Source organism: Ricinus communis, chromosome 7 (genome assembly GCF_019578655.1).
Source record: "Ricinus communis isolate WT05 ecotype wild-type chromosome 7, ASM1957865v1, whole genome shotgun sequence".
NCBI lineage: Eukaryota > Viridiplantae > Streptophyta > Magnoliopsida > Malpighiales > Euphorbiaceae > Ricinus > Ricinus communis.
The window spans coordinates 3,997,810-4,067,593 of record NC_063262.1 but is presented as its reverse complement, the minus strand read 5'-3'; the positions used below and the strand labels follow the sequence as shown (position 1 = coordinate 4,067,593).

At 32.7% G+C, this 69,784-nt stretch overlaps 9 protein-coding genes across 13 annotated transcripts in view; 5 read left to right on the top strand and 4 right to left on the bottom strand.

The window, feature by feature from the left end:
• LOC8261659 overlaps positions 1–706 on the top strand; it is a 2,768-nt gene extending 2,062 nt beyond the window's left edge. Inside the window, exon 3 of the mRNA XM_002533111.4 lies at positions 1–706. This exon is cut by the window's left edge and continues 113 nt beyond it. Within this exon, the coding sequence (XP_002533157.1) occupies positions 1–472 (472 nt within the window). The 3' untranslated portion in view covers positions 473–706.
• Positions 707–2,407: 1,701 nt separating this feature from the next.
• Positions 2,408–6,148, bottom strand: LOC8261660 (BTB/POZ domain-containing protein SR1IP1). The gene is made up of 5 exons (XM_002533112.4): positions 5,482–6,148; positions 5,264–5,333; positions 4,336–4,950; positions 3,705–4,244; positions 2,408–3,145 (listed from the first exon to the last, which is right to left on the bottom strand). Exons 1-5 carry the CDS (start codon positions 5,595–5,597, stop codon positions 2,621–2,623), a joined length of 1,866 nt encoding a protein of 621 aa, XP_002533158.1. The 5' UTR covers positions 5,598–6,148; the 3' UTR covers positions 2,408–2,620.
• A 13,225-nt stretch (positions 6,149–19,373) lies between these two features.
• Positions 19,374–23,686, top strand: LOC8261661 (ribonuclease III domain-containing protein RNC1, chloroplastic). Its single transcript, XM_002533113.4, has 5 exons — positions 19,374–20,366; positions 21,618–21,822; positions 22,275–22,475; positions 23,039–23,125; positions 23,258–23,686. The coding sequence occupies exons 1-5, from the start codon at positions 19,579–19,581 to the stop codon at positions 23,573–23,575; spliced, it is 1,599 nt and encodes a 532-aa protein (XP_002533159.1). The 5' UTR covers positions 19,374–19,578; the 3' UTR covers positions 23,576–23,686.
• A 3,862-nt stretch (positions 23,687–27,548) lies between these two features.
• LOC8261663 (casein kinase II subunit alpha-2) lies at positions 27,549–33,193 on the top strand. The gene is made up of 10 exons (XM_048376591.1): positions 27,549–28,053; positions 29,425–29,554; positions 29,685–29,879; positions 30,309–30,466; positions 31,056–31,146; positions 31,223–31,288; positions 31,392–31,474; positions 32,183–32,246; positions 32,351–32,419; positions 32,912–33,193. Exons 1-10 carry the CDS (start codon positions 27,677–27,679, stop codon positions 32,969–32,971), a joined length of 1,293 nt encoding a protein of 430 aa, XP_048232548.1. The 5' UTR covers positions 27,549–27,676; the 3' UTR covers positions 32,972–33,193.
• A 1,085-nt stretch (positions 33,194–34,278) lies between these two features.
• On the bottom strand, positions 34,279–35,458 carry LOC8261664 (uncharacterized protein At2g23090). Its single transcript, XM_002533116.4, has 3 exons — positions 35,249–35,458; positions 35,115–35,155; positions 34,279–34,583 (listed from the first exon to the last, which is right to left on the bottom strand). Exons 1-3 carry the CDS (start codon positions 35,322–35,324, stop codon positions 34,464–34,466), a joined length of 237 nt encoding a protein of 78 aa, XP_002533162.1. The 5' UTR covers positions 35,325–35,458; the 3' UTR covers positions 34,279–34,463.
• A 3,329-nt stretch (positions 35,459–38,787) lies between these two features.
• LOC8261665 (molybdate-anion transporter) lies at positions 38,788–43,665 on the top strand. Its single transcript, XM_048377082.1, has 10 exons — positions 38,788–39,153; positions 39,281–39,425; positions 39,668–39,836; positions 40,050–40,305; positions 41,179–41,267; positions 41,841–42,023; positions 42,104–42,189; positions 42,286–42,370; positions 42,735–43,005; positions 43,193–43,665. The coding sequence occupies exons 1-9, from the start codon at positions 38,946–38,948 to the stop codon at positions 42,867–42,869; spliced, it is 1,356 nt and encodes a 451-aa protein (XP_048233039.1). The 5' UTR covers positions 38,788–38,945; the 3' UTR covers positions 42,870–43,005; positions 43,193–43,665.
• A 1,209-nt stretch (positions 43,666–44,874) lies between these two features.
• LOC8261666 (probable prolyl 4-hydroxylase 9) lies at positions 44,875–48,776 on the bottom strand. Its single transcript, XM_002533118.4, has 8 exons — positions 48,130–48,776; positions 47,906–48,025; positions 47,653–47,810; positions 47,417–47,519; positions 46,645–46,740; positions 45,983–46,048; positions 45,781–45,900; positions 44,875–45,330 (listed from the first exon to the last, which is right to left on the bottom strand). The coding sequence occupies exons 1-8, from the start codon at positions 48,250–48,252 to the stop codon at positions 45,244–45,246; spliced, it is 873 nt and encodes a 290-aa protein (XP_002533164.2). The 5' UTR covers positions 48,253–48,776; the 3' UTR covers positions 44,875–45,243.
• A 5,016-nt stretch (positions 48,777–53,792) lies between these two features.
• LOC8261667 (protein CONSERVED IN THE GREEN LINEAGE AND DIATOMS 27, chloroplastic) lies at positions 53,793–57,832 on the top strand. Of its 2 annotated transcripts, none has more exons than XM_048376456.1 (7): positions 53,793–54,218; positions 54,561–54,713; positions 54,986–55,063; positions 55,981–56,076; positions 56,626–56,661; positions 57,069–57,253; positions 57,346–57,832. In XM_048376456.1, the coding sequence occupies exons 1-7, from the start codon at positions 53,994–53,996 to the stop codon at positions 57,506–57,508; spliced, it is 936 nt and encodes a 311-aa protein (XP_048232413.1). In that variant the 5' UTR covers positions 53,793–53,993; the 3' UTR covers positions 57,509–57,832. The 2 variants fall into 2 exon arrangements, with proteins under 2 accessions (XP_048232413.1, XP_048232414.1); XM_048376457.1 differs by having other exon boundaries at positions 53,798–54,218; positions 57,087–57,253; positions 57,346–57,596.
• LOC8261668 lies at positions 54,431–63,480 on the bottom strand. Of its 4 annotated transcripts, none has more exons than XM_048376454.1 (9): positions 62,926–63,470; positions 61,339–62,229; positions 60,451–60,536; positions 59,756–59,896; positions 57,964–58,676; positions 57,636–57,791; positions 57,325–57,438; positions 57,041–57,204; positions 54,431–56,370 (listed from the first exon to the last, which is right to left on the bottom strand). In XM_048376454.1, the coding sequence occupies exons 1-5, from the start codon at positions 63,211–63,213 to the stop codon at positions 58,532–58,534; spliced, it is 1,551 nt and encodes a 516-aa protein (XP_048232411.1). In that variant the 5' UTR covers positions 63,214–63,470; the 3' UTR covers positions 54,431–56,370; positions 57,041–57,204; positions 57,325–57,438; positions 57,636–57,791; positions 57,964–58,531. The 4 variants fall into 4 exon arrangements, with proteins under 4 accessions (XP_048232411.1, XP_048232410.1, XP_048232412.1 ...); XM_048376453.1 differs by having other exon boundaries at positions 54,431–56,119; XM_048376455.1 differs by lacking the exon at positions 54,431–56,370 and having other exon boundaries at positions 56,951–57,204; positions 57,964–58,185; positions 62,926–63,480.
• Between the last annotated feature and the right edge of the window lie 6,304 nt (positions 63,481–69,784).

Genomic DNA, 69,784 nt, shown 5'->3' with positions numbered 1-69,784 from the left:
TAGTTTTGCACAGAAGTCTATAATGAAACTGGACTTGGAAAGGCCGGCTGATCAAGATTATGCTGTAGAATCAAGTGGTGATCATAGAGCTGCCTTGGAGATTATCGACGAGAGTGAGATTGAGCTAACGCTGGGTCCTTCAAGTTATAACAGAGGGAATAGGAAGAAACGTGAGACGCCATTAACGTCAGATTCCGGACCTTCAAGCTTCTCTTCATCTTCCACTGGATCTAGTCACATTAACAAGACTGCAAGTTCTTTAGGCCATCATAAGAAAATGAATACAAAAAAATCAGAAGAAGCATCAGGTGGGCGCGAATTGGGGATTGTTCAGGTTCCTGATATGACATTGGGCAATTACCAAAGTGAAAATAGAACTAGTAGTAATATTGACGTTGATGAACAATTGAGACAAGAGAGACTAAAGCAGCCACCTTGGCTTTTCCAAGTTTTGAGTCTGAACATGACCTGAAAAAAAAGAAAAACAGAAAGAACAAAAAAAGAGAAAAAGAAAACTTCTATTAAGTCGATAGGATATGATTTTAGAACATATTACTATCGGCTATTTCAGTCACTTGTATGCTTGTATGGATCTTTTTCTGTTTAGTCTTTTAGCTTAGTGGGTGCCCTGTGTAGGAATGACTTGTTTTTAATGGCTTACAAAAAGCATTAGATTCTGAAGATATGGAATGTTTTTAGATTTTAATTCACATCGTCATCATAATAGTTCCCATGCAATTGAAACTTTATGTGAACAGACAGAACTGAACATCTGAAAAAACTCATTACATATTCATCACTGGATTTTAGTTGATTTAACCTCAAATATTTCAATTATTTTTGCTTTGTCCTAGTCATCTTTAATTCGTTGTTTAATGTGTATTTCTATCATGAGAATGTTCTCGTGGAAAAGAGCTAAGAATTTGAACCTAATTGGGTAAAATCTACCCTCATGTCTCTGATCATCCTGCTGCGTTGTTAAGCTAGTCTTACACTCACAATGCAGGAAGTTAGGGTTCAAGCTTTAGCAACTACCTTCACCTTTAAAAATTTCCAAAACAGGATTGTTCTTTATAATGCATATTCTTATACTAATTTTAGTGGATTGGTATTTTAGTATTTCAATAAGACTACAAAAGAATCCTTTAACTAGAAAGGAAACCATAAGAATCTCGTGTCAATAAGGGCTTAAGAGATTTTCATCTTGCATTTACTTCACATAGTTTAAACTCCAAGCTTACAGATGTAGTCTCCTTGTAATATATACCTAAGGCAACATTACAATGACAAGTTGCTAAACTTTGACTCTCTCTCTCTATACTTTCTAACATGGGAAGCCTTGCCTGAGAGCAACCCATTTCTATCCCATTCATGTTCCTACTATTTATTCCTTTCTTTAGTTTTTTCTCAACTTGGGAAACATAATTTCCTTTTCACATTAACTAGCTAAAAAGAATCTAAAATTTCCATTTCTTTGCTGTCAAAAGAAAAAAATAACAGCCACTTCTTTTCAGCTCCTTAAGTATAGTCTTGTCTATATGACTCATAAACCATAGCTTGCTTCCAATGCAATTCATAATCAACCCAACACTAGAAAACCTTATCCCTACCAATAGAAGCAATAGAGCTTATTTTTGTTTGTCTGCCACCAGATGAACACCAGATTCCAATCTCAATAATTTAAGGTCTATCTATATTCTGAAAAAAGACTGTCTGTCCTAACTATGCCTTACTATTGCTGGTAGCTTCAAGGGTTATGAACATTCATTCATCTTACTTTTGAAAGCTATCATCTTTTTTGTTGTATGATATAATTTGGGTCAGACATGAGCACGCACTTCTGCTGCTAGGCTGTCCCTTAAGCCATTCTTGCTTTTTCCTAAAGTTCTTTATCTAAAAAGGCTTCAATAATTTTAGACACAGTAAGACCCCACATAATGCTCTACTAGGTACTGCATTTAATCATCCAGAAAGTCTATCTTACTTAAAGATTACTTATAGTCTTACTCTAGTTCAATTCCTTTGACTATTCCTAGGAATCATACAGGAAACAACATTTTACATGAATCTGAAACTGATTGGTGATTTGTCTATCAAAATAGAAATAGAAGAGAGGCTAACAGGTCAGAAGCAACATGTGGTCATAGTCAACATATATCATGATATTAGTACAGCATCGGAACCTCTTTTATCTGAATTCTTGTCGTGTTAAATGTTTGTTTCTGTCGAATCATTTTCTCAGGAAATGGACTTGCCATGATATTAACGCTGGTAAAGGAATAATACAGTAGAATCTGGGCCGTATTTCCTTTTCCCCTTGCTGGAAATGCTTCATCTCCAGATTTTGACTTTCTTCCGGTACCTTGAAACTCGAGTAATGGCACACTCAAATATGCCTATTCCTCAGTGTTATTAACCTAGTCTTGTACTTAATTTATAATGTCTTATTTACAAGAATATCACACAGAAGAATAAGTAGAGAAAGAGAAAAATAAAACAGACAGGTGCTGCTAGTCTTATCAAGCCTGCCTTGAAAACAAAGCCAGAATCAAAAGAAAGAAAGAAGTAAAGAGACACTATCCCCTGCATAAAGTGCAGGGCTGAAAGATGAAGCAACGTTTCAGGATATGGAATGTCGACGATTCTTGCTAGGTTTTGCCCGAGCTTTGGCAAAAGAATCACCCTCACCACGCACAAAAGGATAAAGCCGTCCAAGCTTTTTCGATACCGAGTTTATAAATGATTTTCGAGGCAAAGGAGGTTTATCAGCAGATGGAGAGTTCAACGCTGGACTGCTTGTTACTGATCTTCCTCCTCCAGATTTTTCGATTTCTTTCAATCGCATTTTCATTTTCACTAGCTCTAGTTTCAGGTCTTCATTCTCTCTCTTTAGGCTGGAGATCTCATCAGAAACAGGATGATTATTAGTGGCGTACAAGTTCACTTTAGTTGGAAGTGTAGGGGAATCTCCACCAATCATAACATCTCGTAGGCGTTGTTGCTCGTAGTATAGCACCTGAACCACAGTCTGAACAGGAAGACGGTCATTCTGTGCAGCATGAGCACAAGCCTCTCTAGACAGTTTCTGACAATCCATCAAACTGCATACTTTCTTCCTCTCCATGTCACTTATAGCAGGATGAGCCTATTAGAATTACAAGAAAATGAGCTGATAAAAATGGAGAACAGATCTTAACGTAAGATACATGAAGACACAAGAGCAACTCATAGTTACAGTACGTTTACATCATTGAGTTCAAGAAGACATTCTGAAGTTCAGAATTCAACTGATACTCTGGATATATTTGCATAAGAACAGGTAAAATTCTTCAATTCCTCTATGTTGCAATCCCCGACCATTTAAAATCTGGTTATCTACATGAAGGATCATAATTTTTTAAATTATTGTTTTCAAAAATTCAGCAGCAACCAAAGGGTAATCTGAGAATAACATTTATAGAAATTAGTGCATGCCTCAAAAGGCAGGAGGTCCCAGCTGTAAACTGTGGCAACCGTAGATCCACCTTAAATGATGCCTCAAGAAGATGCTCTAAAGGACCAGAATTATCATATGGGATGCAGAGAAAGAGAATCGATGCTCGGTAACTCAGATTATTTGAATGATCAAAAGAGTGCTCTAAGACATTTGGTAAAGTAATATTTAGGGGATGCAGATAAGAGAGGTTGCATATAAGATAGTGTACCTTGAGGAAGATGTCTATGGCCCTATACATCCCATCTTCTGTTATCCTTGATTGTTCTGGAATAAGTTCTGCAAGACCGATGAATCTTGCAACAGTTAAGTTCCGGTCAGAAGCTATTTCAGCCAGGTAGTTCTCCATCAGCTTCCCAACGCGTTCCATGTCACTTGGAGGAGGAGAAACATACTCATCATCTGCTTGGTACCCCATTCTGTTTCCTTCGACTTCGTATTCGAGGTAATTCATCATGATCCTCTGAACTGTATCCACATCAAACAATGTGTCCCCAGTGAATGAGTAAGAAGGAATCAAAAGGTCATCCAATACAGCCTGTCCTAATTGCAAGGCCATCCTCATCTCCAAATCAAGCCTGCAAGCAACCGTTGTTTCGAGATATATTGCAGCACGAAGCAGCATAGATAGAAAGCTAACTGAGAGTACATATTTTTCCCTTGGAAGAAGACTCACTATTGTCTCTAAAACAACTCTCTTTTCATGCTCCTGTTGTAGTTCAATTTTCTTCCTCCCCTTTCCAAATGTTTCCTGATTCAAAAAGAAAAACATTTTTGCATGTAAACACATAAGCTGTATATATATAAATGATTCATGTAAAGTTTTCTGATTGGGATCTCACCAAACCTCGAAGAGATTTCTGCGCATAGAGCATAAGTATAGGACCAAGAGCATATTGTTTAAACCCTCTGCCCATCATTGCACTCAAAACTCTTTGGAATATATCAATCCTGAGAACAGTTAAATCTTCAGCCCACCAATCAACAATGGGTTTTGGTTGAGACGTGAGGGAAGAAAGCACATCCTTATTGCCGCTATCAGACCTACCTGATATAGAAAACTGGCTTTCCTTGCAGGCCATGTATGCTATTGCATCTATGCATCTACTTACCAATTTTACTTTCTCTGCAACTGGAAGAAGATTTTCTGCTAAATGCAAGATGGTAACGGCCCCAGCAAGGCTCTTAAGTGCCACTTCATTCAAGTAGGATTCAGATCTTGCTACTAAATTTCCAACTGCATAATCCTCAGTCATCTCTAAATAATCTGCCCCGCATCGAAGCAGGGCAATGTTTTCAGTACTTATTTCAAAATTGATTCCATAGCAGAACTTGGCTGCAAGTTCAAAAGCTTCCGCCCCGCCAGGGATATCAGGGATTTCAATCTCACCGAGATCGGCATCACTTGATTCTGATACCAGTTTTCTTATGTAACCACACTTGGAGACTAACGGAAACTGCCAAGGAAAGAAAAAATCAATACAAGCAATTATTAAGCTTCTCAGATTTTGATTTGATTTGTAACACAGAAAACAAGCTCAGTAAATTTTTATTTGTCAGAATTTAGACTTCCAAGTCCTAAATTCTTGATTTTTTCTTGATTTGATTTATTGATACAAACAGCAATAAAAGTTAGCAGATAGCAGACAATCACTTAATCATATACATTGAATATAATTTTGAATTGATAAAGAAACATTACTATGAATGCTTCGTATAGGTATAGTACAATACTTAAAGTGATGATGAGAAACCAAGATTGAATCAAACCTTATGCAATGAAAAAGAAACTCCACCAGCATGAACTGTAACATCGCTGGGGATTTCCTGAGAGAAAATCCTGTAAAAGTTCATGATGCCAACTCCATTAGACAAGTACCCATCAAAGAAAAACAGAATAGATGCTCGAAAAGCTGAAAGTTTCTAATTAAAAAAACAATAATAATTAAGCATAAACACACACAAACAAAAGCCAAAAGAATCAAAACCATTCACTGGTTCTCTTCATGGCAGTAGTCAGAAGCTCTTTCTTTTTGGATGACATGTTAGTAGCAGCTGCAGCAGGAGTGGTGGGTGCAATTTCGTCCTGAGCAAGCTCCACCATGGCAGAGAAGCAAGAATCTTTATTGGGATCATGTCTCCATTAGGTAATAGAGTGAAAGTAATAGTGATGAAGAGGGACTAGACTGTATAGGAGAAGAGAGAACTTTAGATGGAGTTAGTCCAGAAGGTGAAGCAGCAAGAGACCCCAATGTGCATGTCTATCTATCCTCAGTACTCTTTTGTTTCCTTATAACTCCTTTTTCAAATTTTATGTAAGAAACTAAAATTGAGGTAATAAATGAGAGAGTGGAAGTTCAAGCTCAGGCTCTCATTTCTCTAATAATATCCACTCTCAGCCACAAAAACAATATTGTTTCTTTAGTTTTTAAACTAAAAAATCATTATTGGACACGTTTCCTCTAATTCAACCCTCTATAGTAAAAGAAGATTGTATTAATTTTTATTTTGAGAATTTAAATTCTAGACATTGAAAAGCTTATACTTAAGAACAATACCCTGGAGAGCAAACTCATCTGCAGCTAGCCTTAGTGGTTCACAATAGTGAATTATAGTTAAACTTTTTAAGTTGTACAGTTACGGAATTGCCCATGTCAGAACTGTATTCCGATGGAAAATGGAGGGCATTTTGGTGTAATTTGTGAGAATTATAAGAACGGATTTATAAACAGAGAGGATGTAGAGATTAAGTTAAATATATGTGGTGTGGGCTTGAGGAGTTGGGGGGGTTATGAAAGGATGAGATGGCTGTATGTTCATTGGCGACTAAAGGTAAGAGTTTCCACGTGAGAATTATTCCCATCCACAAAAGTCTCCCTCTACTTTTCTTTTTCTTCTTGTTTTTATCCCTCATCCATTGTTTGCAGAGGCTAGATTTTATGCAAAGATTGAAAAGGAGAGGGAGGATTAATTTAAGAAAAAATTGGGTTTATCCTATACTTTGTTTGATGCTCAAGGTTTGATATTTTATTGTTTCTATCAAAAATTATAGGTCTTAAAGTTCAAATTCTATACTTTCATCCTTGTTAGTTTCCATTAATCATAACATCCTTAAAATGGTTACCTCAATAGAGAGATCATGTTTTACTTTTACAATATATATATATATATAAATAATAGGGCTACGATGGAATTCAAATTTAAGACATATTAGTGGTTTATCTATGTGTTGTACGATCGTTATCACTATTTTGATTATCAAATTAAGCTGATAGATATAATTTAATAAAAAATTTAATATTTAATATTAATTTATAAAATTTTAAAAAATAATAGCAAATTAACTATTTTTAAATATCTTTAATTTTTTTAAAAAATAGAATTTATTATATATTAATATAATTGATATTAATATTTTTTAAGATTTAAGACTATTTATTGATTGAAAAGAATCTCTCTTTTAAAAAAAAAGAAAACACAAAGCTAATCTAAGACATGAATTATTTAATAACAAAAAATTTTATAAATGCATATATTATTTGTTTATTTATTTATTTTTCTTCAATCTTTTTATCTAATTTAAATAAATGTATTGATATTTACATTGTCATTGGTCCAAATTCATTTACAAATAAAATTTTAATAAATTTTATTTATAAATAAATTTTTATTTGGTGTGATATATGATAAATGTAGAATTTATATAAAAATTTGTTTTAGGAAGAAAAAGAAATATGAGAGAGGGAAACACATATTTGGCACATATTTGAATAAGATAGTCTTGTCCTAAATAATAAGAAATAATCTCAAAAAATTTACAACTTATTTGAAGTTTTATAAATTTAAATAGAATTTAGTTTAATCATATTTAATTTTAAGGATGTGTATCATACAGTAAACTCAAAATGAATGAACGAATAATGACGAGACCAAGAAAATATAGTAAAGATTGAGTGTCAATTTTCCCCAAAAGAAAATAACATACAGTTGTTTTAAGACTTAATATATGAATCAGTCTTTATATTTTTTCTATTATATCAAGTTTCTCTTGATTTTTAATAAAACTAACTACTACCTTCTTCCTTATTAATCTAATAACTAAACTGGTAATTCAAGATTACAATTTAATTATTAAATTTATTATTAAATTTCAAACTCGTCCAAAATTAATTTTATTATTAAATTAAAATTTTATTTTTAGTACAAGTTAGTTTTAATTTCTAACTAAAATAATAAATTTAATATTTTTTTCTTGCTCTAATTTTTATTTTTAATAAAATTTAATTAAAGCAATTTAAGTATTTTAAAACTACTTATATTTATAATAATATTATTAAATTACTATATACTTTAATTTTAGTTATTAATACAAAATAAACATTCCTAGTTAAAGATATCATTCTATTGTTAATTTTTATTATATATTATAGCTAAACTATATAAAAAATAAAAATTAAATTAAACTATCATGTCTTAATTTAGTAAAACAATCTAGACACAAAGTTGACAAATTCACTATCAATGAGGAGATCATGTTAATTTTATATGTTAAAAATAAAATTTTTTATCAACTATTCAAATGATATTAATACGAGTAGAATTTTTATTTTTAATATAGTTTAATTTTAATGTCTAGTAAAAATAATAATTTGTAACTATTTATTTTATTTAAAAATTTTAAATTAAACTACATAATAATTTAATAATATTAAACAAAAAATAAGTATTTTGAATACATTTATATTTTTTTAGAATTAGATTAAAGAAATAAAAGATATAGAGGAGTAAAATTTATTATTTTAGTTAGACACTAAAATTAATTTGTGCTAAAAATAAGATTTTACTCTAAATTGATAAAAAAATTAATTTTGAACGAGTTTGATAGTTGATAATAAATTTAAAAATTAAATTATAATATTAATTTATTAGTTTAGTTCTTCAAATAATACGAAAGGAGTAGTAGTTAGTTTTATTAGAATTCAAAAAAAAAATTAAAATAATAGAAAAATACAGAAATTAAGTTATATATTAAACCAAATCACATAAAATAAATAGCATTTAACCTTGTTTTAACAAACAACTTATGCTTATAGTAGAAGGAAAGAAATTGCTCTACCATATATAAAGATTGAAACAGAAAAAGAAAAAAAAAAAGAAATAAATACTCTTGGAATATGAGATATCACTTGATGCTATTCGATTAACTACTTTTATATCTCCAGATCAACAAATAGATACTATTTTCAGTAGTTTCCCGTTTGCAAAATTTGAAAACCTGATGAAAAAAATAATAATTTAATTATGCTCCATACAGGGCAAACTGCTCACGTGCAGGATCACGTGTGGCTGTGCGAAAGAAAAAAGAACAATAAGAGGAGGACACCATTAGCTAATTATGGTTTGTTGCTTTTGCTGGAGAAGATGAACAACTTTTAGAAAGGACGAATGGGTAATGTCCCCATGCTACTTGAGACATTTCAGTGACTGTCCCTACCTTAAGGGCAGCCTGTTATTTGGGTTGGCCTTTGTAATATAATTTGAGCAAAATGTAATGAGAAGCACTTTAGAGAAAATCTCACAATCAATTAATTAGGGTTTTGATAATCTTCTGCAAAAATGATTCTATTATTTACAGAATTGAAGCTCCCTGTTGTTAGTTGCCTTTGAATTCACTCAATCTTGAGCTGCAGATTATAATACTTCTCTAATAAATCAAACATTAAATATGATGTTCCATCATGGAAAAAGAGAATAGAATATATATATATATATATATATATATATATATATATATATTTATTTATTTATTTTCTTTTGTTTACAAAATGAAAAGGGCAGCCCTTGAATTCATGCAACATCATGATCCAATTTCAAATGTTGATAGATCATAAGACAGTCGATTTCAACTAGTAAATGTGATTTTACATCTCAATGTTTTATTGGGTCCTATTATTTTGAAAATAATGGAGAACACAATTCTAAGTTGGCCCCATGAATTGGAGGATCCAGCTGCACCTACTTACATTAGAGGTTTGTGGCTATTGTCTACTACCTGACTACAATGTTTCAATTGGCATTGTCCTCCTTTCGCTGTAGGTGTCAACCCTTTTACCGAATAGATTTTTAAAGCATCTCTTTAGATTTCATGCCTATCCTTACGGTCCGTTTGGTTAGGGAATCTCATTGTCATATCTATATTTAGATGTCTATACTTTCACTTTATATAACCCTAAACTAGTAACTGTATATGGATCAAGAAAATAGACTACTAACTGTGTCTGTATCTGTAACATCTCAAGGGAAATTTTGGTCATAAAAGATTTTATTTTAAATTCATTCGTTCTTTCAATTAACAAGGATTTTAGTTCAAGGCTTGAAATGCAATGCATGTAAAAGCTTAAAAAGCAATGAAGAAAATTGACTAAACTGAGTATAACTGCAGCTAATAATTAAGTCAGTATGAAATCAGAGAAATGAGTGAGTTAGGATTTAGTTATGGATTAGAATTGAGCTCTTGCTCTTCTTTCTTGCTTCCTTTTCTTTATATAGCCAATGGGTCTGTGAGCCTTAAGGATACATCTCAAAGTCTCATAATTATTATTATCAGCTCAGGAAATCTTTTAGAATGCCCTACGTCTTCTTCACTATTATCTCAAAATTCTTCCTCTGCTCAGTTTTGAAGTACTTTACATAAAGTGATATAATTTGGGACCTCTATTGAATGTGGTCTCATTATCAACTATCTTCGACGATATGGTCCTTCATTATGTATAATGATAGTAATTCGACTAAGATTGTTTTTAAAGTAAAATAAGTTGAGAAATACATCAAAAATAAAAGAAATTTTTCATTCATAATGATTTATATTTACAGTTTATAATATGAATTCAAAAAATACATACTAAATTATTTAGTCTGCTGTTATCAAATAAAACATATATTTTGCGACACAATGAGAATACATAATAATGGAGGCACTGTATAGCAAGAAAAGATACCTAAAGCCGGGCATCAACCGGAAGTTAACCCAAGAAATGAGAACTCTAAACATAGTAGAAAATAATTATTCTCTCCATGTGAAATGGGGTACAAAGGAGCACCAAATTATTTAGAGAAAATTGTCAAATTTGTCCCGATAGAGAATTGTATTGTTCTATAATATTGTGGATCACTAGATATTGATGTATATTACAGGTCCACAACCAAACCAATAATTTTCCTTGCTTCGTTGTTATCCATATACAGCATCAGGGACCTCTGCAGAATCTAAAATCTAAAATATTTAGGGGACAGTACCTTGCAAGAAAATTTGATAGCAATTCTAAGATCTGTCACCTCACCATATGTCTCCATGTTCACTCTGTTACATTTTTTTTATTTCTTTCCTCTTTGTTGTTTTCTTTACTTTTTAAATATTTTTTTTATTTTTCTTCTTTGTTTTGTTGTGGGTATGAGTTTTGTTTTTTGCTGTTAGAATCTTGGTTTCTTTGTTCCATTTCTAACATTCCGTTGCTCAGTGTTAGAGTGGAATTCTTTGATCGGTTTGTTGTTTTGTTTTTCAATAAGTTAGTTATTCTGTTTAATAAAATATAAATAATGCTTTATAAATAAAAATCCTCAAATTGTCATTTTTAGGAATATGTTTGCATATAATAAAAAAAACGGAATAAAAATATTCAACAGCGTGTAAATGAGATATTAAAAATTTATTTTAGCTTATCTGAAATCTTAAATTTAAATCTTGAATATACAAATATATTAAATATTTTAAAATAATATATTACAATAAGGCATGTTCTAAATTAATTCTAAATATATGTAATAAATAAAATAGAATTATATATAATTCTACTAAGAAATATAAAGGTAAAATAAAATATATTTAATAAGTTTTTAAATATTTCAATTTTATTCATTAATGATTTAATTTTCTTTAACTAAATTAAAAATATAAGTAAAAATATTTAATAGAAATAAACTAAAAAGTGGAAGAGGTTAGTAAATTTTGCAAAACAAAAATAGCGAAAGTAATTTCATCAAATTAAGCCAACTGGTGGGCCAGTAAAATGTGCAAATCCTCTTGGGCCATTTAATCGGAGCTTTCCTTTCCCCCAACTACTTTCCAATTGGTTACTGGGTTGAATACATTACTAACAGGAGATTTACACAATTACGAAAAAGCGCGCAAGAATTTTATCTGTATCTTGACTTTTCCTTACGATTTTTTTTTAAAAAAAAAATACTTTATGTTTTTATTTTAAATTTTATTTATACTATTTTTTTTAAAACTGTTTATAGTATTTTATTAATATTTTATGTTAACTTAGTTTTTGACAAAAAAAGAAAAGATGATAGTCTTACAAGAGATAACAGTAAAAATAAGAGATAACAGAAAAATGCAAATTCTAATCCATGTTTTAAGCCTAGTGACGTGATCTAGTTTGACTAGGAAACAACTTAATCCTAAAGAAAAGGGATTATTCAGCTAACTAAACAACATAACATACTAAAATATCTAACACTAGTTTAATTAACTCCAACATTCTCCCCATAAACTGAACACTACTGCAGTTCAGTTTACACTTGGAGCGGCACAGACACCCAGAAGACTTCGAAACTTAATGAACAAATCTAGCTTCAATGGCTTGGTCATTATGTCTGCAACTTGTTCTTGTGCTCCACAATGAACCAACTTCACAACTCCATCCTTAGTTAGTTCACGAAGAAAATGAAACCAGACATCTATATGTTTGCTTCGACCATGTAGTACAGGATTTTTTGAGAGTGCAATAGCTGAACTATTATCATAGAAAATCGTTGTACCACCACTTTGAACATGATCAAAACTCTGCAAAATTCTCTTCAACCAAATTGCTTGGCAAGCACAAGCAGCTGCCACAACAAACTCAGCTTCAGTGGTAGATAAAGTGACTATTGGTTGTTTCTTTGAAGACCAAGAAACCACCCCTGAATTCAGCAGAAAAACAAAACCTGATGTACTCCTTCTATCATCAGAATCGCCAGCGTAATCACTATCAGTAAATGCAATCAGCTCTGCATCTCCTCCCCTTTTATAAAATATGCCAAATTCAGATGTTCCTTTTATATATCTTAACACCTTTTTAGCAACTTGAAAATGAAGTTCAGTTGGCTGCTCCATATATCTGCTTAAAAGACTCACGACAAACATGATATCAGGCCGGGTAGCAGTTAAATACATTAAGCTGCCAATTAATTGCTTATAACGGCTACTATCTACTCTTGCTCCATTTTCATCCCTTGTAAGTCTGCAACCTAGAACAATTGGATTTTGGACTGGATTACAATTATCCATATTAAACCTTGCTAAAACCTCCTGGGCATACCTCTTTTGGCAAATGAAAATTCCATCTCCACTTTGCAGTACTTCTATACCAAGGAAATACCTCATTTTTCCAAGGTCTGTCGTGTCAAACTCACGCATTATGGAACTTTTAAATTCAATGAATATTTCCTCATCATTTCCAGTAAAAATTAAATCATCAACATAAAGACAAGCAATCAGAATTTTACATCCTTCTCTAACTTTAGTGAATAAGGTATGCTCGTAAGGACATCGCTGAAACCTTCCTTACTAAAATATGACTCTATTCGACTATACCAGGCTCGAGGTGCCTGTTTCAATCCGTATAAAGCCTTTTTTAACTTGTAAACCTTCTGTTCAACACCATTTTTCTCATACCCAGGTGGCTGCTCAATAAAAACCGCTTCGCCAAGTTCTCCATGCAGGAACGCAGACTTAATATCCAACTGAAAAATTTCCCACCGCATCTGAGCAACTAAAGAGATCACCAATCGAATTGTTTCCAAGCGTGCTACAGGGGCAAAGACTTCAATGTAGTCCACACCATATTTTTGGGTGTAACCCTTTACAACCAGACGTGCTTTGTATTTCTCTACTTTACCATTTTCATTGAGCTTCATTTTATACACCCATTTGACACCAACCTTCTTTGCACCAGTAGGAAGATCTGTCAATTCCCAAGTGTCATTCTTCTCTATAGCTTCAATCTCAGTATCCATTGCTGCTATCCATTTCTCATCAATTTGTGCTGCTTCGAAGGAAATTGGATCATTTGCTACAAACATGACCCAATTTGATGTCTCTTCTTCTTCGTCTGATAAACCTTTTCCACTGACATAATCTCTCATCCAAGCTGGTTGCCGTGTGATTCGAGGCTGCAAATGTTGAGCTGCGAGATCTTCACTTGAGTTGGAAGAATGTTCTTCATTTAGGCTATCACTTACTCTTTCCTAATTATCATCATTCTCACTAGCTTCCACTTCACTTTCATTTCCATTTGCTGCATTTGCACCATCATCTCCCCAATCTAAGTCAACTAGAACAGCTTCTTTACGACTTTTTTCCCAATCCCAACTTTTGTCTTCTTCAAACACCACATCTCTACTTACTATGATCTTTTCAGAGATAGGATCATATAGTCTGAATGCTTTTGACTCCTCGCTAACTCCAAGAAAAACACATCTTCTGCTCTTATCATCAAGCTTCGTTCTTTTACAATCAGGAATGTGAGCATGAGCTACACACCCAAAAACTTTAAAGTATGCTACCGATGGCTTGAGTCCGCTCCATGCTTCTTTTGGGCACTTATTTTTCACGGCAAGTGTTGGACTTCTATTAAGGATATGAACTGTCCAATTGAGAGCTCCTGGCCAAAATGTTTTGGGAACTTTCTTTTCTGAAATCATGCTTCGAACCATATTCATGATCGTCCTATTTTTGCGCTCAGCTACACCGTTTTGTTGGGGAGAGTAGGCAACTGTTAGTTGTCTTCGAATGCCATTCTCACTGCAAAAATTAGTGAAATCAAGTGAAGTGAACTCCCCCCACGGTCTGTTCGAAGACCTTTAATGGCTAAGCCACTCTCCTTTTCAACTGGATTCTTAAATTGTTTGAAAGTAACAAAAGCATCTGATTTTACAACCAAAAAATAAACCCAAACTTTTCGACTAAAATCATTAATGAAAGTGATCAGATGCCTTTTGTTGCTGTTGGATATGGGACTGATTGGTCCACATATATCGGCGTGCACCAATTTAAGAATTTGTGAAGCTCTCCATGTACTTTGTCGAGGGAAAGAATTTCTTTGTTGTTTCCCTACCAAGCAGTCTTCACATATTCTTGATGAAGTGTCGAAGTATGGAAGCCCTCTCACCATCCCTTTTTGTTGAAGAAGTCTCAATCCATTGAAACTTAGATGCTCATATCTACAATGCCACATTCAAGCTGGGTCATCCATGAAAGAGTTGAGACATTTCTCCTCTCTTATATGTGCCACAGCAGATAACTTAAACATTTGATTCGACAATATCGCGATCTCCACAATTAGCCCTTTATCTGGATGAAAAATTTTGCACACTCCTTTTTTGATGAGAACTTCAAGTCCTTTCTCAGCTAGTTGACCAATGCTCAATAGAGGATTTTTTAATCCTGGAACATAGAACATACTAGTAATGATTTGCACATAACCATTTACTAATATGCGTACTGTACCTTTGCCTTTCACATCCATACTTGAATTGTCTCCCAATTTCATTTTCTCCCTAAAATTGTCATCAAGGTAGGAGAAAAGTTCCTTCTTTCCACACATATGGTTGCTACAGCTAGAATCTAAAAACCAAAACTCCTCGTTGTTGCTATTATTGTCACTCACATACGCCATCAGCAACATTTCTTCATTACTTTCTACATAGTTTGCTTTCTCATCAGATTCCTTGCTAGGACATTCATATTGAAAATGGCCAAGTTTGTGACAATGATAACATTCAACAGTGGATCTGTCAATGCAAAGCCTGCCTCCACCTCTTCCTCGACCGCGCATTCCTCCTCGACCTCTTCCTCTTCCTCTCGAAGATTCTCCAAAAGTAACCTTCAGTGCTTGCTCTTCCATAACCTGAGATTTCATTCGTTGTTCATGCATTAGAAGACTGCTTTGTAACTCATCAATAGTGATAACATCCAAGTTTTTTGACTCTTCAATAGAGCACACAACATAGTTGAACTTGGGTGTCATGGATCGTAGAATCTTCTCAATGACATCTACATCCTCTATCTTTGCCTTATTGATTCTTAGCTTGTTGACGATTGTGAGAGTATGAGCAAAGTACTCATTTACAGTCTCCCCTTCATTCATGTTAAGCACCTCGTATTCCTTTTGTAGCGCTTGACGTTGTGCTCGTTGTACCCGTGCAGTGCCTTGATATTTTCGCTTCAAGGAATCCCAAATACCTTTTGCTGTTTCTTTTTTCAAGATTGTTTCCAGAATTGATCTATCAATGACCTGAAATAGATAATTCTTTGCTTTCATATCTTTCAATCTTGCATCTTCAAAAACTTTCTTTTGTGCTTCATTGAGTTGCTCTCTTTCTGTTGCAACAGGAACTCCATTCTCTATTATTGACCAATATTCCTTTGATCTCATGAAATTCTCTATGAGCATACACCAGTGATCGTAGTGCCCATCGAATTTCGGAATCGCTGCTTGTACGAATCCACTTTCGGTTGTCATATTCTCAATATTAATGTAGGAGACTGTTGCTCCTATGATGATCAGACCTTTGTGATTGGCTTTGATACCAGATGTTAACTTGGTTTTTGACAAAAAAGAGAAGATGATAGTCTTACAAGAGATAACAGTAAAAATAAGAGATAACAGAAAAATACAAATTCTAATCCACGTTTTAAGCCTAGTGACGTGGTCTAGTTTGACTAGGAAACAACTTAATCCTAAAGAAAAAGGATTATTCAGCTAACTAAATAACAGAACATACTAAAATATCTAACACTAGTTTAATTAACTCCAATATTTTATAGATATCTTTTAATATATTTTTATTTTCATTTTGTTTAATTATATTTTTATATATTTTAAACTTCATTTGGTATTATTATAATACCTTTTTTGAAACGCATATTTTTATGTCATCAAAACACACTGGTTGTTATAAAAAATATGTAATATCATTCAATTCATAGATATTATACATAAAGATATAAAATGAAAATAATAAATATACCTTATTTGGTTGATTTTACAGTATTGTAAGTTAGAATCATATTTTATTGATATTTTATAAGTATATATTTAATATTCTCTTTCGGACAAAATTCTATAAGGTAAATTTATAATGATACAAATTAAAATATAAAAAATATATTTTTAGTATTTATTTTAATAAAATTATAAAAAATAAAATGGTCTAAAATAAAAACTGAATTCATTATAATATAAATTAAAAATAATATTATTTTGGTATCTTATAGGTATACTTGTAGTATTCTTTTTATTTCGGTATCTTTTAAATATATTTTTGATATTTTTTCTGATAAAATCTTGAGAAAATAAAAAAATAAAAAAACTGAAGTCACAATTATATAAACTTTTAGCAAAATATCTTTCAGACATTTTATATGTACTTTTAATATTTTTTCCGATAAAATTCTAAAAAGAAGCAATGATACGAAAAAAAGTTTGAAAAGAAAACGTAAAAAGAAAATGTTTGAAAGAAAAACCATAAAAAAGTTTTTTTTTGACTATAGAAAATAAAAAGTTTCAAAATACGGTCTCAACAATGAAACTTTTTTATAAGGGTCCTGGGTGATTCTTTATTCATTAACCAGGTTAAAAGGAGTGTCTTTGCTGCCACTATTTTGAATGAATTACTGGAAAAAATTATAAAAGCTGTTGGAGTAAGACTTAGAAGGATGTTATTTAAGTAAAGTAATATAACCTTATTTTGCTTTTCGCATGAGTTAATTAAATCAATTTATATGTTTTTCATTCATTAATAGGTAATATTATTTTATTAATTTTTATTTTGAAAAATATTAGTAATGTTTTAAATATTTTTATTGTTTGAAAATTAAATATACTTAATAAATAATATACTTAATTAAATATACTTAATAAATATATTAAATAAATTACTAAAGAATATTTTTTTTTCTTATAAATATAATTAATAAATAATATTTTTTTATCTTCTAATTTATAATTGTAATAATAACAATTTTTAAAATTTTAATTTTTATATATAATTCTTGTTTTTTTCTGAAAGAAATATGTATTTATTTTATTGTTTTTTTAGTTTATTTATTTATCTTATCTTATATCTATGGTATTTCTCGTTATATATGAAATTTTGATTTAAATTTGATTTTCTATTAATTTGATATATTTTATTTTATTTTTATTTTTTTACATTTACTTATTTAGTTTATTAATAAATTTTTTCAATAGTTTAATTACTTCTTTTGTTGTTTTTGTTTATTTTAATCTAAAATTTACATTTATTTATATCTTTTATTTAATAAAAAGCTATTGAAGTTATTTAATTTTTTTAAATTGCATTAATATTTTTTTCTCATTATGCTTTCAATACTTTAATTTTATTTCATATATATTACAATTTATTAATAATGAATAATCAATTGTATTTATTTATATATTTTATATTGTCATAAAATTATAGTTTAAGGATAAATTTCTTATTTTTTTTTTATGTTTTATAGATTCTCATATTATCTATATTTGGTTTCAATATTCAGATAAAAAATTTATAAATTAGATAAATAGAACCAAAATGGTCAAAACAGACTGAAACAAACTAAAAATCAGAAACCGATTAAGATTGGTTTCCCCTCAACTAGTAGTGGAACTATCCAACTTATAAAAAAAAATCATTTTAATTAAATTTTTTATTTTTTAAAAATTGATTGGATCAAGTTGAAACTAGAGGCGGCTCGCTCTATTGTCACGGCGTTTATTTTTATATGTTATAATAGTTATTATATTTATATTTGATATATAAATTAATATAAATACAGAATATATAATGTATATGCTCTATTAATTATTTAATTTATATTAGAAATTATAATAATTTAGATAAAATTTGAATGATATAATTATTATATACAATATGATAAATTTAGACATAAAGTGTAAATGTAATATTAGTTTATTAATAAAATATATATTCTTTATTAAGTTTCACGCAATGCAAAATGTAAGGATTAATTCATTATTTTCAATATCAAAACTTATTATTAATCTTTAAAGAAACAAGAATGAGTAAAAAAATCAGTCAACTGAAACTCAAATTTAAATCAATCAAAGTTGAACTGTTGTTTGAACTGCAAAACAGTTAATCGATCAAGCAATTTTGATTTTAATTCCTTATTTTTTAGTTAATTTGTTAAAAATTATATATATATATTATTATATTACATTATATGATATATATATACACTATACTATTAGTTGTTATGTAACCGCTATTATTACTAGTAAAGTTGTTATTATTACTGGTAAAGTTGTTATTATTATAATTAGTTTGTGCTTAATGAATGAGTATTTTTGAAAATAAAAAGATCTAAAAGTATTAAAAGAAATTATTAGGCGCTCAATTCAATTTGTAAAATGTTCTAAAGAATTTACCAACTGCGAAATGGTCACCACTGCTTGTTAGCAAATACATACATTTTCATTTATTTTTAACACAGTTGGTTGATCCTTTAATTACTATTTTCTTGTGCACCTCAGACAATTTTATTATGTCTTTTCTTTACCATTTCTTTAGTTATATATCAATCGATCCCTCACTTTTTAAAATTATGTTAAACCATCCATTTCTTTTGTAAAATTACTTTTATATATAGTGTTAATTTGTAGTTAAATCTAAAATCTTATTGCTAAGATTTACTAGTTTGTAACATAGTATAGTAAACACAGCGCCGTTTTCGGATCACTAAGGTTTATCAACGGCAAGCCGTTTCAGTATCTCCAACTAAGCCCTCCAAATATCTAATCTAACTAGAGGAAAAGAGAAACAATCTGTTGTCCTGGCTTATTGCTATTCTTCTCGTCTCCTTCTTCAAAATCACCTTATCCATCTCTTCCCTAAAACCCCCAAAAACCCTCCTTTCAATGCTCACAAATTTCAAAACCCCAGAAAACCTCCATTCCTCTTAAGTACCAACTTTATAAATGCAAAAAACTTTTTTCTTTTAACACTTCAAAATAATGGAGCTCTCCTCTTCTTTCACTCACTTCACAAAAATATCTGAAATTTCTTTCACGTCTTCTTTCTCTCCATTTGCTCTCCAAATCCATCTCAAAAAACCCATAAAATTTCCTCCGAATCTTCGTGTTTTAGCTGTAGCTATAGACCCACCACAGCCTCAAGAATTACCACAAAACAGCCCACAAAGACTGCTCAAAGAACTTGCAGAGCGCAAGAAAATTACTTCTCCTAAGAAAAAAGTACCACCCAAAAGATTCATACTGAAACCGCCACTTGATGACAAGAAACTTGCACAAAGATTCTTAAATAGCCCACAATTATCACTAAAGCAATTCCCTTTACTCAGTTCTTGTTTACCCTCTTCGCGCTTAAACAGTGTTGATAAAACCTGGATTGATGAGTACTTGCTTGAAGCTAAACAAGCTTTAGGGTATTCATTAGAACCATCAGATAATTTTGGGGATGATAATCCTGCAAAACAGTTTGATACTTTGTTGTATTTGGCTTTTCAGCATCCTAGTTGTGAGAGGACCAATGCTAGACACGTTAAGTATGGGCATTCAAGACTTTGCTTCTTGGGGCAATATGTGTTGGAATTGGCTTTTTGTGAATTTTTTCTGCAGAGATATCCAAGGGAATCTCCGGCGCCAATGAGGGAAAGAGTTTTTGCTTTGATTGGAAAGAGGAATTTGCCTAAGTGGATTAAAGCAGCCAGTTTGCAGAACTTAATTTTCCCTTATGATGATATTGATAAGTTGCTTAGGAAAGACAGAGAACCGCCAGTGAAGTGAGTTTTCCTTCTGTTTCTCCTTTTGATTAAACTGCTTTGTGCTTAATTATCTGTATTTTAATGGAGTGTCAAAGTGTATTTTGGAAATGTAGCGTCAGGAATTAGATAAAATCTGGTTTTCATAGAATGTGCTTTGTTTTGGCTTATGTTAAAGTTTTTTGGTTTAGTTGGTTGGAGTTTATTAACTGTAGTAGGCTAATATGCTTAAGTCTTGCTATGCATGGAGATTCACTTTTTTAGACACTCTTTTTAACGTTGGATGATGTGAAGTCCTCGAAAAGGTTGTTTCTCTTGCTTGATGACTCTGTAATGTGGCTGTTGATATATGCTGCATAACATTGTTTTACTTATTTTTCAATAAAGATATTCAGTGAGCTCTTTTGGTATTAGTATTAGGAAAGGAGAGTTATCTATGGTTGCACCTGCTCAATATATGAAAGGATTATGCTGCTTGACTTATATGTCGGAGAGGAGTTCATTCATGTCAACTACACCATCCACTGTCAAATTCATGATAGCAGCTTGACAATTGATTGGATGTTACTGAATTTATGCAATAGATAATATCAGGCGTTGAAGGCTGTGGTTGGAAGTGTTTATTAGTTTTATCAGATGCCTTATGAAAGTATAATTCACTCCAATGCCTCAAGAAGATATTAGAGAACGCAATGTGAGAAATGGTTTTAGACATTTTGGTTTGACAATCTTTCTACTTGCATACAGAGAGTAGGGTGAGTGAATGTTAGAGTCAAAAAGACCATATTGCAGCAAAACATCAAGTTTAGTGGCAAGTGCCAACAGTACACTTGGATGCATAGATAAGTTCTACTGAAATTTCAACATCATGTGTTCTTGAAGATCCTTAAGATATCAGTAGGATATTTTCGCTTTTCGGTAAAAGTTTTCTCTTAACTAAGTTATTTATCTGCAAATACATGCACAAAAACCTAAATTTTATGCAAGAATGAAGTTTATGTGCGATAACATTTCCTCCAACTAGTTTGGAAATGAGGCTTAGTTGCATTGAGTTGAGTATTTATTGTACGATTTCAAATCTCTGTCACATTGATTTTGATTCAATGGCTAATTCATAGCATTCCCATGCCTATTTTCTCAATGGACCTGACCTTCCTGAACTAAATTACAATGTATGAGCATTATAATATATTCAAGAGTTAAAATGGCTTGTGAATTTCTTATATCAATAGAGGATATATGAACGGCAAACATTTTTATTTCTATTGGCAGGTCTGTATTCTGGGCTCTGTTTGGTGCAATATATTTGTGTTTCGGCATGCCAGAAGTATACCGAGTTCTTTTTGAAGTGTTTGGGATGGACCCAGAAGCTGAGGATTGCCAGCCAAAATTAAGGAGACAACTTGAAGATGTAGATTATGTTTCTGTGGAATTTGAAGGAAACAAGCTTAGTTGGCAAGATGTTGCTGCTTATAAGGCAAGCTCTATTCTGTTAATCAACTATATTTTGGTATTATAGTTAATTTTCAATTAGATTAGAAATGAGAAGCATATAACATGTGAAATCAAATCCCTGTCTCCTGATTGGAAAGTGAACATTTCTCCTGATTAGAAATGAGTAACATTACCGTTTGCTGTAGTTATAAAAACATTGCAATCTTCTGGCAGATGCTTTGCATGCCACTTGAGACTGAGATTTATGTCAGACAAAATTTAAAATTTGGATTCAGTTAAACCAGAAAGAGAGCACAAGCAAGAGATTTGTTATGTTGATTTGAATATGGATTAAGTAGTGGTTCATGATGCATATATGCAATTTATCGCGATTTTTTCACAAATAGGCACTGTTTCTTTTCCTTACTGAAAGTAGAGAAAATCTTAATGCATTCTTGATAATGTCAGAAATTCTGATGCTAAATTCTTTTGCAGCCTCCTGAGGATGCTCTCTTTGCACACCCAAGACTTTTCAGAGCTTGTGTTCCCCCAGGCATGCATCGGTTCCGAGGAAATATATGGGATTATGACAGCAGACCGAAAGTCATGAAAACACTAGGATATCCCTTGGCAATGTCAGACAGAATTCCAGACATTACTGAAGCAAGGAATATCGAACTTGGACTTGGGTTACAGGTATTTCTCTCTTTCTATACTTATAGTAAAGCAGCATGCATTTATGTACAAATGTGTATATATATTGATGTATGTAGTTAGCTATAACGCCATAGTATTTTTCATGTCTACGTCTATGTTCTAAAGCTTGATGTTTTACCTTGTCTGATGAATAGGAATACTTCTTGGTGCTGTATGCTGAGAGATGATTGTGAAATTGTTGAGCGTGCTTTACCAGTGAAATGATCCCCATGTTATAGACCTTATTAGTTTGTCCCTAATTTTTCCAATTTTGTGCTGCTGGCACTCCCTTCTGATGCATTCATGTATGTAATTTCATGAATCATGAGCATCTTCAGTAGGTGGTTCAATCATCTTCTTTTCCTGCTCAAGAGAATTGATTGAACTACTAAATGGAACCCTTTTGTTGTGTCTCTTTAGGTATCATGTTACACGAGTAATGACATCTAATTGTTATATTTTGCTTTTTCAGAATAAGTATTTTGTATGGAAGTGCTAATTTGTTGGGTAATTCACCTGTTCATATGTTTCCTGATATAGTTCTATTTGTTACTTTGTCACAGCTTTGTTTCTTGCATCCATCAAAATACAAATTTGAGCATCCTCGGTTTTGCTATGAAAGATTAGAATTTGTTGGCCAAAAGATCCAGGTATTTCTTTTCTTCGACTTCCCAGTTTCTACATTGTTGCACCTGTGCTTTTGCCTGTCTTTATCAAATTCAAGCACTGTAGTTGTTATACTTGGAAGCATTCAAGAAAATGCCCTTGCTTGTTTGCTATAGGATCTTGTGCTGGCTGAGAGGTTGTTGATGAAGCATTTAGATGCTCCTGGGAAGTGGCTACAAGAGAGGCACCGTCGTCTTCTGATGAACAAATTCTGCGGGAGGTACTTGAGAGATAAGCATTTGCATCACTTTATTGTGTACTCTGAGCAGGTTATAGATGCATACGAGAACAATCGAAGACTCCGAAACCCTGCGACAACTGCTGTTCAACAGGCTCTTCATGGACTTTCCTACACTGTGTACGGGAAGCCAGACGTTAGACGCCTCATGTTTGAGGTTTTTGATTTTGAGCAAATTCAACCAAAAGCTGTATAAAATTTTCACAGTAAGTTGTGCATTTTCATCTCCTTTAACTCCGTACGCTTCCACATGGAATATACTTGCATCAGCCACGCTTGTAGTAATTGATGCAACTTTTTCTTATCACTAACAGAATGCATATAGTTTAATTTTTAAAACTGGATCATAATAATTATTAAAACAAGATCAAATACACGAATTTTTTTATTATTGCATAATGGTTTCTCTAACAAATTAAAAATGTATAATAGTTCCGAATTTATTTATTTCCTTTTCTATCAACATTTTTTTATCCGCCTTGTCTATTTGCAATTGTTTTACCTTTTCTTTTTTTAAATATATGAGGAAGGAATAAGGTTCAATTTAGTCCTCCAACTTATTTATAAAGTTTAATTAGTAATTATTATTTTTAATTTTACTGCTAATAAAAATTAATGAGCTACTCTTTCTGACAGAAGAGTTTGCTTATCTGTTTGTTTCTTTGGTTTGATAAAAAGTGGAAGAAAATTAAATATATTTCAATTGTTGAATAGTTTTAATAATTCTTAAATAACTCTTTTATTCCTTGCTGGAGAACGCATATAAGCATTTGGCCTAAAGAAGAATGGGTTAGAATGAGCAAAATATACGAAGGTTAAAGTTAAATTGGCCATAAAGGTGAAAAATGGTCAAATTGAGAATTATTGATAAATTTAGGGGCGTAACCAGTGCTTATTTCAAAAAAATATGACTCTTGCCGTTGGCAATTGTTATAACATGGCTCCATTTTATATGGACCGAAATTTATAAAACACGTGTAGTGAAGGGAGAGCAAAATGTGTATTTTATTTTTTTTAAAATTATATAATGCGGAGATTTTTGTTCTCGTTTTCTCACTTTTAAATTTTATTAATTATAATAAAAATAAATTTTTAAAATTAATATTTTTATTAAAAATTATATATTGAATAAATTTTTATATATTTATAAAAAACTAGTCATTTATTTATGTGCTATACAACTGTTATAATTATTTTACTATCACTATTTTAGAAATTTTTATTTTGACATATATTTTTATTTTTGATATATGAAACCATAATAATTATTTTAGAGTGAGATGGTATAGGTAAAAAAGAAAGAATAAACGAAAGCTATTTGGATATGCTATAATAGTTTATTCCTTTCAACAAAAAGAAAGTTTGTTGTATATTTGACCTCAAATTCTTGTATAATGAAATTCTTATAGAATAATTAAAGTTTTTAATTAACGATAATAACAAAAACAGAAATGTGAATAAAACAAGCAAGTGAAAACATTCATTTTAACCCTTTTCGTTTATCTTTTAGTTCTTAAAATTCTTATTAATACCAAATTTTTTCTTTTTATTTCAATCAGAGAAATTTTTGTTGTCTTTTAAGAAAGGAATATGAATTGTGAGAATGAATGTAATGAGAGCAGTAGTGGCGAATGTAACACTCATGATTGTGATTGTGGTTGTCGCTGTGATGATTGTTAGGGCTTTAATTATGGTAGTTTTGGAGAAAGAAGAATGTGATGGCTTAAATTTGGAATTTATTGATATAGTTTAGATTTCTTTTTCCTATATGTTTGCCATGGACCCATATATATATATATATATATATATATATATTGTAGTTAAAATATTTGTGATCATAAAAACACCCGTCATACTACACAATATTTGAGAGATTGGATTAAAATAGCAAGACACTAAAATATTAAAAATAATAATTACAAAACTCTACCATTATAAGTACATTTTTAATTGTAGATAATTTATAGATATTATTTTAAATGATTTATTAATTGCATATACATTTTTCTACTAATTTAGATTGTCAAAAAATTTATATATAATTTAATTATTTATACAAATTAAAATTATATAGGTGAATTTTATAATTATCAAATATTACTGATTAAATTTTTAAAAAAATAATTCTCTTTCAGTCTAATACTTTTTTTATAAAGTTATTTTTATCTCTAATTTATTTTAGTCCAGTTTTATTTTTCTCTTTTTCCCTTTAAATTTCATTTTCTTATTTTCATTTTATTACTTTTTTTTTTGTCTTTCATGTAATATTTATGTGGGGTTTTATTAAATATTCTTTTCTTCTCTGGAGTTCAAGTTATTTTGAGATTCTATTTCCTTTTCAATATCTTATTCTTTCTCATGGCAATATTCTCTCTTAGGATTTTATACAACTTTTGTTTCTCTTATACATTTTTCTTTCAAGCTTTAGGATTTATTATACCTTTTTTTCATTTTTCTTTTCTCCTATTCTCTTATGCATGGCCTTTCGTGGTAGAATACACATTTGAATTTTTGCATTTTTATTTATAATCATTGACTTTTTGCATTACTATTATTATTATCTAACAAAAAGTATAAATAACATTTTGTCCAAATCTAAAAATATATTATTTAGTAACTTTATTTTACACTTATTTTATTGAGTCTATTATATTTTATTTTAACCAATTAAACCTTTAATCTTTTTAAATCTTTTTTACTAAGATTGTCACGGTCAAATAAATTTTGAAAGATTGAATTAACATTTGAAAGGGTTGACTCAATTATGCACTAAGGATAAAGTAACTGCAACTAAAAACTTAAAATTATTATTCAATAAACTAGATCTAATTTATAATTTTATATTAATAAAAGATATAGAAATATTAAATATAAGAATTATATATATATATATACGTAAATTATATGTTTTAAACCTTTTCTTTTTGGTTTAACTATGAAGGTCAATATGTATAAGCTAATATTTAAAAAATATGTATAAGCTATATATGTGTAGGGTGAGCATCCTGAATCAAGTCCACCGAATAAATCGAACCAATTTTAAAGATGAATCGAATCGAATCAAATTAATTTTTTAAATAAATTAAAATAATCGAACTGAAATAACTGAATTATATAAAAATATGAACCGAACCGAATAAGATGTAAATCATAATAATCGAACTGAACAAACAAAACCAACCCTAAAAATCACTTTAAAAATTAAATTTTATATTAAAAATAAGAATTTAATAAATAATTTAAAATTAATTATTTTAATTAATTCAAATTTTTATAGTATAAAACTGAACCGAATCTAAAAAATTAAACCAAATAAACTAAACTTATAAAAGAAATAACCAAACTAAACTGAACAAAAATTAATTCGGTTTGGTTTTCAATCTTTTTGAAGTTTTGTTCACCCTGAGTATGTTTGTTCTTTTTTTAATAAATACTTTAATTGGTCATACTATTTAAATAATAGATTTGTAATTTGACTAGTTATATGAGTATTGTTAATTAAAATAGAAAATACATCTTGAATTATTTTGTAATAAATATCTCATTTTAGTAACTATTGTTGTAATTAAAATCTTAAATATTAAATTAAATAACTAATGATCACTAAAAATAAACATATAACATTTTGATGTCAAAAATAAAAATATAAAAGCTTAATATATGAAGTTTAAGCAAATTATTCTCATTAACAATGTATGTTATATATGCGCTAAATAAAAGATACATAATTTTAACTAAAAGAAAAAGAAAAAAACTTAATTTATTGAAATAAAAGGTTGTAGTTTCAAATAAAAAAAATAAATGTGAAACCAAATATGCATTTTATATTAAGAAAAATGAGCTTACTCATTTTCCATAACATGAATGTTAAAATATTTTCCTCAAACAAAGAATTATTTATAAGTTATTTATATCAAGAAATTATAGCCTTATTCATTTACATTGAAGAAATAGCATTTACCTAAAAAAACTACAGATATAAATTTATTATTTTAAAATAGGATAGTATAAATAGCATAAATAAACTTACACATGCAAGCCACTCACCGATTGCCACGTTATCCAATCCCGTCATACACACAAGCCAAGTACCGCACTGTAACATCCATCCCCCACGATATTGTTTATTTTTTATCATTATCTTTTTGACCATAACAAGAAATACAAGAAGGAAAGAATCCACAAAACCCCAAAACCAAACGCATCGCAGCAGCTTTTTCAAATATTTTTTTTTCCTTCCTTTTTATTTGTAAAATAGTTATATTTTTGTAATGGCCTCGCGTCGCGTTTGCAGCACATGAAAAAAGATGCGCAAAATCAAACAGCACAAATTCTACTTCATCGCTTCCTGTTAGTGTTCGCTCTTATTACTGTACGTGCGCCTGTTGCGCATGTTCCTAACCTGCGCAACCCAACATCAATCCCTAATTCAATAACTCGCGACGTTCCTCCTTTAGTCGTTCTCAACAACAACAGCACCAGCAACAACGACAAAGGTATTGATATCACCTATAATAAGATCGTCTCGAGGAGTGATCATCTCGTCGAGATCTCGGATTCTTCTTTACCCGATTTGAATCCGCGATCCATGTCGAAGTCACGAGTTTATGCCGATGTTAACGTCCTCCGTCCCAAGGATTATTGGGATTACGAGTCTCTCACCGTTCAATGGGGGTAATTTAGTCATTTCGTCCTCTTCTTTCTCTTTTTTCTTTTTCCTTAAATTTAATTCCTAGTTTAATTGTTTGCTCATTTCTTTACGATGTTTGAGTATGATTGTACGTCTTTAGGGACTGTTTGGCTGGTATATATTTTGTTGAGGATTTTTTAGGGTTTATTGCTGCTTGACGGTGCTTGATTTTGATTTTGTTTTTGAAACTGCCAAACATGTTATGCTGTATTTGAGCGACTTTCAGAGGAGAATATAATCTAGGAAACGGGAGATCTTATTGTCTGAAATTTATGTTTATAACTAGGGTTTGATGCAAACGACTAGTCCGAAGTTGAATGAATTGGATAATGGCTTGGCCATTTCTTTGGTTAAGATACTTCAGTCAAATACTGGGACTAAGCCCAATTGTTTCAGTGCTTCTCGTGATGTTCATCTCTTATTGTGGCGGGCGTAGCATTAAAATTTTTGGGGATGGAGTAATAATCTTTAGAAAGTATATGGGATAAAAATTGGAATATGAATGGTATTAGTAAAAGAAAAAAAAAAAAACTTTACAGAAACTCTTTTAGGGCCAAATCATAAAAATCTAAAAAGTTAAAGGGTAAAACTTGAACTATAAGAATAATTAGTAAAAAAATTTTAAAAAATAAAATTTGGGGCCAGTGGTGTCCGCCACTGATTTTAGTACTAAACTTGTAAAAAAACAGCATAGACAATTTAAAAAAGAGAGTTTTTTGTTTATGAAAAATGACAAGACTTTCCTTTTGAAAAAAGGAAAACCAATTTAGGATATATAAGTTTTAGGGTTTTTCACCTTCTCTTTACTGATTGACATTACTTTACTTTTAAGAGGTGAATGTTCTATCTAGGAAACAGAATTTGAGAGTTGCTCTTTTTGGCTTCAGTTAGTATCAAAACCAAACCAATATTTTGAATTTGTTATTCTTTTTTGTTTTTCACCATTGTAGGAAAGAAATTCTTCTTAAGGAATATCTGAGAATTCCTAATGGGCTTCCTTGAGTGACGAGCAGCTTGAACTGAATACAACTGCTTGATATGATATGAAAAGCTGGAAACTAAAAAAGGTTCAATATAACAATGAATTTGAGGGATGTGGAGTACAAGATTATAACAATATTAAACTTTTAGAGAGTTTGATTCATGGTACCTTTTTCACCGTACAGGAAAGTCTTCTTTTGCAATCAAATCTCTAGCTTTCCCTTTTCCTTTCTGCATATTTCTTAAGCGTAATGTCGTCAACTAAGTTATGGACTTTGCTGTTGCCTTTTTTTTCTACTTACATGTGAGATTCTTTTCTTTTACTGCTCTTACTTTTTTTTATAAAAAGAAGTACCTTTTGCGGTTTCTTCCAGTGATCAAGATGATTATGAAGTTGTTCGTAAAGTTGGAAGGGGAAAGTACAGTGAGGTTTTTGAGGGCATTAATGTGAACAGCAATGAGCGGTGCATAATTAAGATTCTCAAACCTGTTAAGAAAAAGAAGGTGAATTTTACTATGTCCTATGCTGAATATGAGTTCTTTATGTTCTCTCTGTTTCATTTGCTATTTTGGTGCAAAGCCCCTGCGAAATTACTTGCTTCCTAAACATGGTAATCCTGTGATCTTTCTGCAGATCAAGAGGGAAATAAAAATACTTCAGAATCTCTGTGGTGGCCCGAATATAGTCAAACTTCTTGACATTGTTAGAGATCAGCATTCAAAGACTCCTAGTCTGATATTTGAATATGTTAACAGTACAGACTTCAAAGTTCTGTACCCCACACTCACTGATTATGATATACGCTACTACATATATGAGCTTCTCAAGGTAACTATCTAATGAGATATCTCTGTCTCTCTCTCTTGCCCTCTCTCCCTCCCTCCATTTATGCACACACATTCACATGTTTTTGATATTGTTACCTCATGAGCCTTTGTCTTATTTCTTAATTATTCAGAATCTGTTAAATTATATTGAAAGTGATAGAAGATATCTAATATCACATTGTTTTGGCCTCATGTATTTACCATCCATTCATGTTGTGCAGTGGTATCTTCTGCTGTAGTTCCATCATTCATCCAATTTGTTTCTTTGCATTTCTTACCCTTTTTTTCCTCATATCGGCCATGGCATGACCACTCTTGAGTTGCACTTTAATTGCAAGAGACACTTCGGCTCATGAGTTTTATAGAAAATTGATGGGGCATGGTAGTGGCATGAAAGCATGTGATATTCATAGATGTTCTTGTAATGCAGGCATTGGATTACTGCCATTCACAAGGAATAATGCATAGAGATGTCAAGCCTCACAACGTTATGATTGACCATGAGTTGCGGAAACTTCGTTTAATAGATTGGGGTCTTGCTGAATTTTACCATCCTGGCAAGGAATATAATGTTCGTGTGGCATCAAGGTAGTGACTTGGAGATGTTGCAGATTACTTAATAGTGCTTGTGCTTTTAAACTTAATAATTTAAATTCCTTTTAATAGTTTTTTAATACATATCTGTGATTTACTTTCAATTCTGTGAATTTTTTGCTATAGTGTATCTGCTGAAATATCATACCGATAAGATTTATTTTGCATCTAAGGATGGAATTAAAAGTCACATGGATCACAATTAAGGTTTTGGCCCTGCCTTATGGTTCTAGATATTGTGTTCTGTTCTGTTCATATCTAGAATTGCTGCAATTTATGAAAATGCATTAAGATGAAAAAATCTGAGCCACTCAAGTAGGAAGAAACTTTGATTGTCTGTTCCATTTTGGACCATCTATAACATTTCTTAAATCACTGTGGAAGTTTTCTATTTCTTTTTTTTTTAATATTTGGCTTTGACTTCAATTATATGGGATTTCAATGAGCTTAATTAGTTTCTCAGGATTCTGCACTTTGGACCTTCTAGAAACATGCTATTGTTTATAGTATATATCTCTTATTCTTAACATATTTATGGGTTCATCCTTGCAGAAAGAATGAGTTTTCTTTCCCTCTTTCTCAGATATTTTAAGGGCCCTGAGCTTCTAGTTGATCTACAAGACTATGATTATTCTTTGGACATGTGGAGTCTTGGTTGCATGTTTGCAGGAATGGTAAGCATCAAGCTTTCACTTGGCCCTTAACATTAATCAAATATGATTTCTGATTCCACTTCGTACTTGATGCCAGATATTTAGGAAGGAACCATTCTTTTATGGTCATGACAATCATGATCAGCTTGTCAAAATTGCCAAGGTAATGTTGATTCTGCCGTTTGGTGCAGAAACATTTGTTGCATCTAAATTATGAGAAATAAATTGATTTTGCAAAATACTTGTCTGATTTTAGGTGTTTTCAGGTACTTGGAACTGATGAGTTGAATGCATATCTGAATAAATATCACTTAGAGCTTGATGCTCAGCTTGATGCTCTAGTGGGAAGGTTTGTTGAGCTGATTTTGTTCTTGTCATGCCATTGACTTGCCTTTTCTAAGCAGAACTTCTCATTTTGCAATTAACTTGCTTTTACTAAGCAGAAGAGAATTTATCACAATATGCGTTGGCCTCTCATGGTCATGCATTATCTTAAGAAGTATTGCAGTTTGATCAAATTAAGTCCTCTTGCACGATTTTTAAACTAAATTCTACTAAAAAGGCGAATGAGTTCTGTTTACACTTAATTTGCTAAACAGTTGTTATGCTTGCTGCATCTATATTAGGGTCTGGAATTAAAAAAAAAAAATTGATTTGGAGAGAGCGTCCACTATATAATGAATTGATTTTATGTGTATTGCACTCAAGTCGTTACACAGTCCATTCATCCAGACTCTGAATGTAATAGATTTCATTGGCAAATCTTGAGGACTCTTGATTGAGTTTGTTGCAATCGAATTCGGTGGAGTTAAAATTTGTATTGCCAATGAATTGTTTATTTGGTTTTGAACATAGCAAATGTGGATTGGTAAACAAATCCCCATATGTTAAAGTTCCATACACTAGGTAAAGAATTGCTTATGAGCTCCGTACATGCTAGGTGAAGAAGTACTAATGAATTCTTCAATATTTTACAGAATTCATTTAGCTGAATTCAGTGTTAGTAAACCTATAATGTGGTTGACAGGAATTAATATGTTGTTTTATACTGCTGCAGGCATAGTAGGAAACCCTGGTCCAAGTTCACTAATTCAGATAATCAGCATTTGGTTTCTCCAGAGGTATCTAATGTTGTGCCTTTTCAATATATAGTTCTTACCTGATTCTATCTTGATCAGTAACCTTAATTGGTTTTATTTTTTATGCCGTATCTTATAATATTCAGGCTATTGATTTTCTTGATAAGCTCCTTCGGTATGATCATCAGGATAGGCTAACTGCAAGAGAAGCAATGGTAATCCTCTTTGGGCATTTCACTTTGTGTATTACCTTGTAATTGTGCAAGAACAATGAGTATAGCCCCTTCCGACCCCTAAGTTTTGAATAATCACTAAGCTAGGAAAAGCAGATGTAAAGGTCAGTGTAGAAACCATTACATGAATCTCAAATGGAAAATGGAATTACTTGACAACCCGCTGCTAGTTTGGCTCTCCTTTTCTCTGTTTCTCTTGGTGAAAATAAATTGCGTAGTTGGCATAGTGATTTTATTTTTTATTTTCTCTTTGCTCTTGGACCTTAAAAGTGAAGCTATATTAGTTGACAGCTCAAGTCATTGCTTAGTTCCGGCCTCTTGTTGCACTTATGTGCTTTTACAACTCAGCTTTTCTTTTAATGTGACCCGGCTTTCCTTGTAGCCCTTCTTGACCAACTTTTCATGCATAACAAAAGTTTTGATTGCTTCTTCACGTCCACAATAACAATTTTTTTCTTTTTGTTTGTGGTGCAGGCACATCCATATTTCTCTCAAGTAAGGGCTGCAGAAAGTAGCAGAATGCGGACTCAGTAGTGAGTTGCTATAACAGTGTTCACATGGTATCTGTCAGCAAAACAGAGGCTATTACTTGTGGAGTATGTATCATCCTTATGTTTGATTAATCTGGAAAACAATTGTTGCTGCCTTTTGTTAGTTGCAGGCAGTTCAGAAGATTGTGGATGGATTTTTACTATATGATCTTCCTATCACTTGTTTGAGAATATTATGTATCTTTAATTTCTTGAGAGTTTACCATCCAAGTCTCTAAGATGAATTCCTGCAACATCACATGCGCTATCCGACTTCTTTTTGGTGCCTCCAGTGCGTTATTTATTTTCTACCATCTTCATATTATTGCAGATTGATATCTCATATCTGCTATTAATCATTTTACTTTAAAATTATAGGAGATGAAAGTTTGGTTGGTAGGGGAATGACATCATGATTGACAAATCATTTTATATTTATAAGGCTGGTAAATGCTGCCTTCTTCACGTCATAATAATCAAGCTTGGTATGTGGAAAAATCTGAATTTACAACCTAAATACGAAAAACTGGAAAATAAGTAATAACTGATAAAATGGCCGAATCAAGGCTATATATGCCTAGCAAACCATTGATCACCATATGCATATGGCATCTTAAATCAATCACCTGCTTAACTTCAGTCGCAAAAATATCACGTACTTTAAGTAAATGCAGGAGCTTGCTTCGTAGACCATGAATCATGATATGCATATCGCATCTTAAACCAATCGCCTATCCAATCACCTACTTACCGTCAGTTGCAAAAATATCACAGTACTTTAAGTAAATGCAGGAGCGTGCTTCGCATTGTCAACCATGAATCACGATGTGCATATGGCATCTTAAACCAATCACCCACTTAACTTCAGTCGCATAAATATCACCCTACTTTAAGTAAATGCAGGAGTTTGCTTCACATCGTCGACCATTAATCATAGTAGGCTTATGATGACTTAAACTAATCACCTGCTTAACATCAGTTTGCAAAACCATCACCCTACTTTAAATAAATGCAGGCGCTTGCTTCACATCGTCGACCATTAATCACAGTAGGCATATGGTGTCTTAAGCCAATCACCTGCTTAGCTTCAGTCGCAAAACATCACCCTACTTTAAGTAAATGCAGGAAGAGGCGAACCATAGTTTTAAATAAGATGCAGGAGCTTGCTTCGCATTGTCGATAGATGACAAACCACTAGATACTTGCCACATGCATATATACCTGAAAGAGTCTTAAGGTACAAGTATTCTTTAAGATATATTGAGTCACTAGACGCACTACAGATGAGTCGGCAATTATCAAGAATAGCACTAAACCAATTGCCCATGCAATATGCTAAAATTTGAGATTCGCTAATCCACAGGTTTTAATATAACAGAGACCCCCAAGAGCACAGAGTGTTTATCTTAAACACAAGCACAAACAAATGGATCATACTAGTTGTATCAAGTAAACATGGATACACTGCCTGTACATGGCATTTTGTCAAATTCCACTCAGTTTTTGAGATGCGGGAAGCAAGCATAAAGTTCAGATTTTGGGTGCTTAGCTTCAGCATGTTCCCTGCATTTCACCTCCGATGTTGTACACATGAAAGTCTGCATGCAAACCTTGCACTGCATTCAAAGTTAACTAGCATCACTACATAATCCTGAAAAATACAGAACACATTTTATGAAGTACAAGCTGCATTTTCCTGGGGCTAAGCATCAGTTCTACATATAGATCATAGTCTATCACTATCAACTAAGTACGAATCCATTTCATTCCATATTATTACTTTAGTTGTACTGTTAGCAGAAAATATTACAACCAAGAAAGTACAATTGAGTTAATAGTTCAAATTTGCAGGAACAAATAGTGAGACTTCACCAGGTATTAAAGATACTATTCATTCTGTCTTTCTAAATCTCCCAATGGAAAGAAAAACTACCTAACTTTCTAAAATTAATTACTTACCCATGAAGATTATACAATAATTTTATCCTACTGTACCGTATAATGCAAGATGACAAATAGTATATAAGTAAAAGGAACCACCTATCATTACACCTAAAGAATTTAAACATCAAATTCGACATATATAAAAATTATAAAGATTAGGTCAAATATAATAATATAGAAGTTATGGAGGGAGGTGGGCTTACCTGAATATTCATGGCTTTCTTGTTCGATTCCAATTGGCTTCCTGACAAGATCAAAACATACAAAAATTAATAAATTAAAAACAAGAAAATTATATATAAAAAAAAAAGGAAGCGAGAAAGAAAACAGAAATTACCCTTAGCTGCTGCCTTTTGCTTCTCCAGGTTCTTCTCGCGAGCCATCTTAGCCTTTTGACCATTACCACCTCCCATGTCCGCGTTTCTGATTCAATCGGGATGACGCGAATTTGACGACCACAAACAAAAACCTAGCTCTTTATTTTTATTTTTTTCTTTTTAGGGCAAAGAACAAAACTTTTTAGAGGGTGAAACATTTCTGAAGTGTTTTAATTATATATGCATGGGAAAAGATCAATTGTGCCCTTAATATATTCCAAAAATTCCACTTTAGCTTCTTATGTTATTTTTAGTCCTATTATGGGTCTGGTTTCTCTAAAATGCTATGACTAATGCCTTCTCTTGATAGGTTTATTAAGTTGGCTAACGTGGAGGATGCATGCCTTATTTGTATTTAAATTTTCTTTTTATGTGGGTCTCACAATTAAATTCATATCCCTTTTTTCTTCTTCCTTCATCCTAAACTCTTAAGAGTTCAATCACAAAATAACTTAATAAGAATTTCTATTTCATTTTGTTTAAGTGTGTATGATTGAAACTTAAATTGTTTTTCAGCCTTAGTCAATGATAGTAATTCAAGATCATGATTCAAAATCTTTTCGTGCGATTGGTGTAATTTTTTTCCATTTTCTAACATATTTAATTACATTTTGTTTGTGGTTAACTCTTTTTTTTTTTAATTTCCTTTTAGTTACTAATATTATCTTATGAATAAGCGAATAAGTACCCCACCTTTTTCACAACCTCTTTAGTTGATTGAGTTAAAAAATTAGTTCGGGGAAGCAAAAGTAACAAATCAGTGTTAAAAAATTTTGGCTAAAAATTCAAGATAAATTAATCCAATTATTTAGGTCTTACATTCTCTGCAACAGAATAAGTAAAACAAATTCAAATATTTTTTGTCTTCCCATCAAAAAGGGGCTTATATATATATATATATATATATATATATATAGCATTCTAGAGCATATATGGGTATAGTAGAACAAAGAAAAACATGAGGCGTCAAAGTGAGATTTCCAATAAATATTTAAAGCAAAAAGGTATTTTTGCCTTTACATATTTGTTGACAATTATTAACGGGAAATTTCTCCCGGTTGGAATGTCACTGGCCAGTAAGGTACGGAGACGCTTTGGTGCCACATTGGCTATGATAGTTCCATCATAGGCTCATTGAACATTTCCGTTTGGACTGGTTGAAGTTTATTACAAAGGTATTATTGAGATACATAATACATTTAAAATTAAAATATAATTCCTGTGTCACACACACACTCTCTTTTCAATTGACATTCTCCTTTATGCCTTTAATGGCAGAGGATAGAAGCGCCACAACCTGCCTGAAGAGGAGGCCACTGAATTCATGGTTGGAGGTGGTAGTGTCAATTGGTGAGCAACGACAAACACGACAAATTTAAATTTAAAATCGACAGTTTTCAAGATTAGCACAAATAGACTCGTAGCTATTTGAGCTTCACTTCTTTGGTAGTGTCGCCATTTGATTTAGCTAGAAACTAAAAGTGGGGAAGAAAGGGGTAAAGTGTTAAAAGAGATAAATTTTTCCTATTCTCTGAGTTAGAAAATGTATAAATATTTATAAGTTATTCCTTATATATTTGAATGAGAATGAAATATTAACTTTTAACATTTGAGATAATTATATCAGTTTTCGAATAATTTTTATACTGAAACTAATTTAAGAGATTTTTGTAATAATTAATAGAAATTTATATTAAAAATTTAAAAATTAGAGATGATGGTGATATTGGATGGAGGTTTTTCAAGTTTTTCAAGGTTTTATAAAGTTTTTGAACCTCCAATCTTTGTATGGAAAGAAAATATTATTTAAGAACTAAGGTTTACGTCACGGTTTCCAAACGTTTATGAAAACCTTCAAAACACTTCAAATATCAGTTCACCAAATTAGTGGGTTGAGAATTGATAACTAAGCATTGTAAGCCAACTTGTTCCATCCAAAAAAGACGAGGCTGAACAAATTTGCATCCTTTTATGATAGGGATTCTAAGAGATTATATCTCGAGTGGACTCTATAATCTCGGGTGGACTCTAGTTATAGAGTCTGACCCGACCTAGAATTCTGCTAACAAATAAGAAGACAAATTCTAATATAACTAGGACGACCTGCAAATGTAGTGTTTCTCTCCGAAAAGGACTATAAGACCTTCAACATCTATATCAGGAACGGTGACACCACACTTAGAGGTACATGTTATTTTACACTCTTATACACTTTAGCCATCCTCTTGCAAATTACTGACTCTATCACCGGAGTGAGTGGCCGGATAACCTCCTCCGACGCTTTCTAACTATTCTTACAGGTGCTCCGGAGATTAGATCAGCCCTCGAAGATATTTGTTTATAGCTCGCCCTTATTGACCGAGTTATCAAGAATGTTATAGTTTAAAAAGCTCTATATAACCTTTTAAAATTTTCATTCACCATCTATTCTTTCCAAACAAACATTCATTTACTTTATAAAATCTTACTTACTTTACCTTTATTTTTTCTCAAACATTGTGTAAAACTTCAAGAACAATAATTGTAATTTAGTCGCATATACATCATTTCACACGCTGTCATGCTGTTGTGTGAAAGAAAGTCGACTTTAAGATTTTATCAAGATGAGATAATCACTGCAATGATAAGGTATTAATTGCTATAAGTGTTGCAATGATAAAATATTCATTGCATAAGTATTTGTAACAATAAAGTTTTATCATCGTAAATTTTTATTATGAGAAAATTTCATTTTAAAAGATTCAATAAGATAAAACATTCAAGAAGTATAAATAGCGTAAATTATTTATTATAGACATTTTGCATATGTCGTCATTGAAATAGTCGGTGCAAATGTGACACACATACATTGTCAGCATATGTTTTATTAGCAAATAAATATGTTCGTCATATAATCATTTAATTGTCATTTTTTATAGTTCGCATATGTTGGTAGCTGTTAACGATAAAAAGTTCTAGTCTCAATGTTATTTGTATAAGTATAAAATATAATTTTAAAAAATTTTAATCATAAAAAATATATATTGCATTTATTATTAAATCTAGCACGTAGTTTTAAAATTTTTTAATTTTAATATTATATTTTAATATTTATTTCAATGATGATATTCGATGAAATTATTAATTAAATTTGTTGATATGGCATATACTTTAATAATAAAAAAAATTGAGTCAACACTTTCATTATTAAAATATTATCTTTAAACACATATTAATGAAACTCCAAAATAGACAAAGAAAAAAAATAAATTTAGATAGTTAAATGATAATATTTTAGTAATTGACTAAACTCCTTTTTGTTATTGCTTCCATCAATAAATTTGGTGTATAATTTTACTGAAGACGATAATTGAAATCGGTATTAAAAACGATACTGAAAATGAAAATTTAAAATTGATATATCAAATTTGACAATAAATATAAAATATTTTAAATATCTTGTTATCCATAAAACGCACCGTTTAAAGTTTGTTCTGTAGTAACCAGTATCTGCTTTCGATGGAGTTACGGAGTTGGAGCTAACAGTTTCGTCCTCTTTCATAAAACTAGAAATGTGCACTAATTTTACCGATCTAGCATTAAAATCGATCTGATTTCCAGATCTGTAACCGTACAATCTCAAAACCTTGAAAACCATTTCATTAGATCATCATAAAAATGGGAGTAGTAATAGAGAATTCGATATGGGAACCGAATCCGTCATTATATGTATTCATACTCATATGCTGCTTCTCCTCTATCATTTTCTTTCCTCACGCCTCCATCAAAAACAAAAACAAATCTCAATCTCCTTTTAGCCACGTCATCTCTCCTTCTTTCCTTCGTTTCCAGAGCAAATTCCTCTTTCTCTTCTCTCTCGCTTCAGGTTTCTTTTTTCTCTTTTCCTCTTCTAAACATACATTTATTTTTTGTTTGCTTTGTTTGTTTTTCTTTTGTGTTCTTTTTAAAAAAAGAAAGAAAATGATATAATTATCTGCGTGTTGTGTGGTTAGTCATGGAAGGGCTGTGGTCGGTGTTTGGTGAATTCGAGCTGGTTTTGTATGGAGTGAGTAAAGTGCAAACGGTGACGTATCTCTGTGTTGGATTTGGAGCTGCTCTTTTTCTTGGTACTCTCTTAGGGATGCTCTCCGATTTTATGTAAGCAACTCTAATGATTTTTTTTTTTTGTTTTGTTTTCTTGTTAGACACGTTTAATTGATTAAGATAGAGATAGGTCAAGATTGATTTAGGAATGTTAAGAGTTTTTTTTGTAATTTTTATCAATTCTTATAATTTATGTAGCGTCTGTTGATATAAATTTGTCCTGAAAAAGAATTCTCGTATTGAGTATGCATTGAATTCTTATACAACTGACATTGTCGTGCTCGTCCTCTGTGTAGAGGTCACAAGAAAGCTTGTCTGATGTTTTGCATTCTGCACCTCTTTGTTGGCATATGGAAGAGAATCATGTCGCATCCTAGCATCTGGTTAGGAAGTATATGCTTGTCCCTTGCCACCTCAATATTTTCTTTCAGCTTTGAAGCATGGCTGGTTGCAGAAAATAAAAAGGTTTGTCTTACCAATTTTTTTGTTCCAAATTTCAGACTTGGTTTCTTTTTTTTTTCTCTCCTTTTTCTATTCATATAGTTTCCCTGCATTTGATTTGCCTTTTTAACATGCAAATTAGGAACAACAAGCTAACACTACATCCTATCTAGGCACGTATACTAAAAGCTGCCATGATTTTAAATAATGACTGATTTCTTACTTCTAACATTGCAGCAAGGATACGGACAAGATACTTTGAGTGACACATTTTGGTTGATGACTTTCCTGGAGTCAGCGTCATTAATTGGAAGTCAGGTCCTTGGAAATTGGCTATTAGGTAGTAATCCAGAAAAAGGAATTATGTCTTCTTACACTGCAGCCAGCTTTCTGGCAATGATTGGTATCCTTTGTCTCAGCAAAGGATGGAAAGAAACTACACAGAGTGAAGCATCTCAAAATTTTAGGGTATCTTACACACATATCTTTACTGGTAAGAGTTCATATATATATATTGAAAGTTCCTGGAATTAGTTGACAACTGACCAGTCTATAGTAACTTAGTAAGCATGTCTGGTGCATGCATCATCCTATATCTGTTCATTGAAGTTTCTTAGATTTGGAAAATTGAATTTATTTATAATTAGTGTGAGAAATCAACAACCTATGCAAAAGACACTTCGTTTCTATTCATATGCACTTTAAAAGCTTTTCCCTGTTGTGAATTACCATGATATGTTTGTTTGCATTTCAATCTCAAGTAGATTTTATCCTTTCATTGTTGCTTTGCATTTAATCTTGGAATTAAACTTCTAAAGGCTGCGGATTTGGAGGTTTATAGCCGAGTTCCAGCTTATATTTTAACTGCGAAAGAAACAAACATAACCATTTCATCGGAAGTTCAAAAGGATGATTAAATCAAGATGTTTCTACAGTTGGATTAGTAAATGATATGTATTAACAATTCGTAGTGAGTCACTGGCATGATTTCAGCTATTCTTTTAACAATTTCTATTTCCAGCATCTATTTCTGATAGTTCTATTTGGATTTTATGGCCTTTTGAAGCCTACTTGTGCAGTATGCTTATCAAAGTGCATCAATTATCCTTGACCATAACTTCTGGTTTAACAAAAAGATAAATGACATTCAATTTGAATGTCATGGAACTAACTTAATCAGATGTTTCATTTGTATATGTTTTCTGCAGCATGGATATATTGACGGTGGTCCAATAAATTTTTCAATATGTACATTGTCAAGTTAGATGCAATCAAGAAAGTTTGCTTCATGTGCATTCAGTTTTATTCTCATGTATATGTAGCAATATTCTCTTGCATCACTTGTTGACCTGTCAATGGCCACCAGATAAACGAATGTGGCTACTTGGATTTGCACACAGTTGCCTTCAGTTCTCAGTTGCGGTCTTCTGGATCCTGTGGGCCCCAACTTTGGTGGTATGTCACATTTTACTAGAAACAAAGATTTTATCAGCTTCTGGTTTCTCAATGTCCTCGTTATCCTGCTGCTAAGTTTATCCTGTTCAAAATCTGGTCTTTCTCAGATATCTTCATGTCAAATGCTATTTGGTTATGCGTGGAAATTATGATGTCAGCATCGAACAATAAATTTCTAGCATAATAGTTTAAAACACAATAAACTATTGGGGTAAGTCATACAAACAGTATTTGTTTGTTAAAAGCCAACTATTACTTTTTTACGCTAAGACTAGGCAAAGGGGCAAGAAAAGCAGGATTTATGTCAATAACATGGAACGGGATTTTTGGAGCAGTTTATTGATTTTAGTTGGCAGGAGAATCCTAAACCAAATAGCTATTTTGAAGCTTAATTATATGGCCAAGGACATATGTTGATTTAAGATCAAGGAGAGTTTGTCTTTTTATAAAACAACACTTATGTTTTTTCTTATTTTCCAAATTTCATAATTCTATCAAACATTATACATGAACCACCAAGTAGTAAAACTATTTCCTACAAGTATAAGATTTTGTTATTGCGTGTGAGTTTAGGCTGATGGACGAGAAGTGCATCTAGGGTTGGTTTATCCATGCTTTCTGGGTTCAAGAATGCTTGGAAGCACAGTATTTCCATGGCTGTTGACTGGTTCATCATCACTTCGAACTGAGGATTGCCTAGGATACGCATTCCTTGTATTGGGATTTGCCTCGTCATTTGTGGCTTATGATTACCAGGTACACATTTGTTGCATTTCTGACATAAATTTTAATTTTAGGTACCTGCTCATAAGTTGATATTCATCTGTGAAATGCAGGAAATTGGAGCTTTAGTATCAGTGTTTTGTGTATTTCATGCTGGTGTTGGCCTTATTATACCTTCACTTGCAAGATTGAGGACCATGTATGCAGAAAAAAGTGCTTTCTCAGGTTATCTTGTTGTAATGGTAGTGATGCTATCAAGTGGATTTTAACTTGGTTTGTGTTTCTTGGTGCGTAGGCATGTGCCAAATGAATTGCGTGGAGGAATGATAAGCTTTTCTCTAGTTCCTGCAAATGCTGCTATCCTATTTTTGCTGATTCAAGTAAGTTGTTGTCTCAGATTCCTTGAGCACAAGGGATTGAGCATCTTTTGCATCCATTGGAATTGTCATTATGGGTCACCTTTGACAGGTGCTTTTGTTTCTGCAAATATTCTCAATATTGATCGTGCATGTATTATAATCACATCGTTCATATTGCCATGCTTTTTTTCACCCTAAAATTCCTTTAGTCTTCTATTATTTTTCTCATGTTGGTATTTTTAATTTTGGTGGATTTGACCTGTGGCATGCATCTATGTTATTGCGTACTCAGTTACGTAATATCTCTTCTTGGTTAAGTTTAGTTGGCTCCATATTACCATACAGCTATACAGCAGACTTATTTGCAACATTTCCATAATTTCAGAGAGGATATTATCAGAAAATGGAGAATTCAACTATGATGGCATTTGCTGCTCTTGGGCTTTTCCTGGGATCTGGTTGCATGCATTTATTGAAGCGATGGGGAAAGCAGCCGTACCAGAACTGGCACAAGTTGTAAAGTCAAGAACTCTATTGTATATCAAGCTCACCACCAGGAACTGATAAATGTGGGTGTCCATCATCTACCTTAGACTTGTCAAGTGAGGTGAAAGAGATATTGTGCCCCCTCAATACTTTACAAAGCAAGCAAAAAGGTACTCACTTTTACCCGAGTCTTCAAAAGCTCAAATAAATGGAGAAAAATATGAACGCAACTGTTAAGGTTGGATGGTCTCATAAATACTTATTGGCAAGCTAGGAACAACTGCGAGGTATTGGTTTTGACAAAATCAATGCCTAGCCTGTCTCAGATTCATCAACTACTCTAGTCTACATATGCAGGTCCAGGTGCACATGTACTACCAGGAAGCAAAGGGGTCCCTCGAGTCAAGCTGAAAATTTGGTGGAGAACAACACACTAGCTGAGAGCGATTCAGAAAACAGTGGAGAATCTTTATTCAATGGTCATTCACCGAAAGTATGTAGAGTGGAGTCTTCTTCCTTTTTTTTTTTTTTTTTTTTTTTAACAATAGTGGAGTTTGAAACATCTTGAATTTAGTCAGGAAGAATCACTTTTTTATGGGTAGAATTTTTCATTTATTATTATTATTATTATTATTATTATTATGAGTTAAGTTTCTTATCCGAGTGATTGAGTTGATTTCTTTACAAATTGGTTCTAGGCTAGGCAGCTGGTCTTTGTCTAGGATTTCCATTACAAATTTGCATGGTATGTTTTGTCATGGCCAGGTCGCCACATTTGGACGTAGTTGAAAATATTATTGTGCATCAAAATATGTTTGATTTTTGACCAAGCATCTTTTTGTTTTTGGTATTGATCTAATTCGGCCTATTCTCTTTTCTTGTTTGTTTGTTGCTCCTTGTGGTTATCAAGTCAAAACCCACTTTGCTCATCTCCAATAAATTCGCAATTTGGTCACTAATCTTGTCTTATGGGTTTAATTTAGGTTTTTCTTAAATTTATAGATTTTTTAGCTTAAACTTTTATATATTTGGTTCTAACTAATTCTATTTTGCTCTCTCTTAAAAATAAAAATAATTAAAAAATTATATAATATTATTTAAAATTATTTTATAATTTAGAATAATTAATATAATTAAGCAATAAATAATTATTACTATTATTATTTTTGTTGAAACTGTTCATCTCCACCGCTCTCGGCACGACACTATTAGCATAACTGCTTATTTTATTGTAATAAAAACACTAGCAATATTTATTTTTTTATTGTATTGTCTAAATATCAATATATATATATATATTAATTTATATAAAAAATTAATACTTTTTTATTTTTTATTTTATTTTCTCTTTTTCTAGGGATTAAATTCTCTTATTTTTTTTAAAAAAATAAGAATAATTTTAGCTAAATAAGCAAAAAGATGAAGTGATAATTGCTTTGCGGGTTTAGAAGAATTTGCTACTCCTGGCCACCGGAGACCGCTTCTTCGATCATTTTACTGTGAATTTTGGCCTTCCTTGGCTAGCAAACACAATATTTCTAAAAATATACCTCACACTCTAAAAGACAATGTAGCATAATTTGAGTAAGGTTCTCTCCAATTTCTACGGAATGGATTACCATAATCGTATACTCTGCTCGATTATCTTTTTGAGAGAAAATTCCAACTTCAATGTCAAAAAACTCCTTTACTGACCCTATTTATTTTGCGGACTCTGGACCCAGTACAAAGGAATTATCCCATAGATTGACCGAAGCCATCACCTCTGCATGGCAAATGGCTCCAATTATTTTGTCTTCTGAAAAGATTTATTGTTAAAATTAAGACGTGAAGTTAAATTTATCGCTGAATAATTTGCTGTTAAGCAGAAAACAAGGTTTCTCCATCTGCTTAACCCCAACAGTTAAGGTACTCGTGTCATAAGAGGCTTAAATCACGTTCTCTTTTTTTAAGACAAAGATTTCGAGTTGTGTTTATAAATAGAGCAAGAAGAACAAGAAAACAAATCTTCAGAGAAGAACTGGAAGGACACGAGAAGCTACAGGAACATAAAACAGTTTATCTGAGAGCTATCAAGTTCACAGTCCGGCAAGTTGCACAGATGTAACAGTAATGTATGATAATTTTTAGCCAACTCTTGTGATGCAAAAGCAGTTAGTTTACCAACCTGCTCAACAATTCCGACTTGCAGAGGACTTGTATGCAACAACATCAAGACCTTTCATTTTTCCAAGAAAAAGCTAATCACCGCTATAATTGAATAATTTTCTCGTCTTGCACTGGATCCATATCAGTATGATAACAAAAATTTTACTCAGCTGCTTCAATTATCTCTTTTCTTTTTTTCCTCGAGTTCCAGTAGAAAAGAACACTTCACAAACATTAAACTGATGGCATGTACAGGTATTCTAGTCATCTTGTTCTTGATCTCTGATCCACTTTGTAGCCACCCATTTCTCCCCTTTGATTACTGGACAGCTTCCATGTAGTGATGTCTGCCAAAGCATGCAACCCAAAGATCATCATTAAGAGAACCAATATGGAACACTATAATGCCATGCCAACTGAATGCCCATAACATCATTAATAATAAAATTTTGCCATCAACACAGCTTAAAATTAATCAACAACAGGCTCTTTTAATGCACCCATAACCCATTATCCTATGTGATCAAATTACTAAGTTATACAGAAGACGTGGAAGCCATCACTGATCTCTGTTTTGGAGAAATAATTAGTGATCTCCTTATCTCCTTTTTTTCTTTTCTATTTTTTTCTTTTTTGTTATTAATCCATTTTGTGGTCCTCTATGTGGTACTGAATGGACAGAAAAGGATGGAGTGCTCGGGTTCTTTTACAAAGACTCGGTTGCTAATATTGTAGTATTTCACTATTCAGTGTAAACTTGCCAAAAATTTGCATAAAACAGAGTTAGGAAGGCTTACTGGATCAATTGTATTATTTGGGAAAAGTGAATAGAATAAAAGTCCATCCCCTCGGCGCGGTCTCACTTGCAAACCGATACACTTTTCAAAATCATAACTTTCATCAACGTCCAAGTCATTCTGCCAACAAAGTCTTGATGAATGTCTATTTAAGGCAACATGATCAACCAAAAGGGAGAGGAGAAAGAGGCCTTGATCTTACCTCAAACGGAAACATGGTCTCCCCACCTTCTTCTACATCAGATAAATATAACAAGAAAGAAGCAACCTGGACATAGTTATCAAAACAGGTTGAGAATTATTTCAAACTTTTTAAGTCAATAAGGACCCCAATCAAGATTTCAACCAAAGGTGGTTTTCTAAGAACATATATTTTCATTTTCAAACTGACAAGAGAAGACGATCAATATGTTGCATGAATTACACGTGGGGATCAGCTGGCCAAATGAAGACTTCAGAGACCATCCTGGATGATAGATATCAAGAACAACGGCATATGATAAGACATGAGATTAAAAATTATCTAGCATATGATCCCTGAATAGGAGTTTGCTATTTCTGATGTATATTTCTTGAGGCGGAACATTTCAACAGCTGACATACTTTGCTCACAATTTTGACCTGATGTGACACTAATATCTAGCTGATTCCAACAGATTCACAGTCCAGGGATTCATCATCTCTATATTGAAACCATGTACAGCGAAATAAAGGAAAATGAAACAACAAAGTTTTCTCCAGGTAAATGTATTGACATGCATTTTGCCTAGATGCTTGTATTCCCGTGCATCATGTAATACATAAAACTGCATATTACAGGACTAAGATAATGAAAAGGAAAATCTATGTTTTCATGAGATTTACCCTTTGGCTCTTCTGTGGACCATACTCAGCAGGATTGAATGCATCATAATGAGAATTATACTTCTGCCCGATCTCATAACGCAAGATATTGAATGCCTGAAACATGGTGTAATCCTCAGACAATTTTAAAATTGCCCTGAAATAAAAGGTTAACTAATTTAATGCAAATGCCAAACAAAAAACTAAATGCAACAAGTGTTCAAGAGATGAAAATTGCCTGGAAGCTTAACAAAGGTGGATACTTGCACATTATTACTCTGGCATAAACGAAAATATAAGAGGATTCATATGCTTGGTCAAAGTAACTATAGTTCATGAATACAAAAATAAACATAAAACTATAAAACTGAAGTTGCAGGACTAGCTACTCCCAATAATAAAACTCCAAGTTATGAAAGTTGACCTGGGATGATTTATTTCTTCTCACTCCAAGCTTTTCCATTTCTTATTTTGATGCTGACAAGGTTCATTTGGTTACAGCCAAATCCCAGAAAAGGAGCAGAAAAAGGGCGAGAGGAAAGTTTGATAAAATATCAGGATTGAAATTCTTTTAATTCAAATTCATCTCTCTTCCATGGACAAATAAATTGTATATGAAAAGGAAAATTCTTTTGGAGAAGCTTCTTTCAGATATGTTAGTCGCTCACATAGTAATATCTATTCTATAATCAGGTAATAGCATGATAAGAATAACTATAATCCATAACATGTAGACCGAGCATGTAAATATCAGGATCAAGAAAGGTATAGAATCTGAGAATCATAAATTTACCTCTCCATTAGCCCTAGGAAGCATTGTAGCCCTTGCAATTTTCTCTTCTATAGCATCTAAAACACCAGTTTTGTCTTCAGAAGCACTGAGAAACATGCCAGAGCTGTTTCAAATAGAAAAGAGTAAGCAAGCCAATAAACAAACAAAAAGCAGCAGATTCTTTATAATTGTTTTCTAGTTATAAAAATAGCTATTGAAAGGCGACAAGTAAAAAAGAAAAGTAAGGAGAAATAAACCTCGTTCTGATTCCTTTAGTGTTCTCTTCAGTTTCGCCTTTCCTTAAAGCTAACGTGGAGGGCGTAAGATTTGGCTTAGCCATGTTGATTACACTTTGACACTGCTCTGCTGTGGCAAAATTAGGAAAATATAAAGCGCGAGGTTTCCAGCTCAATACCTGCATTTTTATTTCACCTCTCCAAAATTAACAAACTAATTTCTACTTAATGACATAATCAAACAAGCATAAATTAAAATTAAAACAAAAGCTACCTGAAACGGAATGACAGTAAGATAATCATCTCCAGTATCTCCAGAAGGCAATAAATCATACTCGATTATTTCCTCTTTCACCCATTGAAGCTGCCTTCTGTTTTTATCGCCATTTACGTTCTGATCATCAACAATATCAATCAAACAATCAATTTTTGTCAAAAAATTAAATGAACGACTCACGAAATCAGCCAACGATATTCAACAAAAAATAACCGCAATACCTGAGAAATGAGATTAGAAGCAAAAAGACCGGCTAGAAAGAAGAACAAGCAAGAGAGGAAGACAACAGGTAACCCTATCTTTGACTTGATGCTCCATTTTCCTTTACTCCCTTTCGCTTTCATTGATTTCTCTTCCTTAGAATGAAATATTTTGTGATTGCACTCTGTCTGTGTTTGTGTAATATAACAAATGTTTTTCTCTTCTATTCTTCCTGGATTTCCTTTCGGTTCCTTTAATTTTGATTTGATTTTCTTCCTTTTTCTCTGGTCGCTGGTGAAAATGGAATTGTCAGACTTTATTTTTTTTCTTCTTTTGATCGAGTCAGTACAAAAACAGGAGAAATGGAATTGCAAAGAGACCGACGGGCGGGAATTTAGTAAGGAGTAACGGGGTATTTACTAATTTGAGATGTTCCTGTGGATTTTGTAATTATTATATCAGACAAAGAATATCCTCTCTAGGCTAAAGCGTACAGAGTAGAGACAGATATATATATATATATATATACATTAGCTGGCATGAATTTGGCAAGGAAAAATTTACAGTAATTAAGATTCTTCCTTTTCCGAAACACCTATGACCTACCCACTTTCCTTTGTTAGGAAAAAAAAAAAAAAAAAAAGATAAAAGCCCACAGGATTATTGGTTGGTTTTCTGTAGGCACTCTCTGTACTTTTGTGCTTTGTATATTCATATGCCAAGTCAAAGACCACTGAGATTTTCTTAAAAAAGAAATAGACCACCGAGATTTTCTTTATAAAAGAAAAGAACCACCAAGATGGTCATTTTCCTACTTTGAGCAATTGATTATTCAATATGAATCATGGTTGGATAATTTCAGAAGTATTAGTAGTGATACGTGAGGGCCATCAGAATTTTTAGAAAATCAGGAGGAGGAGGAGATGAGGTGGATGCAACTTGCTAGAGCAGTACTAACCAAATAATGACATTGTTTTTCCTGGATTTTCATTAAAAACCTTTTGTTATTGTTGCAGTTGCTACATTAGTTTCCACTTTCAAGTACAAAACTCCAAAGTGGATCAAATTCAACTTCTTTTTTTAGTTTAATGAAGGACGTATTCTTTCTTCTTCTTTTTTTGTAGAGTAGATTAAGGCTAAAATACTAGGGTTTTTCTCTTTTCTTTTTCAAAGCAGACTAATATAATTAATTAAATTAGTAGAAATTAGTAGTCTCCTCCCGATTCATAACACAATATTCTCTCACCTTAGGATAAATAAATCTCACAAAATTTTGTGAAATTTATTTTTGATTTTAAAACTTTTGAATGGACTACTAAATCTATCTCAAACATAGATCTTTTGAAGTTCAATTAAATTTTATATTTAAGTTGTTATTCTAAACATGAAAATCCACTTGTAGCAGAGTTCTGTATTGTGAGTTCATTTGTCTAAAGCATGAAAAGTTATGGTTGTTAAATAATGTAATTCTTTGTATATTGTAAGGGTAGTTTAGTCTTTTCTATATTCTTAGTGTAGGAGTATATATAGCTCTCTTTTGTATTAGGGTCATACACTTTTTATTTTGATATTCTCCTTTTTCTTCTAATCAATAAAACGCTATAAACCTTTCTTCAATCCTAACATGGTATCAGAGCTGCTGGGTCTTGAAAAATAAACTGTTCTTCTCCTTGCTGCTCGACTGCTGTGCATCGTTTTGTGGTTCTTGCTGCTAAGTCTGCTGCGTGCGTCTTCTTGCTGCTGGTTCTTGTTGCTCGACTGCTGGTTCTTGATTGACTGTGTTGTTTTTCTTTGCGTCACACGCCGACCGTAAGGCCTAAGTCTAAGTCTCAATTCAGACCATCTGGATCTGTTGCTCGGGATGAATGCGGGTTCTGTAAGCAAAAAGGTCATTGGAAATATCAGTGTCAGCAACAACAGCAGTATCAACAGTGTTCTTATCGACCACCCCTCTCCACAATGGACCTCCCCTTCTACCTCGTCCTTACAATGCTCTATCAACCTCCTCCTTGGACCCATCATTGATCGAGCAGTTTCAGCAGTTCCTTGCTTCTTAGCCTCATGCTATGTCTGCTTCCTCTTAAATAAGTTTGTCATTTAGTTCTTCAGGTATATCCCCTTCCTCATGGATTTTAGATTCTGGTGCTTCAAACCATATGTCACCTAATTTATCATCATTTACCTCTCTAACCCCTAAAGTTTGAGTCCCTGTTATGAATGCTAGTGGTACACCTATGCCATTGCAAGGTGTTGGTTCAGTTATTACGCCTTCTCTATCCTTATCCAATGTTTATCATATTCGTAGTCTTGCTTTGAATCTAGCTTCTGTTGGTCAGATTTGTGATACTGGATGCTCGGTCTCTTTTTCTTCCTCTATTTGTTCAATTCAGGATCCACATTTTCAGGAGGTGATTAGGATCGACCATAGAGAAGGAGGACTTTATGTATTGGATCAGCTCAAAACTCCTCATACTGCAGCATCTGCTTCTGGTGTCAATTTGTCATCCTTTCATTTAAGTCCGTCCTCGTCTGTGTTTTATTTGTGGCATTCTCGCCTTGGTCATGTCTCTGTGTCTCGTTTGCAATTTTTAGACTCTACAGGAGCTTTAAGAAATTTGAAAATTCATGATATTTCTGATTGCAGTGGTTGTAAACTAGCAAAGTTTACTGCAGTGCCTTTTTCTAAAAGTACTACTATTTTTGTTACTCCTTTTGAACTTATTCATTATGATGTATGAGGACCCTCTCCTGTCTCTACAAAAGGGGGTTCTCGTTATTATGTATCTTTTATTGATGATTGCACTCGTTATTGTTGGGTTTATCTTATGAAACGTCGTTCAGACTTTTTTAGCATTTATAATGAATTTCGATCTCTTGTGAAAATCCAACATTCAACTGTCATTAAGTGCTTTAGATGTGACTTGGGAGGAGAATATACTTCTCATGCTTTTAAAGACCTACTTGCTTTAGATGGTACACTTTACCAGACTTCTTGCACTGATACTCCTGAACAAAATGGAGTTGCTGAAAGAAAACATAGGCACATTCTTGAGACTGCTCGATCCCTCTTGTTGTCTGCTAGCATTCCTAGTGAATTTTGGGGGGAAGGGATTCTTACTTCTGTTCACTTAATTAACAGAATTCCTATTTCTCATAATTTCGGTTTGTCTTCCTATGAAAGATTATATGGTTGTCCTCCATATTACTCTTCCCTTCATGTCTTTGGTTCTACATGCTTTGTCCTTTTTCCTCATGTTGAACGTAGTAAGTTAACATCTCGCTCTACTGTATGTGTTTTTCTTGGTTATGGTGCAGGTAAAAAAGGATATTGTTGTTTTGATCCAATCAATCATAAGTTATATGTCTCTCGTCATGTTGTTTTTCTTGAACATATTCCTTATTTTACCATTCCTGCTCGTTCTCATAATATATTTATGCCTGATCTTGTCCACATTAATCCTTTTGCTATTGATATTGATGAGCTACCCTCTGCTGGCATTCCTGACACTTCTACTGGCTTTTCCCCTATATCATCTCCTGAGACTGCGGATACTATCGAACCTCACTATCCTGTAAGAAATCGTAAATCCACTAAACAACCTGATTTTGATTATTCTTGTTATTCGAGTTCATTTGCTTCTTTTCTAGCTGCTATTCATCGTCTTTCTGAGCCTTCATCTTTCAAAGAAGCCATTCTTGATCCGCTCTGGCAGCGTGCTATGGCTGAGGAGCTAACTGCTCTCTATCAAACCCATACTTGGGATTTAGTGTTCCTTCCTGCAGGTAAACATTCTATTGGCTCTCGCTGGATTTATAAGATTAAAACTAAGTCTGATAGGTCTATTGAAAGGTATAAAGCTCGTCTAGTGGCTAAGGGTTATTCTCAGGAATATGGTCTGGATTATGAGGAGACTTTTGCTTCCGTTGCTAAAATGACCACAGTTCGAATACTCATTGCCGTTGCTTCTATTTGTCATTGGGATACAACTCAAATGGATGTTAAAAATGCCTTTTTGAATGGCGATCTTCACGAAGAAGTTTATATAGTTCCTCCTTCTGGTCTTGATCATCAGCCTGGTGAAGTTTGCAAACTCAGGAAGGCTCTCTATGGTCTCAAACAGGTCCTCGTGCCTGGTTTGAAAAGTTTTCTATTATGATTACTTCACTTGGTTTTCATCCTAGCAACCATGACTCTGCTCTATTTGTCAAATGTACTTCTGCTGGTCGAATTTTGCTTTCTCTATATGTTGATGATATGATTATTACAGGTGATGATGCTGTCGGGATTAGTCTATTAAAGTCCGAACTGACTCATTGTTTTGCTATGAAGGACTTGGGTTCCCTTCGTTACTTCTTGGACATTGAAGTTGCTTCCTCTCCAAAAGAGTATCTTCTTTCTCAATCTAAGTATATTTCTAATATTTTTGAGCATGCTCGGCTTTCTGATAATAAGACTGTTGATACTCCGATTGAGCTCAACGCTCGTTACTCTGCTTCTGATGGTTCTCTACTGCCGGATCCGAGTCTGTATCGGACTGTTGTTGGAAGTCTGGTTTATCTCACTATCATTCGTCCTGATATTGCATATGTTGTTCATATAGTCAGTCAGTTTGTTACTTCTCCTACTACGCTCATCATTCTTCGCATTTGAGATACCTCCGGCCTTTCGGACTCTTCTACTTTCATCTACTTCATCATTAGAGTTATGTGCTTACTCTAATCGATTGTGATGATCCCACCGGCAAATTGACTCGGATTTTGTATTTTTCTAGGTGATTCCCTTATCTCTTGGAAAAGTAAGAAGCAGGACGTCATTTCTCGATCCTCAACGGAGGTTGAATATCGCGCTATGGCTTCCACTACTTGTGAAATAGTTTGGTTGCGATGGTTGCTTGCTGATATGGGTGTCTTTCTGTGGCAACCGACTCCTTTACATTGTGATAATAAGAGTGCTATTCAGATTGCTCACAATTCGATTTTTTACGAACGGACCAAACATATCGAAATCGACTGTCATATTACCAATCATCACCTTCAGAATGGCACCTTGATATTGCCTTTTGTTTCTTCTTCCTTACAGCTTGCAGACTTGTTTACAAAATGTTTAACTGCTTCACGGTTTCGTTTTCTATCTGACAAACTCTCGATGCTTGTTGCCATCGCTACGTGAGTTTGAGGAGAGATGTTAAATAATGTAATTCTTTGTATATTGTAAGGGTAGTTTAGTCTTTTCTATATTCTTAGTATAGGAGTATATATAGCTCTCATTTGTATTAGGGTTATTCACTTTTTGTTTTGATGTTCTCCACCTTTCTTCAATCCTAACAATGGTCAGGCCCTTTATCCGAGTTATCAGGCCCAGGGGACGTGGATGTTAAGGTTAAAGGCGACAAAACTTGGAGTCTCTCACGCCTGTGGGGAACCTGAGAAGTACATACAAAACTGCGTGCAAGGCAACATCTGCCACGTTGCGCAAGCTGCTACTCCAGCTTCTTCTCTCTGACCACATTAAAAACTTGCACCAAAATCCCTCAATTTATCAAATTTAATGGTATAGAAGAAAGGAACGTGGACATAAATCCAATTTCGTGGGCCACATCTTCAATGTCAATATTATATTGGTTAGTATTTGTGTCTTGTTGGCTAACTAAGAGTTTCTTGCTTTTTAAGAGTCCTCTCCTTCAAAGAAATAAACAAATATGACGTATCCATAATCCATTGATTCCCTCCACGTAAATAATGCATGGTCAGAAAGAAATCATCTGCCGTCAATTCAACTACTCAAGGGTAATCCTCCTCTCTCTCCACCTAAAACTGGAGGAGGAAAAGTTTGTTCAGGATTTAGGTTGCTGCAACAACTAATTTCAATTCGACCTGAGATTAAATGCTCAGGGCAAATGTCAACTGTTCTTTAATCCATAGTCCAAGGCAAATCATACTTGGAAGCACCTTTAAGTCATGGATAATTAAGTACCATCCAGCTCAGAAACCGTTTTCTGCTGTTTCTGTCAAGGCCTTGAAGGATGAGACAGATGGCGGTAGAAGCAGCTTTCCAGGCCGAAGCTGGGATCCTGGCATGGAAATTGAGGTCCCTTTCGAACAAAGACCGGTATGTTTGCTTCATTCCTTCTCTGGGACATTTTGCATGCTGCACTAGCCGCTATTTTCTACTCGAGTTATGGAACATGTATGCACTTGTGTAGGTAGAATGTATCAAGGCAAAACGCAGCATAGGGTATGCAAAGACAAAAAAGATTTGCTGTATGGAACAGTAACATAAGTTCCAATGAAATTTGCTAAATATACTAAGAAAGAGAGAAATGGAGAATGAATGATAGATTGAGGGTATCATAATCCTGAACAGATTATAGTTGATTGAAGGGAATTCTGATTCCTAAAAATTTAGAAAACCTTAGCCATACTTAACACTACTCATTTTGTAACTCTGCAGGTGAATGAGTATGCATCTCTGAAAGATGGACCCTTGTATTCTTGGGGGGAGCTGGCTCCAGGGCCACTTTTCCTCCGTCTTGGAGGTCTCTGGTTAGTGACCTTCACAGTTCTTGGAGTTCCAATCTCAGCTGCAAGTTTCAATCCTGAAAGGGTAAGTCACAATTATTATTTGCAAACAAAATGGCAAGCAGAAGACCATCTAAATTGGAACAGAAATTGCCTTATCCCATAATAGTTCTCGAAACAATTTTTTTATTGTTACAAGCTTTCTAATAAGTGAGACGAAGCTCTACTTTCAATACTAGATTCATTTTTTGATGACCAAGAACCACAAGCAGAGAAGCTAACATGTGAAGCATCACATGTATCTGAATTACAAAAAACATATACACTATAACTTCATTATATGTGCAAATTTTGCAGGAGCCATTAAGATTTGTGCTGGCTGCTGGAACAGGAACTCTGCTTCTTGTGTCATTAATCATCCTTCGGATTTATCTGGTATCTTCACCACTCGTATTTTTTTTTTATTCGATATCTTCATCACCACTCCTACTTTTTCATGAAGCTCATTATATTCCCAGAGAATATGGCTATGCTTTTGGTGTGAACATACATGAGAGCAGTTGCTCCAGGAAACCTTCTATATATAATCGGTTAGAAATAACAAAACAAATATGATATTCGGACTGCAAAGTATTAGGGGAACTTATTTGAAGCCAACCAGGCTACATCATCGCCCTCTTTCAGAAATCACAAAACTATTTTAATTAGTAATTAGTAATTCATTTTTCTCATTTGTGTACCTAAAAGAGGTATTTGCCAACCTGCCATTGAGCCAAGAAGCTGTTGTAGAGCTTCTCTACATATATAAGTTTACTTACCTTATTAGCTAGACAAAGGCCAAATATTGTGATTGTACAACTTCTCCTACATATGGAAGTGCAATCATCTTTTTGACTGACTAATACCACTTTAAGCTGTGATGACGTTGATCTTCTACTTCAGAGCAGACGTACAGATGATCTCCTTAACAGGAGACTCAGGAAAGGGGGGCGCGCAGGGAAAGTAAATTGAAGCTTCTTTTTTTTCCCTCTTTTTTACAGTTGAGATCAGAGTTTTGATAACTAATCTGAAATTACCAAAATTGGATAAACTCAAACATAATGTATAAATCAACCGAATCCTTCACCTTTCCCACACGAATCCTTCATGCATGGTATTATTTAAGCATCCAAAAGAGAATTTTAAAGAATGCTAACAAAGGGTTAAATCCTGTACCATATATTTGTTAGTTGAACTGCTTATTCTTAAAATTTCTATACCTTTGTATTAGTGATTGCTTTTTTAATTTTTACTCCACAAACTCATCATCTTGCCATTTGGACTTTTAACATATCTCCACATGTATATTAAAGGGATGGAGTTATGTTGGAGATAGACTTCTATCTGCGGTTGTCCCATATGAAGAGAGTGGATGGTATGATGGACAAATGTGGGTAAAGCCACCAGAGGTAAGCTCTCTCTTTTCTCTCTCTGCTTGCAGCATGCATTTTCCTGTCCCATAAAGTTAATATTAATAGGTTATAACACAAACAAGGCAGATATTGCATTACAGCAGAACAGAAAGTTAGCATAAGTGATGCAGAAAAAGATAAAAACATTAGGTAGCAATGTCACATGCTTTAATGTGTAAGACCGAAATATAAACTCAAGTCTCCACTTTGCTGCAATTGCACCAACTGGCAACCAAAATGTCCTCAGCTGATCGTCCTGATGAGTGCTAACTCAGTCATCTTGTCTTTAAACTGAGATTCAATGCTAGACAAATAAAATATTCAGGAATGTAGTACATAAATTCAAAGCCCACAAGAATCTCTATTACAATATTCAGGAATGTAACTAATTTGATAGTCTGGAGACGGATAGATCTAATGGCGGCAGTAATTTAGCAGAACAAATTGACAGCTAGACTCGCCAAAAGTCGAGCACAAGCAGATATTACTTATTCCTGCTAGACTGGCATCGGAAACTAATAACTTATCTCCCTTTCCCCCTGGCAGGTCCTAGCTCGCGATAGATTGTTGGGTTCTTACAAGGTAAGAATGCATATGCACAATCCAATTCATAGTATTGCACAGTAAAAGAAATGAGACAACAAAATACTAAGCTCTGAACAAGTAAAAACAAGACAATTCACAAATTTGCAATATAACACAAGAAGAAAAGAGTTTTACAGGTGAAGACTTAAATAGAAAAATATATATCTTATGACAAGAAGTTAAGCATGCAAACATGTAGATACATACACAGGAATGCATGTGGACATGTACATATGCATGGAAGAATGTGCAGTACTCCCAAAACCAAGCAATCAAATACTGTTACTAAAAAAATATATACATGTATATATATGGTAAATGATTCCACTTGTTCTTCTTTCCAAAGACCAAAGTAGCATATAATAAATGATCTGACCTCCTTTAATACAAATGGGATTGATAAGGAAAATTCTAGCCTCCAGGTTAAACCAGTCATCTCACTGTTGAAACAAACGCTAGTCGGAACGGGTGCATTACTTGTCACAGCAGTATTATTATTTGTCTTTGCCACACCAGTCCAGAATTTCTTTCAAAACAACTCTGCCACAAAAGAGAACCCATCAAATGTCAACACAAAGTATAATGTTAGGTATGAGTACAACTTTACAAGTACAAAGATTTCAGCTAACTTCCATTTATGCACTTAGAGTAGATCCTTACACTTTCTTGTACATTTTGTAGAAAAGAAGAGTTGCTTAGTTTGCCAGTAGAGGTTATGGCTGATGATGATTTGGCGGCAGCTGCTGCCAAGGCTGCTGATGGAAGACCAGTCTACTGCAGAGATAGACATTACCGTGCATTAGCAGGTGGGCAGTACTGCAAATGGGAAGATCTACTCAAGTAATGAGAGAAAAGACCCATTTCCATAAATTTGTAATTTTTGTTCACTGGAGTACAAGTTTATGTTTAAAATTTCCCCCCTTTATCTTGAAGGAATAGTTAGCTTTCTAAAATTCTGAAAATACACGCACCTACACAAGAATGATACTCTGGAAAAGATCAAACCAACCAACATGTGGATCGATTTCAAGGAAACAATGCCAGTATCCTTGCCTATGCATTAGGAAAAAGAATATATAGGAACCCCCAATTGGGCCTGCAGTTTATTCTTGACAAGATGTACACGACTGAAATACAAAGCAGCAAATAAGAGCTACAATGGTTAATCGAGTTGTTTACAAGACCCATTATTTTCCGTTCTCATTAATCAACTTCAGTGATCACCATCCATATGAACTGAAAAGATACATAATTGTATGATATTTACACGGAGTTTGACATTCAGGAATATCACCTCACCTTCCATCACTGGGAGCAATTTCAAGAACATTTGGTGCAAAAATTGGCAAAAAGAGGCTTTTTTGGATTTGGCAACAGAAGTAGCACAAAAGTAATGCCCCTGATGACATCCGACGAGGCATATCTGTTGATCCAGTTAGCAGCATTAATGAGAACCCTTAATCTGTGCGCCTCTGAAGCCATCTACTATAGCAGGATCCACAAAGACAGGTTCTGAAGAAACTGTTGGCAGTCCAAAACATTATTGATGGTTGATGATAAAATAAGATTATTCACATAATCTTCAACCTTGAAAAAAAAATTTTAACTTCAATATGCTATGACCTAAAGCTTTTGTAATATCAAATATTTAACACCCCAATGCATCAATTTTAAATAATTTCTTGCCCGGAGAACTCTTAAGAATACTCCTTCCAAATAACCCAGAAGTTGCCACTTGCTAGTGCAAATTCCTTGGCCAACTATATGGCTATGCACAAAAACAATTCATTGTTCAAACCCACAGAAAAACAACTTGAGAGAGCCAGAGTGGTGAAGCAGATACTGAACATTGTAATGGCGCTAGTTCCTAAACAAGTCTCTTGCACCAATGAAGAATTTTAAACAGTTGACCTTCAACAATGCCCCTGAATGTTCGTTTCCTTCTTTTTGCATCTTCAATATCTAGTGATCTATATGCAAGAGCAAGTAAATACATTGCTGGATGGAGTCTCCTGCAACACATCAACAACAAAAGAGAGGGATGCAATTGTTTATGTGCATCAAAAATCAACAAGCCTACAACTGGAACCTCAACCCCCTTAAGCAGAAAACAGAAGTCTTTGTGTAAAGCATAACAAGTCACTGTACATGCATTATTTCCCTGTTTCCTTTTGTTCTTTTACCACCTCAAGAACCAGTACCCACACCACCAATACAGGCATTTTAATCTTTTACCAGGCAGTCCAAATATTCATTTATCACAAATCGAACACAAACTTTCGGAATCAGACAATAACATATGATGTGGACAATAAACATGAGCAGTTTTTAGTAATAAAGAGGCAATAATACAGTACAATTACCATCTGACTAGTGACTAGCACATTTAATGTTTTTCCTAGATGTGTTAGGTATTAGATGCTTTGTCAGCTTTCTATGTTTGCCTTTGCAGCTTTTTGTTTGTTTCTCCAGTATACCACGTGGGACACAGGTTGGTGTATGTCAAATTTTCGATATGAAGTAAGAATTAGTCATGGTCATAAGAAGTTCGGTATAGGAGGAAATCAGGAAATACTATACAAACAGACTTAAGGGATTCTTTTAAGACCTTGGCCTCTTCTTTTTCAGTTTTCTTTTTGAATTACTTTTCAACAACTTTGGACCTTCCAACTAAATATAGGTAATTTATCCATTTGTTCAATCGTAGTCAAACTTGACATCGGAATATTTGTTAAGCTGAGTTAGTAATATAACTCATGCGAACCAAATTTAGTGATAATTTCCAGTCCAAAGTATTGGTAGAAAACGTTAGTTTCTAATCCTAGTAGCAGTAGTTAGCAGTTAGTATATGCATACTGATGCACGTTATTGATTTTCCAAGATTATTATTTGGAAGAACAAAAGTAGTAGTAGGATTAGCAGTTATTCTATGGATAACCGAGCAAGTTATTTACTCTAAGATTGTTATTAGGAATATTAAAAGTTCTCATGTATTCTTTTGGTTCTTATGGTTCTAGATAAAAAATCCATGTAAGTCAGAGTTAGAAGAAAATTAGAAATATTACTGAAAGAATCCATATGATAGACTTACTTGTCATATTGCTCACTTCCATTAAAGCCATCCCAATACCTCTGACATGGGACTGTCTGGCCTTTCTTATCTCTACCGAATGTTTCAATATACCAACCACCTACATCATGCATGTCACAACGAGGTTCAAACAGCCAAAATCTGTAACACCAGTTCAATAAGATGAGTTAGGGGGTAGAATGAATTACATATACAGCTAAGGTATCACGTGAGAAGCAGACAACATTTGTTGAATATTTATATCATCCTCGACTTGTTAATGCAGCAGGAGGAAAGCTTCAAACCATTTCAACATGTTGATGACAACCAATAGAATCCTTTAACTAAGGCCAGGCTACTGACCATACAAAAAGGAAAGTTTACAGGCAGGTAAGCATGAGAAGTCCATAGCACAGAATTGGAAAATTGCAAAAAGACACTTGGAACTTGCAAGCTTGAATTTATTCCCAAATATAAATTCAGAAGAACCAAATTATAATAGAAGGTCACCAGCTGTATTCTAATTCTTTAGTAGAACATGCTCTTGAAAAGTCATTACACGGAGGGAGAAAAACAAAAACGGAAACAAAACCAATGCACAACACGTTCCACTCAAGCATTGAAAGGAAGAACAGTGCAAGCTTTACCGTGTTGCATGTTAGGCATAACACATAATTCATCCATCACAGTTGAATAACTGAAATTGCACCACTTACTTGCTTGGTGGTAGTCGAGCTCTACTACACCTACATTCGCAAATAGAAACTTTATCTCCTACTGGATACCAGTGCATATGCTTTACCTGAAAAATTTTGAATGAAAATAACCAATAACTTTCATATAACACACACATGGATGCATATAACTAATTAAGAAAATAAGGATATTTATGACACCATAATGACATACAACTTGAAGTTGATTCCTCCAGACCAGAGTCTCCCTTATTTATCAAATAATCAGCTTAGTCAAATTAAAGATTGTACAGTAAGCACCCCAGGATACGAGGAATTAATAAATACTGCAGCAAATCACACCGTAAGTATTAAATTGATGACATTTTATTTCACCAAATCAAGACTTATTAACTATCTTCACAAAATGGAACTTCAGCAAGAACTATGTGCATAGCAAAAAAATACTTGCAAAGATGGACAGGCAAAAATAAACTCTATGTGACTTGCAAATGAATTTTTAACAAGCATATATTAAACAGTGATATGAGAGATTATACAATCTACATTAGCCCTCTTTGGGCAATTGTTTTCTATTAAATTAATGTAATCGGACTATAATGAAATATTTATAAATGTAAAAAAAACAACAAAACAACTTTTCATCATTGTCATAAGTGAAAAAGAAGTCTGCCACACAAAGCCAAGAAAAGATTGTTCCACCATCCATTTCAGTCAAGAAGCATGCTCATCCAGTTCGGTATGCAAGTGATACACTCAATAAGGCAGGACCCTCATATCCTCTGTACTATTCCACAGAAACTAACAGCGAAATCAATTTTTCAAGATGAACCATAAAACAAAAAAAACTAAGTTATCTCAAGAATCTTAGAACCAGAAAGGAAACTGGCAGGAAAGACAATTACAAACCAGCAATGTTCTATGTTTCATTATGACATGGGTTTTTGTGCCACTCCTATCATAGACAAAGCATGATCCCTCCTCAGGACTGGTCCCCAATCCTGTTATAATTCCCAGTGGAATCCTCCATCCAACTTCACCACCCAAAACAGAATCCTCAGAAAACCCACTTCTGTGATGCATGGAATTATCATCTGAATTAAGAAAAACATGTATTTGATCTTCAGCACCTTCATTCTTTACTCCATTACTTTGGCTTTTAGGAGGAACTCTAGTGGCCATAGCAACCACCTTTCCACCTACATGCAATTCTAAATCTCTATATGCATCCAATGTGTGACTTGAAATATTCGTCACATGCATCTGAGACAATCCCACATCATTCACTTCATTACAATACAAAAACGTGCTTGTATTTGCAATGTATTCACATATTCCTAAATCAAAAGACGTAGAAGTCAACTTTTTAGTGCAAGCAGAAGTCAATTCAGGAACTTTATTGGCCAGGCAGACCATCCCAAAAAGATCACGCCCTGAAACCAAGTGTAGGACTTCAGGAGTTTCATAGACAGACCTCTCCTCTGCCTCAAAACGGTCAGGAAGAAGATCCATAGACTCGATTACAGGGCCGTAATAAGCTGCATGTATGGCTGAATAAAAATCAGCTTCAAGTACATCAAAATAGCCAGTTCCAACCACCACTTTCTTCTCTAACAATATGTCATTTATAGCTAATCTATACCACTTCAACCATTCAACAACTTCCATCTCTTTACTTCTAGCCATCTCAGATTTATACATGTAAAATGTTGAACCTTCTCTAGAATCCTTCTGCACATCCTTTCTCTGAGACCTAAGAAAGTTGTCATAGTGAGTTCTTCTCTCGGTATCTGAAAGAATCTGCAATTCAAGCATTGCACATTGTTCTCACTAGAAATCGAAACACCTTATAATAGAATACCAAAGCAGACAATAAATTAACAATGCCATCGCCCACACTACATACAAAGTGTTATATACAGCAGCATTGAGTATGAAGAAAATTCCCAAAATTGGTTAATCAATTGAAAATTAAACCTTCAGTTATTGGCATGCTACAACACTATCCATGGAAAAATATAAACCATAGGTGTATATATTATAAATTAAAATATACACGCATTTCTGAGATTTTTAGGCATTAGATATAAAATTGGAGACTTCATATAAGTCGTACTAGTTGTATTTCTTTAATCAAAGAAGTAAGTTACTCTGAAATTATAAAAACTAAAGAGAGACTCGAAACTTGAACTTGAACATATTGTCAAAGAGAGATTGATGTCGCATTCCTGTGTAAATGAAATGAAATGTCTATTAAAAATGCCTTATGCAAGTTGAAGCAATTACATTATAGCAACTACGCGCTTTCCAAACATGAGTTTTGACTGAAAACAATTCAATTCTTTAGTGCTTCCAAATATACTCATAAAGGAAATTACGTGTAATAGATACACTTTTTACGTAATGTAAACTACTACCCTCGACTAAAAATTAGGTATTATAAACTACCTAAATTTAGAATACTTTACATCGAAAACAAGATGAAAATCGCCAAACCTCATAAGCAGCGAGTATCTGAATGAAACGATGAGAAGCAGAAGAATCGTTATTTGAATTGGCGAGGTCCGGGTGAGTTTCTTTAGCTAATTTCCGAAACGAGATTTTAATTTCGGCGAACGAGCAAGTCTCCGAAACTCCTAAAATATCGTACGCGTTGCCAGCCGGAAACTCTGTCCGAGTCGACTCAGTGCTGCTGTTGCGGAAGAAGAAGAAGAAGATATAGCAGCGGTTAGTTGTGCTGTTTCGGTGATGTTTTGATTGAATAGGAATCAAAGACAGAGCCATTTAGGGTTGCAAATTGCAAGAGCGAGGTGATTGTGAGGGACTGTTCAGGTTTGGGAAGGAGGAAGTGAAAGTGATGGAGTGACCGGGCTGTTAAACGTGACACCTGGATATATAACGGTGTTGATTATCGTTAGTTTTGCCACGTTTTTACCAGTATTGGCGGGAGAGAATGTTAAACGGTGTCGTTCAGCTATCCGATTATATTCACCTACTTTGCAAGTCGCTCGTTAAAACGACTATTGTTACTTCTTAAGGAAAAGAAACTTGGAGACTTCCTCCTTAGATAAACTTGCCACTTTAGGTGAAATGTTATATTTATGCATGGCAACAAGTCTTACACCATGTTTTCTTTAGGCAAAATACTTTTAGTTAAAATGCATTTATACCCTTAAATAATTAAATAACTCAATATATTTTTAAATTTTAAAAAATAAAATAATTATATTTTCTAGAACAAACTATTTTTTTAACTAATAGTAATGATGTTGATTTTTTTTTTTTTTTATCAAAGTAAGAGATAAATTATTATCTTAAAAATTTTATCCACCAAAAGCCAAAACTAATACTTTTATTATATATAAAAGAGTGAGTTGGAAAAAATTAAAACAGTTTTTTTTTTTTTTTGCATCTAAAATTAATTAAATCTCATGCTTATACCATAATTGTTTTATTTTTAAAATTTTAAAATATAATTGAGCTATTTTAGAGTTTAAAAATTTAATCATGCTTTTATTGAAAATTCATGAACGATGCCTTTTGTTTTAAGTAAGAATAGCTAGTCCATGCGGAATAACCATTTTCAGATTTAGTTTTAACTTAAATAAAAGTTATTATTCTATAAAATATATTTTTAAGATGAATTGAAAATAGTTATTTTGCTTTAAAGAGTAGCTTTTTTTTTTTAGTTGTTCAACAAAAATTATGATAAAATTAACGGTGAGATGATAATTTAGTTTAAATTTAGCAATTTTATTTCTACTATTCTCTATTCTTTAGCAATAATTATTCTATTTCCTGCATATTCCGTTGCGTGATATCTTTGCTTCTGAAGGTGAAAATAGTACCGTCTCCAAGTATGAATCACTGGTATGTGGAAGTGGAAATATACAAGCTTTCATAATGGATTTGCTTCTCAAGGTGCAAATAGTACCGTCTCCACTTTCTCAGTACATATAATTTCTATATGATGACGTTAATTGGTGCACCAAATAACAACAGGTCTTTCTAAAACACAATTATTCTACCACAAGAGTACTTCGCTTGTGCCTGTACAGTCATTTTTAGGATGATCCATCTTTACATGATTCAGTCATCGCCTCTACAGTTCACAAGTGGATCGACTCCAACAGGGTTTTTACGATTTTTATCCATTTCCTTATAATTCACATTTTGGTGTGCCTTATATACCTGCTGCAGCCTAAGGATACAGTAACCAGACAAACCTTGCTTGCACCAACAGAACTTTGTTGGTTTTAATAATTGATGATTCTGTTGCATGTTAACTGCATCGACATATGTTATTGCATATAGTACTGATGTTTCTTTAAGATTCAAGTCCTTCACGATTATGACTTTATAGATATCTTGAAAATTATTTAATCCCTACCCTACTGAAATAAAAAGACCAAAATATTGGTTTCAAAACTTTGACTGAGCAATCTTATTGGGTAGTTAGTAATTGCTTGCCCTTTCTTTTTTTTCCCTCAACATAAACATAATCATGGAAAAGAATCCAATTATGCCAATTAGAAAGAACAGACCCACACCACTTTCTTTTGTATTCCACAGTACACAACAATGTGGGAAAGCTGATTAAACGTAACACAATGATGTTCTCTGGTGGAGCATATGGAATTCGATGAGTGCCATGGTACTGCTAATTGATTGATTGATGCTGTGTATGAAGCAGTAATTGAGTGATGATGATGGCCTTCACTTTCTTCGAACACAAACGGCTCATGCATATTTATTCTTTCTTCATGTTCTGAATGATTCAAATTGTCATAACTTGTGTTCTGCAATAACTGTCTTCTTTTTTTCTTTTTATATTTTCCATTCAATAATTGATTTTTGAGTGTAGATAAGAAATTGGTATGAAGAGCGACCATTTTTATTTCTCAATCAAGGTTTGATTCTTTTTAGAAGTACTTAGAAAAGTTATGTTGATATATCATGAGGATGATGTGAAAGAATCGCCAAGAGAAAAAATAATTATAATTGGCATACTAAGAGGATATCATATTATTGGAAAAGAAAAATAAAAGAAGAGTGAAAGAGTTTGGACCCACTTAAACTTTGACAAATACTTTACAGGAAAAAGAATATCACGAAATAATGTAGTAGGAAAAGTATCTTAATTCATATCTCAAATCATTTTCTTGAAACTTCCACTTTATATATATATATTTATATATAATATTATTAATTTGGCAATGTGTTGATAAGATGAATCACAAGGTCATTTTAGGTCATCTTCTTGTCTCTTTTAAATTAGGTGGATATCATGTTTTAATTATTTGATTAATTTCATGTTAATGATGATATAATCAAATAAGTTACTTCTCTAATAAAGAGGTCAACAAAAAAACAAATAATCTAAATCCCGTCAAAGAGCAAATGATTTAAGAGGCTGCTTTTCTAAAGAATGTCATACTTATTCTAAAGAATGTAATAAAATATATTAAAAGACCTGCAAGAAGGGAAAATGAATTTTTAAAAAATTACGAGGAACTGTGGCCGTCGTAGCCTCGCTCGATTTGGTCATTTGCTCCACTACTTTGTGGCTCATCATATCCACAGGTTCATTTGCGAAGAACAGATTTTTTAGCCTGTCTTCATGGTTCCTCTTGCAACCAAAAGGTTTCCACCTTTAATGGAAGAATTCGTATGCAATAGCATATTTGACCTTTTTATATTTTGCACACTTGTATCAAATGATTCAATTCCAACATCGTATATGATATAGGAAACTATTGATGATTAGATATCACCAAAATATATCTTTAAGATTCCTTATTGAAAAAAATAAAAAGAATCCAAATTTCTGTGATTTTAGGTGATGTTAATTTGACAAAAGATTTACTGGTATTTTGATTTATTGTAATAATAATAATAATAGTAGTAGTATATGTTATTTGCGATTAAAGATATTAATAAAATTGTTTCTTTATCTTATGATTTGAGTTTTTAAATTGAGTGATTAAACTTTTTAGAAAGGAATAGAATTAGATGAGATTTAATCCTTTAGATGTTCAACAAAGGATAGAAACAGAAACAGTAGAGCAATGTAAAAAAATAAACAGTTCAAAAAACAATTTGATGATGATAATAATAGATCGATATCAATTTAAATAAGATTTTAAATCAAATTATTTTCTATTTACAATAATAAAAACTTTAAAAGAAAAGAAAAAGATAAAATTTGTCACTAAATTCAGCCACAATATGTGGAATCTAAGTCAAACCATTTAGTTGGTATTAGCTAAGGCATATGGGCAGCATTATTGCACCACATCCACATGGCCTGGGTAGTGGTCAAGCCTGACAAATTAAATGAAGAGAAGACTATATAATAAAAGATATTTCCTCAACAGTACATGGCCAAGACTGTATATGTCATATGGTCCTGGTGATGTAAAATAGGGAAAAGCAAGGAGGAAGAAAACAAAATGGATAGCCTGTATTTTGTTGTATTTTCATACAGCTCGATTACATTAATTTCTTGAAGAACAAAAGAATCATTCTTATTTTTTATAGTACAAAGTGGGAAAGTAATGGTTGGATCAGTTTGTCTTCAATGTTTTCAATACCAAAACCATGAAAGTTAATGCCATGACTAAAGCTTTCCACAAAGTCCTTTTGCATTTCACATTTAGGATATATACTGAACAACCGAATTTATAATCAATTTGTTAAGAATTTGAGCAGAAGGATAAAGTATTTCATTAATGTCGCATAGCTTCTTTTCATATAAATGATTACTCTTTTTAATTGATAACTAATTATCTTTCTATAATGAAGATTTTATTAAATGGACAATCACCTCCATATTGCTATGACTTGTTTGGCGTCATAATGGGCAACTTAGAACATAAAACTCTTCCTTACTTTTTAAGGTAATGTTTGTTGTTATGACGAATTTTATTTAAATTTATAATATAGTTGAAAAAAATAAGATCGAATTTATAAATTTTATAATATCACTCCTTCACTAAAAAGATTTTCGGAATAAAAAATTCTAAAAACTCACATAAAATGTAATTTATTGTGTTAATGAAGAATTGTTTCAACTTTTTATTTACTCCATAAATACCCTTGAAATATATTTAATTTTATGTACATACCAAATAAGAGAGAATATAAATAAATCTATAAATTCTAAATATTTCATTTCAAATGAGACCTTAATAAGAAAAATAAATTAAATAATACAAAATGATTTTACAATGAACAAAGAAATAATTCTTTGATGGAATTAATTATTGGTGCCGCCTCAGAGGAGTAACTTAACTACATGTCATACATTTGAAGGCAAACTCTAAGTTCTCCTCTAATAATCACAGAACCAGGTTACTATCAGATTCAAATAATTACCATCTGTAACATATAACCCAAAAGAAGAAACAAATTTTCCCCACAATCAATAGAAGTTCAGTAGTACTGCCTGGTTCCCAATAATTCACTGCCTCAGGTTACCGAAAGCTCTTATCTTTGCATGGCATTATTACAGTCTAGTCGATGCTTTTAGGCCTTCTGCTTTTGTAAATATGTCGGAAAATACTGCATGGACATGATAATAGAATGATAAAATGTGGACACCGTTTAAAGCAAAAGCAAAAGTGGGGATAAGGACATTCAGCAGCACACCCAAATTTCAGGTTCCTTAGTAAACAATAAACACTATTGCTATTGATGCTTTCAGCTTTTCTGTATGTTACTGAAGATTACAATACTATAAAACAAATCAAACGAAAACTATAACCGATACTTTCATGGCATTCAATTCAATTAGGTTTCAAATGGAAGAAAATCTAAACGAGCTTGGATCATACCTTGAATTCTGAAACACCAAATTTATTGGGAAATGTATACAAATTTATCCTCTAATTTCACATGTTGATAAAAAGAAAAAAGAATCTAACCAATTTCATGTAGTTTAATCCACTATCGATTTACTACCGTATGTACTAACTTTATTTATTGCTACTCGTATAATTTTATTTTTTTATACACTAGATCCTTTGTGTTTAATGCATTTAAACATATTGTTTTTCTTTTCTTTTATCATTTTAGTACCCATTGTTGAATATTATAATACCTTATTTGTGTGTTAGAAATGAGTTTTCCAAAATTAATTTTAGCTACATCTATGAAGTTGTAATGAACAGTTAAATGTATTTGGTATTAAATTATAATATTTAATAATTTTGGAAGATCTTATAATAATGCCTCACCTTATAAGCATTTGGGAGATCTTAGATGGCATTAGTCTCGTTCCAATCCCAAGTTTGCATTCGTAATCATACACATGAAATTCATTGTTCTACACAAACTTCCAAATATCCATTGATCTTATGCAAGAATTTGCATAACACGACAGCAATTAGACAGGCTATGTCTCATGTCACTTTTGGACTCTTGTGCATCAGTTCAATGCAATAAAGTGCAACCATTTTAAAAGCCTCTTTCTTTAGCTTTTGAGCAAAGTTGCTTTTCTAAATGCTTGTACTTTAATTTCGTGGTACAGTAGAATAGAGTAAAGAAAAAATACTTGCAAATTGAAAACAAGAACTAATAAATGAAAAAAAAAAAAAAGGAGACTAATTTCAATAACTTTAGAATGAAAATCTTTTAGTTAATCAAAGTATTTATTCAAAATTATAGATTATAAACGAGTCATGTATTTATTATTTTTAAATAGTTAAATACGTGTCAATCATCTAATATAAAAATTATATATTTTTGATAATATTATATATTAAAAAAACCCTTGAATTTAAAAAATAGAAAGACAACTCTTTTTTTTTTTAATTTTAAAAGTAATATATTATTGCCCATGATGAATATAAAAAGAAAAAAAGATATTGAAATTCAGAACCCCCTCAATTCTGACAAGCATAAATCCCAATCAAGCCGCTTCCTAATAGGTAAGTTGAAAACAACTTTCATCTTGCAAGAAATATGGTTGCAGCTGTGCCATTTTCCTTCTGGATAAAGAGTAAAGAACTGATAATGAAGGAAAAGTAAAAGAAACTGTAATATATTATTGGTAGGGAATGGTAGGCAAGAAATTGAAGTATCAGAGACATACACTAGTTAATGTTAAGGCCACATGTAGCAGGTTGTAACCCAATGCCAATCATTTTTCTGCCCAACCAACTGGAGACAGTTAAGAATTTTTATTTTTCTATATGCTAATTAATTAACCATTATGAACATATTCAACAAAGGAACATACTTTCCACTATAATTAAACCTTTTAGTATTGTAAGTGTTCTTTAAATGCAGGAAGTCACAAATTTAGGTAATAGTCACAAATGATTTTTAATTATTTTAGACAAATGCTCCATTA

Bases quoted from the DNA above. Each gene is read 5' to 3' on its own strand.
- LOC8261660 (XM_002533112.4), bottom strand. From the start codon at position 5,597: ATGGTGGAGCTTGCTCAGGACGAAATTGCACCCACCACTCCTGCTGCA. The intron at 5,334-5,481 runs GTTTTGATTCTT...GAACTTTTACAG, and splicing joins ATGAAGAGAACCAGTGAATG to GATTTTCTCTCAGGAAATCC. The intron at 4,245-4,335 runs GTGAGATCCCAA...TTTTTGAATCAG, and splicing joins AGAAATCTCTTCGAGGTTTG to GAAACATTTGGAAAGGGGAG.
- LOC8261661 (XM_002533113.4), top strand. From the start codon at position 19,579: ATGGAGCTCTCCTCTTCTTTCACTCACTTCACAAAAATATCTGAAATT. The intron at 21,823-22,274 runs GCAAGCTCTATT...ATTCTTTTGCAG, and splicing joins AAGATGTTGCTGCTTATAAG to CCTCCTGAGGATGCTCTCTT. The intron at 23,126-23,257 runs GTATTTCTTTTC...TGTTTGCTATAG, and splicing joins TTGTTGGCCAAAAGATCCAG to GATCTTGTGCTGGCTGAGAG.
- LOC8261663 (XM_048376591.1), top strand. From the start codon at position 27,677: ATGAAAAAAGATGCGCAAAATCAAACAGCACAAATTCTACTTCATCGC. The intron at 28,054-29,424 runs GTAATTTAGTCA...GGTTTCTTCCAG, and splicing joins TCTCTCACCGTTCAATGGGG to TGATCAAGATGATTATGAAG. The intron at 31,289-31,391 runs GTAATGTTGATT...AGGTGTTTTCAG, and splicing joins AGCTTGTCAAAATTGCCAAG to GTACTTGGAACTGATGAGTT.
- LOC8261664 (XM_002533116.4), bottom strand. From the start codon at position 35,324: ATGGGAGGTGGTAATGGTCAAAAGGCTAAGATGGCTCGCGAGAAGAAC. The intron at 35,156-35,248 runs GTAATTTCTGTT...TGATCTTGTCAG, and splicing joins GCAAAAGGCAGCAGCTAAGG to GAAGCCAATTGGAATCGAAC. The intron at 34,584-35,114 runs GTAAGCCCACCT...CTTTGAATGCAG, and splicing joins AGAAAGCCATGAATATTCAG to TGCAAGGTTTGCATGCAGAC.
- LOC8261665 (XM_048377082.1), top strand. From the start codon at position 38,946: ATGGGAGTAGTAATAGAGAATTCGATATGGGAACCGAATCCGTCATTA. The intron at 39,154-39,280 runs GTTTCTTTTTTC...TTGTGTGGTTAG, and splicing joins TCTCTTCTCTCTCGCTTCAG to TCATGGAAGGGCTGTGGTCG. The intron at 42,024-42,103 runs GTACACATTTGT...TGTGAAATGCAG, and splicing joins TTGTGGCTTATGATTACCAG to GAAATTGGAGCTTTAGTATC.
- LOC8261666 (XM_002533118.4), bottom strand. From the start codon at position 48,252: ATGAAAGCGAAAGGGAGTAAAGGAAAATGGAGCATCAAGTCAAAGATA. The intron at 46,049-46,644 runs GTAAATCTCATG...AACTATGTCCAG, and splicing joins GTCCACAGAAGAGCCAAAGG to GTTGCTTCTTTCTTGTTATA. The intron at 45,901-45,982 runs GTAAGATCAAGG...CTTTGTTGGCAG, and splicing joins AGACCATGTTTCCGTTTGAG to AATGACTTGGACGTTGATGA.
- LOC8261667 (XM_048376456.1), top strand. From the start codon at position 53,994: ATGCTCAGGGCAAATGTCAACTGTTCTTTAATCCATAGTCCAAGGCAA. The intron at 54,219-54,560 runs GTATGTTTGCTT...GTAACTCTGCAG, and splicing joins TCCCTTTCGAACAAAGACCG to GTGAATGAGTATGCATCTCT. The intron at 55,064-55,980 runs GTATCTTCACCA...TGTATATTAAAG, and splicing joins TCATCCTTCGGATTTATCTG to GGATGGAGTTATGTTGGAGA.
- LOC8261668 (XM_048376454.1), bottom strand. From the start codon at position 63,213: ATGGCTCTGTCTTTGATTCCTATTCAATCAAAACATCACCGAAACAGC. The intron at 60,537-61,338 runs GTTTGTAATTGT...AAAATTTTTCAG, and splicing joins TGAAACATAGAACATTGCTG to GTAAAGCATATGCACTGGTA. The intron at 58,677-59,755 runs GTAAGTCTATCA...GATGTGTTGCAG, and splicing joins GGAAGTGAGCAATATGACAA to GAGACTCCATCCAGCAATGT.